Raw genomic sequence first — 71,598 nt, 5'->3', positions numbered from 1 at the left:
GAGAAACATGATAAAAATGGGTTTTCTAGAGCATTTTCAACAATACAACCAAACAATAGAAAATATTTTTCAAAGTATTTTTTGGAAGGCAACCAAACACTTGAAAATATTTTCCTTTTACAAAAATATTTTCACCTGAAAATATTTTACACTTAACCAAACAAAGCCTAAATGACCAGTCCCTCGTTTTATTCTCTCTGGAGCTTTCATCTTCTCTTGCCCTTAAGTTATTATTTTACTCCTTTTTCATCTTGTCAAGCCCAGAGGCTAGTTTTATCTTTTTTGTTTTTCTAAACTCACTTATGAACGTAAAATTTAAATGTTAACAAATCTGACCAGATGGAGATCTTGAATTGATTCAACTAAGGATTTGCAATGATGTGGGATTGGTTCTCTTTCTTCTCCGTCTACAGCTTAGGGTCCATAGCTAGAAGTACCGCAATTCTAGCTAGAATAGAAGAAGCTTCTTCTGCGACATTCCTGGGTACAGCAAAATCACAAGTTGACGCCCCTTCCTGATTCATCTTTCATATCCTTAAATTTGGTTGCGCCCTGTCAATTTTGAAACTCATACTTCTTCCTTGAATCATTGCCTCCCTTACAGCCAGCTACTTAAATCTTTTTTCTACAATCAGTGTTGGAGCTAACATTGCCAGCAAAAATATTTTTTTGGGTCTGTCTAGACCTTGCCACAAATCCAATTCCATTTTGCCCTTCTCTGTCTCCATTACCAGGCTTCCATTGCTTTGCTTTTCCTTTTTGGGAGTCTTGTGACGACTATTTTGTTTATCATGACTCTTTTTCTGTTTTTGATAGATTGGTTCTCATGACTTGGTTCTTTGTCAATGCTTCTTTGTACCTGCCAACAGAAAATTTTGACATTAACAAAATTTCTAAATCGGTGTATCTTTTTGCCTTTATGAAGAATCTAATTTCTATGAAACCGTAGGGTCCACAGGGGTAATGAAAGTATGAAACTGTCCCCAACATTATCATGGCATCTTTCTCTGTTGAAGTTTCCCTTTCAAACTGTTCTAGCCAACTTGTTATCCAATAGTTCTCGCGTTCGTTCTTAATGCTATGTTTGAGCTCCACCAAATTGCTCTTGCAAATGAGTAATGAAGAATCAAATGATCAAGAGATTCATCCTACTGATTGCAGATAACAACAGTATATTTACATCTAACACTCATTAGTTCAATTTTAACATACAAAACCCTATACCATATCTTCCACATAAAAACAATGATTTTTAATAAGGTAAATCAGGCTCATTTTGTAAATGAACAATGAAAGAAACAGATCCTAATTACAAATAACACAAGTTGATTAAACTCTCTCGTTCACTGGCCAAAAGGTTGGTGAGGATGCTTAAGAGTATTTTCAACGGTTTCTCTATATTTTTATACTGTTTAGACAGTAAACAATGACATTTATCTTTTACCTACTTACTTTTTTAAATACATCTTTCAACAGATTTCAATTATTTCTCTATCTTATTTAAATATTATTTTTTCATTCATTATTTATTTATTTTTTAACACACATATTCCCATACCCCTATCCCCACTCCTTATTTTGCTAATTTTTTATTTAATTTTATTTTTTTACTAAAATATAGTAACCTATCAGATTTGATGAGTTATTGTTTATGAGCCAAAAAAAAATCATAATTTAAAAAATCCATTAAAGATCATTTTTTGGTTCTTATTCTCTCTTATAGAGATTATTTCCCTTTTCCTAAACTATTAGAAATGCTCTAAAATGGTGCTGCAACTTGGTTCTATAGGTTAGTAGTAGGTTAGAGAAAGAAAAAAATGGAGTGTGAGTTTTCTGTGAGAGAGAGGTCTTTAGAGGAGGAAGCTGAGCTTCAGCGCAGCACTAAGAAGGTAAAGGAGGCAGCCATGGGCTCTGCCTTTAGGACTAACGTCTCCTATAAGGATAAACTCGTAGGGGAGATGCCTGGAGCTTTTGCTCAGGCTTTTAACCTCAACGCTGAGGAGACTGTCTCGGACGAGCCAAGGATGGATGTTGAGGGTCTCCACAATGGGTTATTAGCAGTGACGCTTTCCTCAGAAATGAGGAAGCAGATCAGGTCGAAGTGGGCTTTTGCTCTCATAGTTAAAGTTGTTGGACGCACTGTGGGTTTCCATTTCCTTCGAAACAGAGTTATGAGTCTCTGGAAACCGACGGGTAGGTTGGATTGTGTAGACTTGGGCAAGGATTACTTCCTCATGAGGTTTGGTCTTGTGGAAGATTATAACAATGTTCTTAATGGCGGGCCCTGGTTTATCGGAGAAAATTTCCTATCTTTACGGAGATGGGAACCTAATTTCAAACCAACCAAGGCGTCGTGCAGTCTTGTGGCTGTCTGGATCAGACTACCTGAGCTTCCCTTTGAGTATTATGAGCTGGCCGCCCTGAAGGAGATTGGAAATGCAATCGGTCCGGTTTTAAGGATTGACTCAAACACTGCGTCCGAGGCAAGAGGACGGTATGCTAGAATCTGTGTCCAGATCGATCTTGGCAAGCCATTGATAAACCAAATCCTTTTGGAGGGGTTGGTTCAGGAGATTCAATATGAAGGAGTGCGCTCTCTGTGCTTCGCATGCGGTAGGGTAGGACATCGCAAGGAGGGGTGTCCTCAGATGATTAAAGCTCCGACTATGGAAGCTCATGGGGAGGCGGAGTCTTTGAATGTGGAAAATGTTAGCGCAGGTGAAGGCGACCAGGTTTCGCAGGAGGCGGGAAAGGCTGATGAGGAGGGTAAGAGTGAGTTTGGGCCTTGGATGCTTGTTAGGAAACGTAATGTTAGGCCCAATAATAAGGGAAGTCGCGCTGGATATCATGGCCAGGACAATAGCCCATCTTCAAACCATGCTATGACATCAGGGGTCTATGCGCAATCCTCAAAGGCTCCGCCTGATAGGTCTGTGTATGGGATGGCTCAAAGAGGAGTGGGTAGCTCGAGGAGAGATGGAAGGGACGTTGTGGGGTCTGTGGGCAGCAGGCAGGGAGTTGTCCCATCAGCTGGTAGGTCCGTGGGGTCTTCTCAGCTCCCCAACCAGCAAGGCTGTGTTGTCACTCAACCTCCCTTGCCCCCTTTTGAGTTTGGCAGTGGAAGCTCTCCCCAAAAAATTAATTCGGATGGGAAAGAGCCTTTAGTGGGGAAGGGTTCTAAGGAAAAAATCAGAAATTCTGATTCGGCAGAGGCTAAACGAAGTGGAAGGCAACATGGAAGTAGATCAAAAGTGCAAATGGGGAATCTTGAGGCAAGGAAAAGTGCTGGTTTTGTCGCCAAGGATGTTGGCGTAAATCAAAGCCAGTCCAACGATGATTTGGGGCTGGTACAGCAAAGAAGAGATGGAAGCTTGGAAGTTCATCTTCCCGGTGACACCAGTAAGCATCCGAGAGGGCTCTCTGCCCTTGACAGATCCGGCATGGATGGAGTGGGACCACCCTTGGTGGATATTTCCATCGGACAAACCAACCAGAGCAGAGGCAAGGATTTTCGGGTGGAGAGCTCTGTCGCCGCTATCTCTGGAGCGAAGCTTGAACGAATTAAGCCAGGTGGAAGACTGCATGGAAAGGAAAATGTGGATTGCAGAAGCAGGGGCAGTGAGGTGTTGGGGAAACGAGATTTCCATGGCAGTGGTCAAGGTCGTCCTTCAATTCTTCAATCTGTTGGTCAGCTCTCGGGAGCAAGTATTGGGGATCCTGGAGCACATGCTGGCTGTGGTGGAAGGGGTAGAATTGCCCAGGAAACGGCTGAGGGAGATGGGATGGAGGTGTCTGCTCAGGTCGGAGACTTTGAATCTGCATGAAGCAGAGTCCGTGATCCTTTCAAATTCCCCAATGAATATCATTTTTTGGAATTGTAGGGGAGCTTTGAATCCCCGTTTTCACAGTGTTTTGTCGGATTTACTGGATAGGCACTCCCCTGCAATTGTTGTTGTTACGGAAACAAGAGTGGGTGGAGAGAGGGCAAAAGCCATTACGGATAGACTCCCTTTTGACGGAGCGTTACGTGCTGATACCATTGGATACTCAGGAGGCATCTGGGTGTTATGGAAGTCAGACGTGGTGGAGGTTACGCAGCTTGCTAAGACAGAACAGGAGATACATGTCACAGTTAAGGTACTTGACTCAAATCTTACCTGGATTTTATCTTCCATTTATGCAAGTCCTAGATTAGCTGAACGTAAATTGTTATGGAATAATCTTACTTCTATTGCTAGTATGCATCAACTTCCCTGGCTTATGGTGGGGGATTTTAATGAGCTTCTGTCTTGTAATGATAAACAAGGGGGAAACCCACTAAATTCTAGGAGAGTCCAGCTTTTTAAAGATTGCTTAGATAATTGTGGGATGGTGGATTTGGGCTTTCATGGGCCTCAGTACACTTGGGTTAATAAAAGAGAGACGGGTCATTACATCCAAGAGAGGCTGGATAGGGCTTTCGCCAATTGTGATTGGAGGGGTTTGTACCCTGAAGCCTCAGTTAATCACCTGGCCCGTACCCATTCAGACCATTGCCCTGTTTTGCTTAGTTTGGAGGCCCCCGAGGGCACAAGGTTAATTAGACCCTTCCGCTTCCAGCCCATGTGGTTGTCTCATCCGGCTTTTCCTGAATTTGTCACTGCCACATGGGCTGAGGATTTGAGCCTTAAACCCAATGTAGAGAAGTTTACTAGGGATGTCATATCCTGGAATAAAGAAGTTTTTGGCAATATCTTTCATAAGAAGAACAGGGTTGTAGCCAGGCTGTGCGGGGTGCAGGCCAACATTGCTAATAGACCTAGTGAGGCTTTGCTCAGATTTGAGAATCAACTGCAAAGAGAGTTTTTGGATATCCTCAAGCAAGAGGAAGAATTTTGGTCGGTGAAATCTAGGTATAATTGGCTAATCCAAGGTGATAGAAACACCAAGTTCTTCCACATCTCGACTCTTATCAGACGGAAGAGAAATAGAATTTCCTCTCTTCAGGATAACCAGGGTAATTGGGTCCATGATCATCAGGAGATTGCCGAGCTTGTCAGGTCTGGGTTTATTGGTCTCTTCTCATCCGATAGTGTCAGTGTTCCTTGGAAGCCTTGGGTCATCCCCCGCTGGTCAAAAGGCCTCACCCAGGAAGATGTTACTGAGCTGGAAGTTGAACCAACCAGCAAAGAAATTAAGGAAGGGTTATGGAGCTTAATGCCCCTAAAGGCCCTAGGGCCTGACGGATTGCATGCTGGCTTTTTCCAAGCCTGTTGGAATGTCGTAGGGGACAATGTTATTAAGGAAGTAAAAGTAATCTTTGCTACTTCGGTTATGCCAGGTCACCTTAACGAAACCTTGATCTCTTTAATTCCTAAGAGACCTGGGGCGGATTGCTTGGCGGCTTTTAGGCCCATTAGTCTTTGCAACACGGTTTACAAAATTGTAACGAAGATCATAGTGAAGAGATTGCGTTCCTTACTGCCCAACCTCATTTCTCCTCTCCAAACGGCCTTTGTGCCTGGTAGACTGGGTTTGGACAACATGATTATTGCCCAAGAAATCATTCACACCATCAGTGGGAAGAGAGGGCAAATGGGTTACATGGCCATCAAAATAGACCTTGAGAAAGCCTATGATCGATTAGAGTGGCACTTTGTAAGGGATATGCTTCATTTGTACAATTTTCCTGATTCCCTCACAAAGTTGATTCTTAGCTGTGTTTCCACCTCTTCCATTTCTGTGTTGCTCAATGGTGGGAAATTGGATTCCTTTTTGCCTTCTCGGGGTATTCGTCAGGGTGACCCGCTGTCCCCGTATTTATTTATTATTTGCATGGAGATGCTTGGTTTCTTGATTGATTTGAAATGTGAAGAAAATCTTTGGGATCCTGTTAAAGCTTCCAGAAATGGTCCGGCCTTCTCCCACCTGTTTTTTGCGGATGATCTAGTTCTTTTTGCTAAGGCGGATATGAAAAACTGCTGTAATGTGAAGGAAACTCTTGACACGTTTTGTGAGCTCTCTGGGCAGAAGGTAAGCTTGGCTAAGTCAAAGATTTATTTTTCCCCAAATGTGAGGCATGAGGAGCGGGAAGAGATGTGTGAGGTGCTTGGTATGAGATCTACTCCCAACCTCGGTAAATATTTAGGCTTCCCCCTTAAACACCCTGGGTCTACGTCACATGATTTTGACTTTGTTGTGGAGAGAGTCCAAACTAAGCTTCAGGGGTGGAAAGCAAGTCTGTTGTCTATGGCAGGGAGGGTTGTTCTTACTCAATCAGTTACTTCAGCGATTCCTTCGTATGTGATGCAAGGCTGTTTTTTGCCTTCTAGAGTTCTAAATGGACTTGATAGACTTAACCGAAACTTTATCTGGGGATCAACAGAGGAGAAGAAAAAAATGCATATGATAGGCTGGGAGAAAGTTACGAAACCCAAGAATCGAGGGGGATTGGGTGTTCAAAGTGCGAAGGGGAGAAATCTCACTTTGGCTGCGAAGCTGTGTTGGAGGATGGAGACTTCCGAGAATGCAGGGTGGGCTAAAGTCCTGAAGATGAAATACATATTAAGGACTCATAACAGGAAAGGGAACCAGTCGTGTGTTTGGGCAGCCATTAAAAAGGGTAAGCCCCTATTTGATAAGGGATCTAAATGGATCATTGGGAATAACAGTATGCTGAATTTTTGGCATGATAGATGGCTTAATGAAGGGAATATTCGCTCCCTGATTGAGGGTCCTCTTAATAGAGGGGAACAAGAGATTAAAGTTACTGATGTGATGCTCAATGGCACCTGGTCTTTTGATAACATTTCGTTTGTTCTGCCTGATGATGTGCTAAAGGCCATTAAGGCCACTCCAATTCGAAGATCTGCTAGGAGAGGCGACCAACGGTGCTGGGTTTCGAGTGCTAATGGGGAATTTGAAACTAAAAGTGCTTATCTTTTAGCAATTAATGAAGATTTAAGAGTCCAGGATTTCAATGGTAAGTGGCTTTGGAAGATTTGTATTCTGGCCAAGATTAAATTCTTTCTTTGGAAGTGCTATCATCATAGTCTGCCAGTCAATGCAGTTCTTGGTCATAGGGGGATTGATGGCCTAGGGGGTTGTAGTAGCTGCTTGGACCCTGATGAAACCATTGTGCATGTTTTGCGGGATTGTCCTGTGGCCCAAGGATTTTGGAGACAAGCTAACTGCCCCTCTACCTTATGGCAGTCTTTTGAAGGTAACTTCCTAGATTGGTTACGCATAAACTCGAATAGCACGCTGTTGACTAGTGATAAGGACTACCCTTGGTGTTTGTTCTTCCTGCTGGGTATCTGGTATCTTTGGCTGCAGCGAAATAGAAAGGTTTTTGGCTCACATTGCACGATTTCCAATGATGTGCAGAAGGTGGAGATGCAAACCAGGGAATTTTTTTACTGCATTGCTGATCCGAGGAAGAGAAAAACCAAAGTCCCAAGGTTGGTTAAGTGGCTGAAACCCCCTGATGGCTGGTGGAAGCTTAATACCGATGGCTCCTTTCTTGGCTCGTCTGGTTTAGCTGGTGGTGGGGGGATTATCCGTGATTCTAGGGGCCAATGCATTGGTGGTTTTGCTAAAACTTGTGCAGCCACTTCTTGCTTGGCAGCTGAATTATGGGCCTTGAGGGAAGGCTTGCTGCTCTGTCTGGATATGCAGGCCCAAGCCGTGGTTGTTGAGCTTGATGCCATTGCAGCAGTGTCTTTAATTTCAAATAATGCTTGCACTAATGGAGACTTCTCTATTCTTGTGGATGATTGTAGGGACTTGCTGCTGCAACTGCCTCAGGTTCAGATTGTGCACTGCTTTAGGGAGGCTAATTGTTGTGCGGATGCCTTGGCTCGTATGGGTTCTGCTAGATGTGATGTGGAGATGTTTTTTGTAACCCCTCCTTCCACTCTTTTATCTCTTTTGAATGCTGATATGTTGGGAGTTTATCACCCAAGACCGTGTACAGCCTTGGCTGTTCTTTCTTCTTAGTTTAATGTTATTCCAGTTTACCCAAAAAAAAAAAAAAAAAACTTGGTTCTATAGGTTACAAAAACTTATAATGGGGTAAAAAGGAAAAGGCATAAAGATGTGCTGATGTGACCGCAGATATTTATGTCTGATCTGCCTTGGTGTCCCTCACTGGCTCACTCAGAAGTCAGATCAAATTTACACACTTTTTTTTTTCTCTCTCTCTCTCTCTCTCTCGACCTTTTTCATAATTTGAGAAGTCCATGTCTCCAAGAGCAGTCACAGAAAATTGGAAACTATGATGATCGTACTTCCAGTAGAAAGACGTCCCATTGTGGCATAATCAAAACAGGTAGGAATTTTTATTTTTTAAAAGAAAGCAAAAAAGAAAAAGAAAAAGAAAAATGCAGTGATTGGGGTGAGTATGTTTCAGTTTTTTTTTTAACAGGCCTTTTTCAAAAATATGGTATAAAATTGAGTTTTTTTGAAAAAATTGAACGTTTAGTATAAATTTAAAATATGTTTTTTGGAAAAGTTGAACATTTAGTTAGTATTTATAAAAATGGTAATTTGAATGGTAAATTATTAAAAAAGACAAAATGTATATATATATATATGTAGGGACACAAAATCTTCAGCGGCCCATCAACGTTGTTGGGCTCGCGCAAGGAAAATCCCTCACAATGATATTTGTAGAGAGTGGGCTTAAAAAAAGGCCAGCGTTGGGTCGCGGGGCGGCATCTCGGGCCGGACTACAGGCATACCGACATGAGGAAGAGCTTCGGGCTGGATATTCAGGCCCTTCAATCTTGTATCTAGGAGGATTTGGCTCCTCGGATATGATCCGAGGCGTGAGGGCGCTGTTCCCGGTCACCCATCGGTGGGATTTTAGGTGATGTCCGGCGTGTCTTATCCAGACCCTCACTTTCATCAAGTCTTTCTCCAGAAGCCAGATGGGAGTCCCTCCTTTGGTCACATAACATTCTCTTTTATACTAGCCTACGTTAGTTGTCCTTCGTCCACGCGTAGGGTCGATCTTTCCGGGACAGATATCTGTCCCATCAGTCTAGTCCCAAATTAGCTGGAGATGATCCATAAAGCCTAAGATCCCGGCTCTGTTAGGGACAGTGTCATGTCAAGGAAGGGTATTAAGGACTATTTCCATGAGATATTTTCTGACCTCTCAAGCTCGCCTGTATCCCATTTTCGTCAGTGGGGTTCTGGGCTTTCCGAGGACGAAGTGGTCCTCGGACGTGTCTTTGAGCCATATCGAGCTCACTACTTTTGGGCTTGGGCCCTGGCCTCCTTTAGTTTGGGGGCCTGTGGACTCCCTATAAGTGAGCGAGCCGGGCCCATAGACTCTTGGGCCCCACAATAGCCCCTCGAAACCCTGCTGTCCAACGTCCTGGTTGGAGAGGTGGGTTTCGGTAACTCCGAGCCTTAACTGCGGCTCATTTAATTCGGCCCTTGATCAACGTTGGTGACTCTTCACCTCCCCGAGGAATGCGCCGGTCTACGAGCCGTTTTTCCCAGATTTACGTACGTTGCCGTTATGCCGCGTGGTTATCTGCAACGTGCCTTTAATCTTTTACCATTTACGAGACCTTCTGGATGTAGCGGTTACTGATGGTGTGGGAGAACGAAGCGACGCGTTATACTCTGGATTTCCCTGGGGATTTGAATGTGTCACATACCCTCTTCTTCGTCCCCTATATAAAGAGAGAAAACACAGGGTGACTTCTTCATATCTGAGTTCTTCGCGTTCTTCCCTGAATCCACTTTCTCCATCCCGTTACTCCTCCTTCTATAATACTTATCTCATAGTAATCCACCATGAACAAATCCTTCCTTTCCCAGAAACGCCATATCCCAGCAAAACTCGAGATGGCTCGGTCTGGGCAAGGATGGCGGAGGCTTAAGATTTGCCTCCCCATTCTTTTAGCCAGAATCCGAAGCAGGGACTCGTCATACCCCACTTCTGGTGTGACTGAGTCGGAAACCTCCCTTGTCATCTCCATCCGCTCTCTCACGAGCATACCTAATAAGGCTCCCCTTCTCCCTCTTTTGCTCCTTTTACTTTCTTTTCATTGCTTCACTCTTCTTCTCCTCCTTCCCGCTCATGTCCTCCATCTTCTTTTTCCCTTGCATTCTTCAGTAACAAGAGCTTGCTGAAGTGCTTCCATGTCTTCCAATTCGTCTTCCTTCTCCTTCATTATTTTTGTATAAGGATCTTCTCCTGATATGAGCAGTACTGAGGCATAGATTTCAGAAAGACTTTGAAGGCGAATTCAGAGGACACCTGATGGTTTATTTACTTGTATTACGGATATTGTTATTGTTTTAGCAGTTCATTTTTTGTATAGGCTTGTTTAAGCCCTTCCTTGTATGTTGTAACCATTTGTTATATTAATAAAAGTTATTGTTATTCTACTTCTTGTGTCTTGTTTATATATTTTAATAAGCATAAAAGCGCTGCTCGGCATAATAGTATAACATTTGAATCAATAATGACTAAGACCAAAGTAATCCTTAATAAAAAGATGCCACGATAACTTTAAAGAGATTACTATTCAACATAACAATCCGACCAGTGAAGAATGAGACTTATCTTAAAGTTAGCCGTGATGTGTGTTGAATGCTCGATAAGGTGTAGGAAGTACTTGTCCGAGGACATATTACCCACCGGGTGAATGGCCTCCTTAGGTTGACGATCATTAGGTTATTCCGCCATCTCCATGATACGCGAGCCTTAACCTTTTCCAGTATTTAAACCGAGAAATTTCTTCATTCGGGCAGTTGATTTCCCAAGAAGCCTGAGTCCGAGGACTTTGCAAAATCTGGGTTCTGTTCAAGACTTATGCGTTTTGTCTTATGTACTTGACTTTTCTCTTAGGCTTGAATCCGAGACTGGTGTCCGTATTGGTACTTGGTTTTCCCTTTTTAACTTGAGTCCGAGGACCATGCAAGCCTTAGGTTCAGTTCGAGACTTGTGTCTACGTCAGTACTTGGTTTTCCCTTTTAGCTTGAGTCCGAGGACCATGCAAGCCTCAGGTTCTGTCCAAGATCAATGTCCGCATCAGTGCTTGGTTTTCCCTTTTAGCTTGAGTCCGAGGACCATGCAAGCCTTGGGTTCTGTCCAAGACCAATGTCCGCATCAGTGCTTGGTTTTCCCTTTTAGCTTGAGTCCGAGGACCATGCAAGCCTTGGGTTCTGTCCAAGACCAATGTCTGCATCAGTGCTTGGTTTTCCCTTTTAGCTTGAGTCCGAGGACCATGCAAGCCTTGGGTTCTGTCCAAGACCAATGTCCGCATCAGTGCTTGGTTTTCCCTTTTAGCTTGAGTCCGAGGACCATGCAAGCCTTGGGTTCTGTCCAAGACCAATGTCTGCATCAGTGCTTGGTTTTCCCTTTTAGCTTGAGCATTTCCCGAGGTGCTAAACAGGGTGTCCCTGGGCCTTCACGCAAAGCGGGCTTGGGCCGCGAATTCAATGAATCCGCGGGTTAAGAGATATTTCTGCAACTTCTGGCCACGTAGTACCTCTCTGACGCCCCAAGGATCGAGGCGCGCCTTCACGAGGCTTCTTGAGTCTCTAGACTGCAGTTGACGTTGGAAGTTGAGCCAAAACCACTTTGTCCGTAGTGCTCCTTGGGACACCGCGTGAGTTGACTGCCATCATCTTGTCTTTTCAAATAAATAGGAGGGAGAGAGGGTTGCTTTATATATACACCCATCCTTTTATTTTTCTCTCATATCAGGCTCCCCATATCCGTAGCTCTCCTTTCTTGGCATAACATGTGGAAAGCGAGGGTTGGGAAGAAAGAACCTTCTCCGCCGCAGAAGCGCCGTGTCCTCATGAGGCTTATAACAGTAAGGTATGGGCACAGGAAGCACAAGTTCAGAAGAGTACTCCATCTCCACCGAGGGGGAACGGCGTCTCTCCCTCTTTTAGTCAAAATCCGAAGCAGGCTCTGTTCATGCCAGCACTTCGGTATGTCAGAAGAAAGATTCTCCGCCATCAGCGCCTCTGCTTAGCAGCAGGCGAATATTTAGAGAAAGCCCCTCAGTTTCCCACTCCCTGCATCTTTCCTTCAACGGTGCCAGGCTCAAGTTGGGTTTCTTTGGCTGCCTGAGTTGTGGGCATGTAGGAGCGCGGGGGAAGAATAAGGTCTCGGAGCTGTAGCCAACCTTTCCTCCGACATACCTCCTCGGCTTTCTCCAGCTTTCTTGTATTTTTCTTTTTCTTGCTTCTGTAGTAAGCTTTGACGTAGGCTGATTCCAGCTTTTCATTGTACTCTGTACTATTTCTTCGTTGTAATAAAAATGGAAATTGACTTACATGTTTTAAGCGTTGATCTATTGGGCAATACCACTTTGTGAACGAATGTGCTCTATGTATGTGTTGTTTTGAAAATATTTGTAACAAAGCTATTTTGAAGTATAATCTAACCAACTCTCATCTACCAGCACTATCAGGCATTATATCGATAATTTGTAATAAATCGAACTTAGGAAACTGACCGAGATATCAGTTGTATATTCTGTGATGAGCGCATGAATATCGTCCAAGGCTGATGATTTCTAAGCAATCCATCTGAGCAATTGACTGGGACATAGGGGACTCCGATGACGCTTTCTTGTATTCGGTTTCCCCATAGGCTTCGGTCCGAGGACCATGCAAGGCCCTGGTTCTGTCCGTTACTTGTAAGAGTTCCTCGTTGTACTTGGTTTCCCCACAGGCTTGGGTCCGAGGACCATGCAAGGCCTTGGTTCTGTCCATTACTTATAAGATGTCCTCTTTGTACTTGGTTTCCCCACAGGCTTGGGTCCGAGGACCATGCAAGGCCTTGGTTCTGTCCGTTACTTGTAAGAGTTCCTCGTTGTACTTGGTTTCCCCACAGGCTTGGGTCCGAGGACCATGCAAGGCCTTGGTTCTGTCCATTACTTATAAGATGTCCTCTTTGTACTTGGTTTCCCCACAGGCTTGGGTCCGAGGACCATGCAAGGCCTTGGTTCTGTCCATTACTTATAAGAGTTCTTCGTTGTACTTGGTTTCCCCACAGGCTTGGGTCCGAGGACCATGCAAGGCCTTGGTTCTGTCCATTACTTATAAGATGTCCTCTTTGTACTTGGTTTCCCCACAGGCTTGGGTCCGAGGACCATGCAAGGCCTTGGTTCTGTCCATTACTTGTAAGAGTTCTTCGTTGTACTTGGTTTCCCCACAGGCTTGGGTCCGAGGACCATGCAAGGCCTTGGTTCTGTCCATTACTTATAAGATGTCCTCTTTGTACTTGGTTTCCCCACAGGCTTGGGTCCGAGGACCATGCAAGGCCTTGGTTCTGTCCATTACTTGTAAGAGTTCTTCGTTGTACTTGGTTTCCCCACAGGCTTGGGTCCGAGGACCATGCAAGGCCTTGGTTCTGTCCATTACTTATAAGATGTCCTCTTTGTACTTGGTTTCCCCACAGGCTTGGGTCCGAGGACCATGCAAGGCCTTGGTTCTGTCCATTACTTGTAAGAGTTCTTCGTTGTACTTGGTTTCCCCACAGGCTTGGGTCCGAGGACCATGCAAGGCCTTGGTTCTGTCCATTACTTATAAGATGTCCTCTTTGTACTTGGTTTCCCCACAGGCTTGGGTCCGAGGACCATGCAAGGCCTTGGTTCTGTCCATTACTTGTAAGAGTTCTTCGTTGTACTTGGTTTCCCCACAGGCTTGGGTCCGAGGACCATGCAAGGCCTTGGTTCTGTCCATTACTTATAAGATGTCCTCTTTGTACTTGGTTTCCCCACAGGCTTGGGTCCGAGGACCATGCAAGGCCTTGGTTCTGTCCATTACTTATAAGAGTTCTTTGTTGTACTTGGTTTCCCCACAGGCTTGGGTCCGAGGACCATGCAAGGCCTTGGTTCTGTCCATTACTTATAAGATGTCCTCTTTGTACTTGGTTTCCCCACAGGCTTGGGTCCGAGGACCATGCAAGGCCTTGGTTCTGTCCATTACTTATAAGAGTTCTTCGTTGTACTTGGTTTCCCCACAGGCTTGGGTCCGAGGACCATGCAAGGCCTTGGTTCTGTCCATTACTTATAAGATGTCCTCTTTGTACTTGGTTTCCCCACAGGCTTGGGTCCGAGGACCATGCAAGGCCTTGGTTCTGTCCATTACTTGTAAGAGTTCTTCGTTGTACTTGGTTTCCTCACAGGCTTGGGTCCGAGGACCATGCAAGGCCTTGGTTCTGTCCATTACTTATAAGATGTCCTCTTTGTACTTGGTTTCCCCACAGGCTTGGGTCCGAGGACCATGCAAGGCCTTGGTTCTGTCCATTACTTGTAAGAGTTCTTCGTTGTACTTGGTTTCCCCACAGGCTTGGGTCCGAGGACCATGCAAGGCCTTGGTTCTGTCCATTACTTATAAGATGTCCTCTTTGTACTTGGTTTCCCCACAGGCTTGGGTCCGAGGACCATGCAAGGCCTTGGTTCTGTCCATTACTTATAAGAGTTCTTCGTTGTACTTGGTTTCCCCACAGGCTTGGGTCCGAGGACCATGCAAGGCCTTGGTTCTGTCCATTACTTATAAGATGTCCTCTTTGTACTTGGTTTCCCCACAGGCTTGGGTCCGAGGACCATGCAAGGCCTTGGTTCTGTCCATTACTTATAAGAGTTCTTCGTTGTACTTGGTTTCCCCACAGGCTTGGGTCCGAGGACCATGCAAGGCCTTGGTTCTGTCCATTACTTATAAGAGTTCTTCGTTGTACTTGGTTTCCCCACAGGCTTGGGTCCGAGGACCATGCAAGGCCTTGGTTCTGTCCATTACTTATAAGAGTTCTTCGTTGTACTTGGTTTCCCCACAGGCTTGGGTCCGAGGACCATGCAAGGCCTTGGTTCTGTCCATTACTTATAAGATGTCCTCTTTGTACTTGGTTTCCCCACAGGCTTGGGTCCGAGGACCATGCAAGGCCTTGGTTCTGTCCATTACTTATAAGAGTTCTTCGTTGTACTTGGTTTCCCCACAGGCTTGGGTCCGAGGACCATGCAAGGCCTTGGTTCTGTCCATTACTTATAAGAGTTCTTCGTTGTACTTGGTTTCCCCACAGGCTTGGGTCCGAGGACCATGCAAGGCCTTGGTTCTGTCCATTACTTATAAGATGTCCTCTTTGTACTTGGTTTCCCCACAGGCTTGGGTCCGAGGACCATGCAAGGCCTTGGTTCTGTCCATTACTTGTAAGAGTTCTTCGTTGTACTTGGTTTCCCCACAGGCTTGGGTCCGAGGACCATGCAAGGCCTTGGTTCTGTCCATTACTTATAAGAGTTCTTCGTTGTTGATAGTCTTTTCTCTATACTGACTTATTCCTTGAAGGTCAGCCCCTAGACCAGAGAGGGAAGAGTTGGCTCGAGGCCGCAAGCCCCTAGAGCTGTCCACTCCGTTGGCAGTGCACGGCGCAGCTCCTAGCGGTGGCTCATGGCGGAGTAACAACCGTACGTCGCCGGGAATGGGAAAAACCCGTGAGCCTCTGTTTGCTGGAGAGCTGACTCGTGCGCCACCCGTGCCAACGCGCAAGCCCTTTCCCACAGACGGCGCCAATTGTAGGGACACAAAATCTTCAGCGGCCCATCAACGTTGTTGGGCTCGCGCAAGGAAAATCCCTCACAATGATATTTGTAGAGAGTGGGCTTAAAAAAAGGCCAGCGTTGGGTCGCGGGGCGGCATCTCGGGCCGGACTACAGGCATACAGACATGAGGAAGAGCTTCGGGCTGGATATTCAGGCCCTTCAATCTTGTATCTAGGAGGATTTGGCTCCTCGGATATGATCCGAGGCGTGAGGGCGCTGTTCCCGGTCACCCATCGGTGGGATTTTAGGTGATGTCCGGCGTGTCTTATCCAGACCCTCACTTTCATCAAGTCTTTCTCCAGAAGCCAGATGGGAGTCCCTCCTTTAGTCACATAACATTCTCTTTTATACTAGCCTACGTTAGTTGTCCTTCGTCCACGCGTAGGGTCGATCTTTCCGGGACAGATATCTGTCCCATCAGTCTAGTCCCAAATTAGCTGGAGATGATCCATAAAGCCTAAGATCCCGGCTCTGTTAGGGGCAGTGTCATGTCAAGGAAGGGTATTAAGGACTATTTCCATGAGATATTTTCTGACCTCTCAAGCTCGCCTGTATCCCATTTTCGTCAGTGGGGTTCTGGGCTTTCCGAGGACGAAGTGGTCCTCGGACGTGTCTTTGAGCCATATCGAGCTCACTACTTTTGGGCTTGGGCCCTGGCCTCCTTTAGTTTGGGGGCCTGTGGACTCCCTATAAGTGAGCGAGCCGGGCCCATAGACTCTTGGGCCCCACAATATATATATATAGGAGTTTATTTCATATTTATTATCAACTTTTTCTTAATAATAATTACATCATATTAATAATAAATGATTCTCTTAATAAAAGATTTTGTAAAAAATATTTGATTTTAGCATTTCTTTTTTTAAAAAGTGTTATATTTATAATATTTTCAAAATATTGTTAATTGGTGCTACTCAAATATATATATATATATATATTTTTTTTTTTCCTTCCATTTTTCCCCAGCTCAATTCAAATGTAAAAAACAAAAGAAAAAAAAAAGGGGTCAGATATTTTAAGGAGCCACACGTGTGACCCCACCTACCCCACTCCCCTCAACCACACATCTCACAAGTATCCTTACCCTCTTGGCCGGCCACTCATTTGCTTTTGCCTTTTTTTTTTCATACAACAGACACTCCTCTCTTTCACTCTCACATCCCCTTTCACAGTACCCACTCTATAACACCACCTCCACCATCATATTCCGGCAAAGATCACTAGAAAACTCCATAGAAAAGAGGTAAGACTCACTCATCTCTAAAGGAGTTTGATTTTATTTCAAATGAGAGGATGATGTGAGTGAGCTTTAAAGAGGACAGAGGGCAAAGCAGAGAGATGAGAGTGGTGTGAGTGTTATCTTTTGATTTATCAAAGGGTAAAATTAGATTTTCAATTAAATGTGAAGGGCAATTTGGTAACTGAACACAGAGTCTAACGATAGGATTTATGAACGCGCATGGGCTTTTGAAAAATGCTTTGATTAGTTGCTTTTGCACATGAGCATTCTCCTTCACATTTTCAAAACGCAACTTTTTTTTAAAAACTGCGTTTTAGACTTCACCAAATGAATATTTTCTTTTTAAGGATTAAAAAGTGTTTTTTGGATTGGGAAAGTGCAAACAAACGAGCACTTACTTTCAAGTCTTATTCATAACATATTACATATGTAAGAGAAAGTAGCAATGTCCAATACTTTTTCAATAACAAGTCTAGAGGCATACTCTCTTATTCATAACATATTACATATGTAAGAGAAAGTAGCAATGTCCATTACTTTTTCAATAACAAGTCTAGAGGCATACTAAAATTTATAACAAATTTCACACGTGTTTGAGATAACAACTTGTTAATAGTGGATAATAAGATAATGGGTCCGGCTCTCCTCTAGTTTGAAACCTTCTTGAACTCTGCATTTTTTATTTTGATGAATGACACGTGGTAAAAAAGTAATCTAACTATTAAAAAATGACCAACTCAATCACTCTTTTTTTCTCAATTTAAAATCATTAAGCTACAACACTAACTTGTATATCTAAAAGATTTTTTTGTTTGTTTGTTTGTTTTGTTTTTAGTGGAGTAAATCTAAAAGATTCGTAATTTAAAAATCTAAATTTCAGTTTTTGTGACATGGTTTTTGTGTTGGAACTTGGAAGGTTTTTAATTTGTTGTCTCTTGATTCTAGATGAAAATAACGTGTGGCACAAAACTTTCAGTTTATAACTTATAAGTTATAATCGATGCAAAATCAGCATTGAATGAACAGTATATAAAAGTGATGTTCTATATCTAAAAGATTGGTAATTTGACAACCTAAATTTCAGTTTTTCTGACATGGGTTTTGTGTTGGAACTTGTAACTTGGAAGGTTTTTAATTTGTTATATATGCCACTTGATTTTAGATGAAAATAACCGTGTGAGTGTGGCACAAAACTTTCAGCTATAACTTATTAGGAAAAAGTTAACGATGCTGCATTATGTTAGATATTTTTTATGGTACAAAACTTTCAGCTCTAACAAACTGGCCTTTTTTTTTTTTTTTAAATTGCTTTTTATATTCTTTTTATAAAAATGGTATTAAAATTTTTTTTAAACCATCCGTTAACAAATTTTTAAAGGACACTCATTAACGAGATTCAAACTTATAAATTATAATTAGTGCAAAATAAATAATGAATAAATTGTATATAAAAGTGATGTTTCAATAAGAAATTCACAAATTGTGAAAAAAGTTATGAGAAAGTTTAGAGGCTCATAAAAAATTTGACATTGACTGATGTGACATATTAATAATAAGTAAAATAGTAATATTAGTAAAAAATTTAAGTGAAAATTAGTAAAATTTTATCAGTTGAACTAGTGTGAAAAAAAAAAAAAAATTGCCAAGATTTTTGTCTACTTATCATTACTCAAAAAGTTATTTACTAGCGTTGCTTTGAATATAATTATTGAGCAGTAGTGGGTTAGTGGAAGATGTATATAAATTGCTCGGAATAGTTTCAGAGTCCAGTGTTCACGAGGTTAACCCGCAAACTGTCTCGCATAATGGTTCAATTTCTTAATTGTACAGCCACAGAACTTTGTGGACAAGCGTGAGCAACACTACAAAAACATGTCACGAGCTACTACAAGACAACCCTCCCTACTTTTCTCCAAGTCACAGTAATTATGTTTTCTTTACTACTCTAGAAAGAATATTGATAGCACGTTTTTGTGTCACAATTTTGTCACAATTGGTAGTAGATGAAAAAATACAGGAGGTTTATGTGAAAGCAAGTCAAGTGACTGACAACCTACTATATCCCATAGCCATCAATCAGGGGCGGCGCAACAGCTAGCCTAAGGGGGCTCATTTGAACCCCCTCATCAAACCAAAAAATAAATATATTATATATAATTTTTTATTCTTTTATTTTGTTTTGACTCATAAATAAAAATTAGAACACCTTAAACCCAAATTTTGTTTAAACCTAGTTAAAATAAGTTTAAAAATAATTATTTTGGTGTTATTTTCATAATAATTTTACAATAAAAGTTAAATGGTATGTTGTAATTGGTTTTTATTTAAACTCATAACTGATATAACTTTTTTACATACCTTTAACAATTTACTATCTATATTTTATTATGAAAGTGTTGCGTCAGTAGCATTACTATTAAAATTGCTCATTCGTTAAAAAAATAAATAAATAAACATTTTCTCCTGACTATTTCTAACTTTAACACCATTGACCCTCTAAAAAAAATCCTGAAGCCACCACTGATAGCTATGATTGTCAAAATCCTGATCTTGGATCTAAGAACCTTGAGATCTTACAATCTTATTCCATATAAACAATCCAAATCTGTTTAGAATCTTTTATGGGGTAAGCTTTGTATGGGGTCACGATTATGGAAGATGGAATGTAAGATTTTACTATCCTAGAATTCTTACAATCCTATCCCATAGAATCAATTTGGATTAGTGTAGTTTGTTCATATAACCTTTAAATAATAGACCAGACATCCATTTAAGTCATTATAACTATTTGTAATTATGTCACTTTATGGTGAGATTAGAATTGTCCAGCTTTATTGATCAAATTGTAATGGGTTTTGAAGGGTTTGACATTTCTGGTTATCTTAATACAATTGAAACATTTGCGAAGTCTTTGTAATTTTGGAATTGGGATGAATTTTCCTTTTGTAGCCAATGATCAAATTTGTTGATTTGGGATTCTATGCATATTTTAGGTGTTGGAGCTTGGAACTTGTAAGTTTGAAATTTGTTATTTATTCAGTATTGGTAATTTGGTACTATGTAATTAGTACATTTTATAAGTAATTTGTGTAACATTTACTATTTTTCTTATGATTCTTTTACCTATATTATTATTACTAATGTTTTTTCATTATGTTTTATAAATGAAATTAGAATATTCTGATTCTTGATCCAATCCATGAAATTCTCTCACTAATTATGCTTTATAAATGAAATTAGAATATTCCGATTCTTGATCCAATCCATTAAATTCTCTCACCAATCTTATGTAAGATCTTGATCTAACTACCTTGCCAGTAGCTAATCAATTCAAATTGATGAAGTTCAAAATTTAAATAATTATCTACTTGCATATTAGATTGTATATAAATGGGAGTTTTTATTTTTTAGAAAGAAATAAATAGGAGTTGGTTCTTATTTGTTAGGATTAGATTCAGAAGTGGTTATTTTATCCATGGTACTTGGAAAGCATTAATAGGTCTTAAGCAGAAAATTAACCAAAAAAGTATTTTTCTCACCTCAAATTGACTAACAGTAATTTCAAACCGGCGAAATTGACTAAAAATAATATCAACTAAGTTCACAACACAACTGATCACAGTTTGTAAGTTGATTGAAAAAAAAAAAAAAAAAAAAAAAAGTGGTCCTAAAATTACTGTACTCCTGTCACAATCTCCGCCTTTCCTTTATTTGTTTATTATATATATATATATATATATATATATTTTGTTCTATAAAAATCAGAGCTTTAAAGCAAAACCAAGCTTCATATTTCTGTGCCTGAATTTCTCTAGCTCTCTCCCCAACAATGGCTCCTCACCATTCCTTAAAGTTTGCTTCTCTTCTTCTCTCTTGTTCCTTCATTGCCCTCAACCTTCATTACATTCCTGTCTATGCACTTAACGTTGGTCTTCAAAATTCTGATGCCTTAGTCTCCCTGGTTTGTTCTCATTCCTCAGAATCTCTCATACATCACAATAAATAGTTTCATTTTCCTGAGCTTGCCTTTGTTCTTCATTTGTAGGATAAAGGTTGCAGTAACACATGCGAGTCAGACTTCTGTGCAGGTAAACCTTTAATGGGTTCTCTCTCTCTCTCTCTCTCTTCAATATATATAGTTTTTTTTTTTTTTTTTTTTTTTTTTGAGGAAGATTCAATATATATAGTTGAGAATGAAAATTTTAATATGTGATGAAAATAAAAATTTGATAATATAATACAACAAAATAATTATACAAATGCTTATAGCAAATCAGTTAAAAATAGAGACTTTGAGCAAAGGAAAGAAATAGAATCAGAAGAAAATTAAATGAAGATATTGATCATTTAAAATATTTATATATATAATTAATTAATTAAAGTTTAGTTTAGTTTTTTTTTTTTTTTGAGAATCATTTGAAGTTTAGTTTATTAGAGTATTTGTTAAGTTTTCAATAATAGACTAACTAATTTTTTTATTTTTGGAATGATAGTTGCTCCATTTTTAAGATATGGTAAGTACTGTGGACTCTTATACAGTGGATGCCCTGGGGAGCAACCTTGTGATGGCCTCGACACTTGTTGTATGAAGCATGATGATTGCGTGGGAAATACAACAAGTAAGTTCTTCTACACCAGCAGGATTTTATGGTCTCAGACTCTCATATTTTGATTTATTTCAAAATCCTTGTTCAATAGTAACCCAAAAAAACAAAAAGCTCCTGGGCATGAGGATAAACTGCTTAGCCTATCAGGAGTGAAAAGCCCCGGATTACCCGGTAACTGGTTTTGGTAGGTGGGATTAGTTGTCCATAGGAGTTTGATTAACAGTGAAAATTGTTAAATAGTATACTTTGCGACTGCAACTAATCTGAGTGAAGTTCTCCTATATCATAAAAAAAAATAGTTACCAAAAAATAGAAAGAAATGTCTAGATTCTATATATAGTACAGTGTAGGATTGATAGCATAAAAAAACTAAAAAAGGGTCAAAGTACTAATTTTGGTCCTCTAATTCTTGGATAAAGTTTAAGTTGGATCATCTGATCACTAAACTTTTAATTTCATTTTTGAATATTTTTTTGGTTTAAATTTTAATGAAACTAAAAAATGTTGCAAATAGGAGCACATGTTAAAAGGTTATTATGACAAGTATGTTAAATGAGTTATGAAAAATATAAAAAATTCAAAAAATGAAGTCAATTTCAATTATTAGTTTTATTATATTTAAAATGTAGGAGACTTGATTATGAAATTTGCTAAGTTTACATAATTAATAGTTCAGGGCAAAATTAAACTCTATCCATAGTTGGAACTTGGAAGACCATATTTTAGAAAAATGTTTATTTACTATTTGTTTCCCTAATCTTGTATCATATTTCAAAATAGTTTCTAACATTTTAAATGTGTTAGTTTAGTTCCTAACCTTTTGAGATTGTGTAAAAGTAGCCCCTACCAATAAATGGTGATAGAAAAATCTAATGTATTTTGGAAGGATCTAACGTAGCTAATATATGTTGATTTTTTTTTTTTTTGAGAACAGCTAATGTTGATATTAAAATATTAATTTTGATGCCACACTAAATGCTACATGGCCCTTATTATTATTATTCTTTTAAAGAAACTGAGTTAAACTAAACTCACATGTATCCCAAATGCACAGTCGTCTCGTGAGTTTAACTCATTTATTTCTTTAAATTATAAATTTAAGGCTATCGTGGCATCCATTTGACATCCCAAGTGACATCAAATTTAATATTTTAATATCACCATGAGGCGTTAGTCATGTCAGATTTTTTCTTCCTCTACTTAATGGCAGAGATTATTTTGACATAATATCAAAAGGTTAGAGACCAAACTGGTATATTTGAAATGTTATGAACCATTTTGAAACATGAAGCAAAGGTTAAAAAACCAAAATGATAATTAAAAAAAAAAAAAACCAACTCATGATTTTCATCATCTTCCCTCAAATGATCCCTATTTATTGATTTTCATCTTCTTTCCTGAAATGATCCCTATCTATAATAAAGGGACAGTTGGGAGTTTGGTACTCTCCTCTCAAGTGTTCTCAAGTGTAGTAGTTATTGACTTTGGAGTAAAAGGATGATATTGCTTGTATTTGTTTCATTTTTTTGATTTGCCAAAAAAGTTTCACCCCACCTTGTTTTTATTAAACAAATCTGCTTTGAATATATATATATATATAGAAAAGAAAGGGAATGGGTGATGTTCAAATCTCAGACATGGATCTATCACATTCATTCATTTATTTTTTTCCCATCTACAATGATGCATTTGATAATTAAAGAGATAACTATACAGGCTAAGAGAGACCTTTCTGTATTATATATGTGTTCTGTGGGTATGAGAAAGGATTTATATTGTGGTTGTTGAATATCCATTAATAATTTAGTTGCAAGGCATTTAGGTGCATTTAATATGTGTACTGTGGGTATGAGAAAGGATTCATATTGTGGTTGTTGAATATCCATTAATAATTTAGTTGCAAGACATTTAGGTGCCTTTTTTTTTTGGGTTGAGAATTTAGGTGCATTTAGTATGTGTACTGTGGGTATGAGAAAGGATTCATTGTAGTTGTTGAATATCCATTAATAATTTAGTTGTGAGATTTAGGTGCATTATTAAATTACAAATAGGTTTTGTAGTGTCGGTGGTGAGATATGGACATATAACAAGGGAAACAAATTGGCTAGGACTTCTTGTGAACCAATAGTCAGAAATGAATAAATAAATAAAGGAGGAGAAAGTGAGATAAGTATTCTTTATTTAGCGTGATAGACGGGAACATATGAGCAATGCTAAGGATACAGATTTTTTTTTTCTTCACGATTTACTGTATTGGTACATTGCAATTGGGGTAACATCACATTTACATGAATTCATAGTTTTGTTATACCTGCTAATCGAATTGATTTTGTGGCAAGACTTATTGAGAGGGACATATTTATATATCTGTGCGATTGTGTCTATGCAATGTAAATTAGTACCTGCACCAAAAGTTCATAAGATGATGATAGATGATAAAATTGAATCATTAATATATTAGATTTTGACAGTGTTGTTGTCATGTGAATGAGTGAGTAGTGACAGAATTTAGGATTGAAACTGATAATGGTGATGGTGTTGTGGTGCAGGTGGATATCTAAGTCAAGAGTGCAGCCAAAACTTGATAAACTGTATGGCTGATGTCAAAAAATCAGGAAGCCCTACGTTTGCTGGGAACCAATGTGATGTTAATGTGACTATTGAAGTTATCACTGTAGTCATGCAAGCTGCTTTAGCTGCTGGAGGATTTCTTCATGACCCTTAGAATGAATTTTCCTTACTGGGGAGAGAAGGAGCAACAGCTTCATTTAATTCTTTAATTTATTCTTCTTCTTTTTTACTATTTTTCTTTTTACTTTCTTTTTCATGCACCAAATGGCTGCCTAGAAATCATATAGGTTAAAAAAAAAATGAAGAATTCAAATTTTAGTTAGGGTCAGGGTGCTGTGCTGGAATGGAAATGTTTATATTTTGACGATTTTCTTTTGATACAAATTCCTGGCATTCAGGTCTCATGTAAATGTGTACAACACAAAAATAGTCCTATGAAGCTCTTTAATGAAAGGCCACAAATATGATTTATAGTATTTATTGTAGTGGTTATTCTAGAGATATCAAGGGTATTTTAGTCATTTTAGAAGTTTCATGGGTATTTCGCTCATTTTATAGATTTTGAAATATTCTGGTCATTTTAGTGGTTTTTGAGCATAATTGGTGATTTTAGATATATTAGGGATATTTTGGTTATTTTAGAGGTTTTATGGGTATTTTGCTCATTTTAGAGATTTTGAGGATATTTTGGTCATTTTAATAGTTTTTTAGCATATTTGGTGATTTTATAGAAATCAGGTTTGGGTAGGGTATGGATATCTATTTGGTAAATAAATCGAGTAACAATTGGGCATAGGTACTAATTGGGTAAGGTAATCAGGTATCCATGGATAAATTAATTGGGTTGAGTATGGGTATACTCTACCCATATCCTACTCATGACCATCCCTAAATTATTTGGAGTATTACCTATAAGATTATCTGATATTTTGAATTTTAGCAAATGACATAATATGATATTCAATCTCACAAATATTCTTTTTACAAATGATCTAGTATTAAGAATTGGTGTTTTTGATAAGAGAATATCTGGGATGTGAGTTTTGAAAGGCCTTGTAGAGAAGGAAGTTTTAAGGCAAGAATTAGGGATGTAAAAATTAATGCATTCCATCTCATACATGCCAAAGTTAGATCATTGGATTATTTGATCCATTAAGTTTACCATGCTCTATGAAATAATACTTAAAGTAGTACTTGCATGATCAAAGTTTTAAATTATATTATCCTGAAGCACTCAATCATACAACTAGAATGATTTTTGGCATTACGAAACCCTAATTGGGACGGGTGTTGGTGGATATATTGTTACAATTTCATTTTGTTCGCATTTTAATCTGTGAAGTAGTTTACTTATAGATTTTGAAATCTTATTATATATGAATTAAGTTCTTTGAACAAAAAAAATATTAAAATTTTAAACTTGAAACGTTTTAGTATTCTTTTAAATTAAGAGGATAGTAGGTTTTAGATGACTTGACCTCTTCATAGTGGACATAAATAACTATTTATGTTATTTAACAGTTAAACCAAATATACTAATTCAGGTCTATGCTTTTCTCAAAAAAAAAAAGAAATAATAATAATTCAGCTCTATGTTAGCAAAGCATTTCATTTCAAATAAAGAAGTAAAGAAGGCACTTATTTTTGGTTTTTTTTTTTTTTGGGGGGGGGGGGGGGGGTGGGGAGTGACAGCCTTAAAGTAATGAACCTGTCTTCTTCATGATAATGATTGATTTGTTTTAGATAATTAAAAAAGCCTAAGCCCACGAAATCCATCTAAACTCAATAATATATTGTCTAACCAAGATGTATATATATATATATATATATATGTATGTATGTGGTATTTAAAAAAAAAAGTTTTAGGTAATTAAAAGTCTAAGCCCAAAAAGGCCTAAGCCTTTTGGGTGACCCAATACCCAAAAGACCCAAGCTCAATTAGCATGTATTTAATTATGTTATATAAACTATTAATTCTTTTTGTTATTATTCAATGTGGGACTTCCTTTCTCATGTGTAAAGAAGTCAAGTGTAACATTGCTCTGTTGCGTTACTCGTTCGAGGAGCACGAGACCTTGACCCTCATCCCCATTTTTCAAAATCGGTATTGCTATGGCAATGGAAAAAAGATTTCCAAAAGATGATTGTGTTTGTGGTGGGTCTGTTCTTGAACGCAGATTCACTGTGTACATAGCTTCTCTGGTCCTGATTCATCCTTAGTTACAGCAACAAAGCGTGTCCATATGAAAGGTTGATAAGGTTTCAACGCTTGAAGGTTGTTTCTGATTCTCAAGGCCTTCATTGTCAGCATATTTTTCTCGTAAGAGTTTCTATCATGGAAGCATCAAACACATACCTCTTTGTTATTATATTCTCCTTTGTGATACCGAAATCAGGAACATATCCGGACAAGTCCTTTGGTGGGAAGAGTGTAGCCGCTTCAAACTGAAGTCCAAAGGTTGTAGCTGCCCAAATCTTGAGGAACACGAAGAACGATAACGCGTCTGCAATCTTATGCAACATGCAAGCTCCAATACCAATTGCACCGCACTCAAACACGTTGAGTTGGAAAATAAGGGACTAACTTGTTGAGTTCACCAGGAATTGGACTGTTGATAACATTAGAAAGTTTGCACTTGTGTATTCACGTAAGGAATCCCTTCATCTCGTTGCAATGTATGAAACGGTTCTCTTTCAAGCGTCGTGGGTAGTACTATTTGGTTAAGACCTCCAAGAGAGAGTTCTTAAGGCGATTGGATATGTCATCGATGTTGAATTAGATGTCAGAATTATCTGGAGCATAGAAGAGGAGATGGTTGATCATTGAAGGAGAGTTTGTAATGGTTAAGGTGGTCAGGTGTTGGAGATTACTTCAGTGTTCAATGTTGCCATAATGAAAACCAATTCAAACAACTAGGCTGCTTATTCTAATTGTTTGATTGTGTGTATGTGTGCTTTTTTTTTTTTTTTGTTCTGTAACAATGGACTTAAATAGAGCTTGCCGGCAGGGTAATGGAATTGAAATGAAAACAAAAATCAAATTAAACAAAGCATAACCTCACACTTCCAGCTCATAGAGTATTAATTGAAGTTATCAATTTTTTTTTTTTTTTTGTTGCTAAATTGCAAATTACTCTCCTAATTAAAGTTGGGAGGTCTTTGGATTTTAAATCTCGAAATTTCAGAATTTAAATTTTATTCTCTAAAGTTCCATCTACATCAATAGTTCATTCATCCATATTTTCTGTTAAGTGCCATATAAGATTGCCGCGCATGTTTAGTTAATCCATATTTTGTATTTTACAAAATATGTAAAAGCTTTGTACCCAACAGAGCACCATTTGGTTTCTCAAAAAAAAAAAAAAAAAAAAAAAAAAAAAAAAAAAAAAAAACCAGAGCACCATTTGCATGTGTTAATGAATTTGTCATGTTTCTCATGCATATGATCTAAAGATAAAGATCCTATTATTTTGTCATGTATTGAGGTTTTTTCTGAGCTTCCTCTTTCCAAGTCGACTTTCATATTTGTACAGCTACTGCTACACACATAAGCCGTCACCCTTATGGTATTGGTAGGTCATGCTAAGATTTGTCAATGCTTACAAGCAGGCTAAACCCATCGTATTGTGTCTTCTAATATTTTTCATTAGTCTAAGATAAAATGTTCATCATGTGTTTCAGTCAATTTTCCATTACTTTGTTGGTTGTAATATGTCAGATGACTGTGTTGTGTCATTGTTGGGCTTTGAATTTGCATAAACTTGCTAAGGAAAGTGATGATGTTAACACTTGCATTGGGTTTCTCTGGCACCTACATTTCTAACTTATTGTTGTCATTTAAAAATAGATAAATCAAAAGGGAAAAAAGAAGAAGAAGAGGAGGAAATCAAGAGTAGTCCTAGAGTGATGATACTTGGAACAAAACTAGGAAATATAAATACTATATTGTTTATCACAGACACAGATACAAACGTCTTATGATAATCTTTGTTGATATTTTGCCTTCTATGTCCCCTGTCTTCATACTTCTAAGCAGGAACCAGTCTGTTATTATCTATCCAAATTTTATCTGTGGATCAAGGGTGAAAAAGGATAAAACACATTTATTGAGTCTTGTACTCACAATTTTTTTCTTAAGAAATATAAAAAGGAATACCGTATCTACCTTGTCTGAAAAATGTTCTGGATCATCCTCTGGGGAGACTCGAGAGCTGCATTTTCTAACTGTAGTAACTCACCTGAACTGAGTCGCCATCCAAGAGCACCCAAATTTTCCTCTGCCTGTTTTATGGTCTTAACTCCAGGTATTGGAATGGCACCCATGCAGATACACCAGTTTATAGCAACCTGGCAAAAAATTGTCTTACATTAGGCGAAAAATAGACTCACCATTTCAGAATGGATTAGCTTTAGGAATGATGGATATTACAAGTTTAGGGACAAGAATAATCATATGTTGCACTAACGTTAGCTAAAAACAATAATGGTAAATTTGTGTGTGCTTGCTGAACAAGTGGTCATGGTAAAATACTGGCCTTTTCAACTTTACTCATTCTGTACTACAGGACATGAGAGGCAAGGTTATCTTGGAAATATGAAAAAAGCTATGCTATAAGAGAACAGGTATAGAGAGCTGTATTTAGTTAAAGGGGTAATTGAACTTTCTCCCTCTTATTTATGGTGTAGTTTGCAATGTCCTCTATAAACTTAAAAACTAAGCAATGTCCCTCCTTAACTATGAGTAATAAGCATTTTGCCTTTTGCCGTTAAAATTTGTGTCAAATTTAAATTTTGATTAGATAATTTTTTTGAAATTTTTTGACATTTCCATTAAATTTGATGGAAATATTAGGATGCAAAGTGCAGAAACGGATTTAAGCAAATTTAAGGCCCTAGATAAGAAGGGCATGCTGAAATCCAGGACTTGAGACAGCAGAAAAAGATGAATACACATGCTAGACCTGGAGATGTACATTTTGGCAGATAGGAACTGCAGAGAGCAATATCTGCTGCTGACCCTATATGCTTATGGTAGAGCAGCAAGAAGCGATTAACCTTCTACGAGCACAGGAGATAATTACAGGGAAAAAAGAGAGAAAAATACTGTTAACTTATCATTACTTTAAGGATGACAAGTCTCATGTTACTAAAACCGGTTTGACATGCTTAATTGCCAGAAAGCAGTAGGAATGTAGGATTAGAGCATACCATGAATTTTATGAATGCACTATTTATGTAAGGTATATCACATGAAACACATTAGCAGTATAATCTTGTATCATATTGGCCTAGCAAATTATATTCCAATAATTGATAGATGTACAGAAGTTGCTAAATCTTTTGAGAAGTAAAAATGATTACTTGTGGTACAGTTTTGCGCCTCTTTTGTGCAATTTCTCTTAGTGAACTCAACAAAGGCTCCAAACCAGGAAGAATTTGCCTGAAAAGAAAGGCCCTGCAAAAAGGAGAAATTATTAGGTATAGAATTCATCATTCATCCTTTTCTACCATCAAGTAGATAGTGTAAACATAGTCCTATTTTACCGAGGCCCACGAGGAAGTTTGGAGGGTGTATATTTTCCAGTAAGCATTCCAAGCCCTAATGGACTATAAGCAATCAAGCGGATGCCTAGAGAATCACATATATTCTTGATCTCCAATTGATCTTGTCCCATGCTTAGCAAAGAAAATTGCACCTGAAATTAGAGTGTTCTAGAATATAACACAATATTTTGGTATACATCCATACAATGATACAAAATATATCCACCATAAGCAATGTAAGCCCAGCACAACCATCCAATATTATTATGGTAAGATGGATGCTCAATAGTTTTATATCCTCTTCTGATAGCATAAAACTATACTTATTCTGCTTTGCAGAAGATAGAGGATTTGGTACATAGAGTGATATATATGATAGACATATAGCATTAATCATGTTGATTTGGGTAGTAGGGAGTATAAAGGAGCTAGGGAAATGTGTTTGCAAAAGATAGTAGCCTTGATACATAGGTATAAAGTCATACCTGGGCTGAGCATAAGGGGACTCCCCGGTCTTTCAGGTATTCATATATCTTTACGAGCTGCCTTGGTCCATAGTTGCTCACCCCAACTGCTTGAACTAAACCCTACATGGTTCCATATTGTCAATATGACTATATTGCATATTGTCCTTGTAAATTGACTTTGAATGGTTGAATATGTATGATAAATCAAATAATCAACCATGCTTCCTTTCAAAATTAAATAGATCAAATACTTGGGAAAAGAAATTACACCAGGAAAAGAGAGAGCGAGATGGGGGGGGGGGGGGGGTGGAGTGGAAAATTGTGTGTTAAATATATGAAGGCATTGAAATGATCTGAATTCCTGCAGTTCCCAAGAACATAAAAGCTTTGAAACTCATCACAATGCCACCATGAAAAAAATGAAGAATTTTCTGCATTGTTCAAGAATAGGAAGACTTTATCTTTATGAAGTTTCCAAATATCCATGCTCAGGATTTGTAAGTGGGATAAAACATAATGCATGTTGCTCTGCAGTGCTTCTCTCTGCTCATCTAAGCTACAAGAGCAACATTGGAGCAAACTTTTTGATCAATATGGAAAATGACCTGTTATTATTTAAATAATGGTAACCTTCTCGTACATTGCCACTAAACCATCCCAGAGAGCTAACTCCTGCAACGGAGCATAATTTGCAGTTGACCAGTGCAATTGGCCTATTCCAATTTGCTCAATCTGCATTCGATCTAGAGAGGCCCTGAAAAATCGGTCAAGCTTTATTATCATAAGTAGTAGAAGCAATATGCATTTGTTTAGAGTTTGTTTTTTTTTTTTTTTTGTGGGGGGGGGGGGGGGTGGGTGGGGAGTGTGTGTGATTGATGAACATATTACATTAGGATGTCTGTGACAATTTTATTCAGTCTACTCTAGGGCAAAATTGCTAAAAGGCCAGAGAATATAACCACAAAACAGCAAAAAGTAGTATTACTTGCAAGCATTCACGAACTGCCCTGGTGTTAAGCGCCATGGATATGCCGCAAACTTCGTAGCAATCACAATTTCATTCTGCACCCGCTTTTGACCTGAGGATACATTTACACAAGCACTGAAACACTTAGTACTTTGTATGCCATTAAAACCAACGAAAATACTCTCACCCTGCAATAACCACACCACTTTTTCTTCCCTTTTTTTGGACATCTTTAATTGTTTGATCAATTAAGAATGAGAGTTCATTCAAGTATTGAGCAAGAAGACAGTAAATCAAGTTATTTTATCTTTATGATGTTGCAGACTTAACTCTGATCACTAACCATTTATTAGAGTTCCTAGTTTTCTACTTTTCAAATGAATAGATAAATTTTCAAACATTGAACATTTGGTTGATCTCATTGACACAATAGCCTATAGTTTCTTCTGTCCCTCCCTTCTTCTCTGTAGCACTCATTAAATCCTTCTTAAAAATTGAAACTTTCAATGATGAAGAAAGAAACTATGGCTGCTTTCTCCACAAAAGCCTCTAGTGGCTACTATGTATGATACATTAGTTTACTGGCTATATCTCATCGTTGTACACTTAGTGTGCGTTTGGCATCAACTTATTTAGCTTTTTGCTAAAAATGTGCTAAAGTATGTTTGTAATTCGAAAAAGTGAGAAAAAAAGAGGAAAAGTGAGGTTTTAAAAAGCTGTACATAAAAGCTTAAAACTAGCAAAAAGCTAGACCGAAATGGACACTTAAAAGCTGAAATGGAGCTAAACAAGCTTAATTCTTAGGAGGCATCATCTTCATCAAATGTAAAAACAATATGCACTGGTCTTAGTGGTCTACCAGTTTCAAGTAAGTTGTACAGGGACATAGAAAAAAAAAAGGTCTTAGTCAATGCACAAAACTCCCACTTTTGGGGAGTTTGGGAGAGGTCGTGTAGGCAGCTTTACCCTCAAATTCCAATGACCCAACAGGCTCTTGCCCAACACCAACATCAGAAATGGGTAAATAAGTTACAACTAGAAAGTTCCTTAATGTACTAGGACATATGTGGCAACACCAGGGATGCTATTCTGTTGATGTAAGAAACAACTCGAGGAACTTCAATTTGTTCTTCACTGAATAAAGGTTGGAAACTTGAGCATTGAAAGCATTGTCACTGTTTACAATTGCTCAAGAAGAAAGATGAGAAAGGGAATTGCAAGGTCTCTAGCATCATTGAAGCCAATGGATAACGAAACTGAATGATGAACCACATCAGAACAACCGAATTTTCATTAGAGGGTTTAATGATCAAATGGTAATTGTTTCTGTTGTAGCATATGGTTTCAACTTCCAACTTATAAGGCTATTTGAACATTGGGATTAAGAAGTGTGGCACTAATTCAATTTCAAAATCATAAGGATCATCTTTACAGCTTGACAAACATATACACTTGGAGACACATACATTTTGTCAAGAACCATCGATCAATGTGTTTTGTGTCTCTGTGATTACCTGTTTACTAGTTGAAAACCCAATGTTCTTTAATCGCTTGGTGACTTAGTATGAGTAAATGAAACTTGCAAAAGAAAAACTAACCTTGATACTCCCTGATGAACTTCCCAAGAAGCTTTTCACTCTGCCCATTTAACCTGCCAGTTCCATAAGAATCAGCTGTATCAAAGAGATTGATACCATTGTCCACAGCTAAATTAAAAGTTCGCTGAAGCTCAGTGTCCATTGATTCCTGGTACCCCCATAGAAGCTGGTTGCCCCATGCCCAAGTTCCAAACCCCATTGGTGACACACTAAGTGGGCCTATCTTCACCTGCCAATACCATTGAAACATACACTATTAAAATACAAAATACACACATACATGCATATGCAGCATATGTATTATGCACCACACAAAAACAAAGAGAGGAATGTTTTAAGGACATATTATATTATACATATACCTTTTGCCATGGCCAATAGGGAGGGAATTTGAGGGGCTTAAATGGTGAGGAAGGAAGGGAAATTTCATTTAGAGGGCTGAAAGAGTTGAAATAGGCTGTGGATGTTGAGGTAAAGAAACCCATTATTGCTAACTAAACCAGTGGGTGTTGGGGAAGACAGTTGAAAGAGCTTGGCTGAGTTGAGTGGATATTGTCATATCTTTTAATGGATAGGATATAATATAAACATGGACATATTGTTGGGTGACACCTAACACTTTGAACTTGTAGTCCCACTTTGAACTGAAGTTTTGTTCACCCTTAGATTACTAAAAGTGAGCTAAAAAGAAAGAGGGGGAGTTACGTGAGGATCATATTACTTGAATGTATTCAAGGTTAAAATTCTTTTAACTCTCAAACTATTGAATTATAAAAAATTATTGAAATTGAATCATAATAAAATAAAAAATGAATACCAAATTTTTATTGAAACAAAAGGAAAATTTGATAGAGTATTAAAGAATTTTTTTTAAAAAAACAGTAAACTTATTTGAAAATATTGGTAATAGAATTTCAATTGGGGTGATAATTTTTTTTTTTTTTACAACTTTGGTAATAGAGTTTCATAAACTATTTTAAAAATTATTTAATTGCATGAAAAAACATATTATATGATGAGTAACACTTACATTTAGCCACTTGGTACCAACTTTTATTAGAAAATAAAACTTTAATTGGAGCAGTATTTTAATTCTTTTTTTCATTTAGAGTAAAATATGTAATGTTTACATAATTACATTGAACTATTTGGTACAACCACAAAATGCTAAGATGAAATTTCCTATCATATAATGGTAAGGGTTTCCCCAAACCTAATTAATCAATCATATCTTGCATCAAGGGTGAAAATAGCCAAATATCATGTTTTGGCAAAATTTGTGGCAAATTAGCACTGTTTCAGAAATATTTAGCAATTTATCACTTTTTTAGTACTCGAGTTTCTAGGTGAGTCGTCAGCGTGGTACTGCTGACCTGGAATTTGTGTAATTAAAAAAGCAATATGATACTCGATATTATAAAAATTGAGTACTTCTTTATAGTACTCGAGCTTCACAAAGTCGAGTACTTTGTTTTTCTTTTTTCCTACTTTTTGTTTCGTACAAAACATTTACTTATTTCATCTTCTTTTTTTTTGACTAAATAGGTAGAATATCTTATTAAAAGAATAAAGTAATACATGTGTAAGAGGGTCCAAGAGCTAAACATAGGTTGAAATAGCTATCCTAAGCCCATGGACAAGACATATATCAGGCTGGCACTGCTGCAAAATTTCCTGAAGATCCATCCTAGACCCATCTTCTTCTATACGGTCTTCTTTTCTTTTCTTTTCTTTTTTCCTTTTTTTTTTTTTTTTCTTTTTCTACCACCTGCTACCATTAATTTTCTTTTGAGATGAGGACAACACCACATGTGATATTTGAGAACTTGTCAGGCCTCAAGCCTAGTCTATTTGACCTTTCCTATTCACCCAAATCCACACTTTGGTAACTTGTGCAAAATCGAACCCAAGAACCTAAAAATCTGTAGCTTCCTTTTACACTTAACGCAATAGAGCATAGAAAAATCTGTAGGTACTTAGTTCACAAATTTTAGAAAATAAAAATCTAATTCTTCTTTACTTGATGAATATCAGACACTAGTGGCAAATCAAAGAACTATGTAGCTAGTGCTAGGTTTGTACTACTGATATATGTCTTGTCCATGGGCATAGGATAGCTATTTCAGCCTATGTTTAGCTCTCGGACCCTCTTACACATGTATTACTTTATTCTTTTAATAAGATATTCTACCTATTCAGTAAAAAAAAAAATTAAAAAAAAAAGAAGAAGATGAAATAAATATAAGTTTTGTACGAAACAAAAAGTAGGAAAAAAGAAAAGAAAAACAAAGTACTCGACTTTGTGAAGCTCGAGTACTATAAAGAAGTACTCGATTTTCATAATATCGAGTACCATATTGTTTTTTTAATTACACAAATTCTAGGTCAGTAGTGTCATGCTAACGACTCACCTAGGAACTCGAGTTTATGAAACTCAAGTACTATTTAGAACTCAATTTTGTGAAATTCGAGTACTAAAAAAGTGGTAGATTGCTAAATATTTCCAAAACAATGTTAGTTTGTCACAAATTTTGCTGGAAGGTGGTATTGGGCTATTTTCACCTTGCATCATGTGGTTCAAGCAAAGCCCACAAAGCTAATTTCTATTTGCTTAATAAGCGGGTGTTTAGTGGAATGGTTACTTTTGGGCTTCATAGCAATGTCAAAATTATTGTTTTGGATCCAATGCTCATAGTGTGTCAAATATGGAAGGTAAAATTGGGTCTATCTAATCAAATCTCTTTAGCTGACAATACTATTGGATGATCTCTTTTCTATCATATATAATTCAAAACATATTTATAGTGAAAATAGAATACTCCTAATTGTTATGGCTTTTACTATTATTTTATTGACAAGAGCAGTTTCCCCAATTTTAGTGTTTCTTTGTCATTCTTGCTTTCATTGGGCCTGATACTAATGTTATCCCTTCAAAAACACAAATTGAACTTAAATTCAGATTCAAGCCCAATTGAAGACTAGGGACACAGCCCAAAATAACATGAGAGAGGGCCCACAAAAAAGCAACAAAACGAAATTGACAGCTGTGGGATTTGAACCCACGCCCTTTCGGACCAGAGCCTAAATCTGGCGCCTTAGACCACTCGGCCAAACTGTCGTGCTTGTGCATTCAATTACCTATTTCATAACTATAAACAAATTATCTGATTTTTTACCTGCTGTCAGCATTAGTGTGCGCTATAGACAAAGCACAGCATAGGCCATTATGCTAATACCCACTTGAAGATTTCACATGGAGGTTTCAAAGTGAGTGCTTTTGTCACTTCCCAGCTAAAATAATCATTTTTCATGAAACCCATAACGCATAAAGCCACCAAAAAGAAAAAAACAAAAGAGCTTGTTATTGTCAGTGTGTCGCTCTTATCTTGCTTAAGAAGTTGTATGACTTTGATTTTTTATTTTTTAATGTGTTACTTTCAATTCTCTTAAAGTAACTAGTTTTTATTACAGCATATTTTCATGAGAATATGTTTGAGAAGGAAGTGAATTTCGATTAGGCCGTGGAGTAAAAAATAATATGTTTGCTGACTTGAAATCAAATGGAAGTATTAGACTTTGATGGCAACATTCTGGGATTTGATGTCTTGAAAAAGACCAAAAAATGTAGACGTGATCAGTGATTACCCTCTAAAAGTACTAGAGCATAGCCCATAGTGTTTTTAGTATTGAAGAGTGGTAGGACCTTGTTATAATAAAAAACAAAAAAAGTGGTAGGACCTGCTTCATAATTTAACATTTTGAACCAAAACTCATGGCGAAAAACTGAGAATAGCATATACCCAATAACCAGAACCTTGAAGGCAAGTTAGAGGCATGAAAGAAATTCTAAATTTGAAAGCAAAATGGACATTAGGATAAATAAATTGTCTCAGTGTAAGGGTTTTTATTTTTATTTTTTGGCTACAAGAAAAAACAATTAACAAGAAAAACAGGAACACAAAGAGTGACTAAGAACAAAGGGGAAGCCTAACCATGAAAAGAGCCAAAAATATTACCAGACCAATCCCACTTTGCTAGAAGATGAGCTACCTTGTTTTTATGTTCGACTACCTGAAACCATAGTGTTCCAAAAATATGTTCTTCTCAAGTGTTACAGGCTTTTTCTAGGATGAATTATACTTGTGATTGAACAGTGCTATACATAGAATATAGAAAAAAAGTTTGTGATTAAACTTTTGCTAGGATGAATTAAACTTGTGATTGAACAGTATTATATACAGTATAATCAATATTGATTTAGTGCGCATGGCCATTCCCATTAAAGGCCATCTTGTGTAACTGAGGTTAAGTGCTTTTAAGGCCATCTTGTGTGCCAGATTGACCTTAACTTAGAAGTTAGAACCATTCTCATTAATTCTTTTAGTTAAATAGAGTATGGCAATTTGTTCATGGAACCTCACTGACTTGGCTTGTGGGTTTCATGTATGTCTTGCATCTTATTGTGTTGATGTATACACCATAAGCCACAAAGAAGAAATAATTAATTCTATAATTCACACAATCAAACAATACACTGCTAAATTATTCAAGCATTATGTTGCACTTTTGTATTGATGTTTGTCATATTTCTACAAGGTCGCAGTCTTTGCCTCACAACACATGCACACACTCACACTCACACGGGCAAACATGCCTGAACAAATCTCTAGGTGACCATTCCTTTGCTTGCTTCAGTTGTCTTGAGCTCTGTAGCATTCCTTTAATCTACTATATGGATGCTTGATGGACTATTCTGAATGTACTTAGAGCCATCCACTTCACCATTCCCTCTCTCCTCTGGTCCTTTCGAAGGTCCAATTGGTAAACAAATATCCAAAATTTGTAAACTAGGTGCATTTTTCTTAGTCCAAAAGTTTAGCTAGTATGAACTACTACATAACTGATCAAGCAGACCACATGAATCATAAGTGTACCATTTTTCAAGTGATGCAAAAGGAACATGTACATGTTCTGTCACGTTCAGAAGTCCTTGTCCTTCCTCCTCAAAGTTTCGAATGCCAGTCTTATCTTCATGTGGACACATGACTGCACTGCCTTCCATTCCCTCCTGAAAGCAATTCAGCTTTGCTTTAGTCTCACTATTGGTATTTACATTATTTGATGTACAAACTGCACTATTTCCTTCCAAACCCTTGCTGTCTTCATTCCCACCATGAGTTTTTCCCAGCATATCACCTAGGATTTGCAACTGTTGGCAAAATCAAACAAGACGCTCATGTTTATGGCATGGAAAATTTTTCAAAACTACCATCAGTTTTACTACAAAAAGTTTACAACTTGTCGTGACAACGAATGCGATTGATGCCACATATCAGTTTGAAAGAATTATGTGATAAAATTTGTAATATCCTTAGTATATTTCTGTTGACTACTTGAACATATGGGAATTAATGCCTTCTCATAACATAATAATATATATTTTAAAAAATACAGTACCTGTATGAGCAAGGATTGTTTCTCTTTCTTTAAGGACTCAAACTGGGATGCTAAATTGTCATAATTATCTTTGAGTGTTTTGTATTCATTCTCTATCTGTTTTGACTTCCATCTAGCCCTTCTGTTCTGAAACCATATGGCAATCTGGCGAGGTTGCAGCCCAAGCTCTCGTGCCAGTTGCACCTTCTTCCTAGGCTCGAGCCTTGTCTCTGATTCAAATGAGGATTCTAGTGACTTAATTTGTTCAGCACTAAACCTGCTCTTGTTCACAATCTTGTTCTTCTTCTTTCTTGCAGTTTGAGGTGGCTGCTGGCAAGTGAAGATTTCATATTTACCTTCTGGCACTGCTGGACTGTACATGTACTCTCTACCTTCCATTGTTTTGTTTCTCAATTGAGACAGGAAGAACTGTTTATCAAAGTAGTTTAATTAATAGAGTAATAAAAGATATGACTCTCTTTGTTTTTGGAAGCAAAGAGAGTCATATCTTTGTGAAGAATGTGCTTTGGAACTCTACCATAGAGGTTGGCTGTAGGATATATAGTTAGGCATGAAGAGAGTGTATGGGCTTTTGCTTTCAGATAATTATGACTTATGGATTACTCCAACCAATGGGATTAGATACCGTATTGCAATGTCCATCTTATGCCTTTGAGGACATTCCTATCTTCTCTCTGTTTATTTATAGACAGTGATCCATGCATAGTTTTTGTTCGAGTCCCATCACAGTGGTATATAAATGGAAAAGTAAATTATACACAGGTCATCTTTGCAAGCGTACACATTATTGGAGGCTACCCAAGAGACTCGTGACTGAGTGGTATTGTCCAATGAGGAAAATTTAGATTCAAATCCCCCACCCCCCACTCTTTGTAAACCAAAAAGGAAAGAAAAAAGCATACAATTGAGACCTGTTTCTAATTTCATTGAAAACTGTTTCTAAAAAAGATGAAGCTTTCAAGTTTCAAATGTAGTAATTAGAAAGTTTGTGTAGTACATTGTAATAGGACTAAACTATACGAGGAAACTGTAGTTTTCTCAAATGATATAAAATGTATGAAGAAAATGGCAGTGACAAGAATGCCATTTGGTTAGTCAGTGAGAAAATTGAACAGAAAAAAAAAGCAAAAAAAATAGAACACAATATTCATTTTAAGGGGTTTGGTTTATCTTAGAAGTTAAAAGAATGCATCTCTTAGTTAACATATTTTCTTGACTACAGAATCTTGCATGTGGCAAGGGTATGTGAGAGCATTGTTTCCTGCTCTTATTTTCAAACTTAGGATCACTTTATTGTGAGTAAAAGGGAAAATTTTCAAGATATTATTATCGTCCTTTAGATCTTTTGCTGAGGAAAATTTTCGAACTGTTCTTGTCAACGTTTTGATCTTTGCTGTCTGGATCAGTGTGGAACGGATATTTTGTGGTTAGATCTGCTGTTATGTGGCTAGCTTACAAAAATAATTGGCCATGGGGTCTGAGTAGTCAAATTTAAGCTTTATCAGTGTCTGCAAGATAGAGATTAATCAACTAACTTTGAACTTGCACGCACTTTTTCAGTACATTAGATTTTTGTAAAGTTCCCACAATCAATCACTGACAATTAGCTTATCAGAAGAAAAAGTTCTTCTTGGCAATGAACTTTGAAATAAGTGCCTCCCTCTCTCTCTCTCTCTCTCTTTATTAACATATTCTGGTTTTGATTCACAAAGGGTGGCAGCAGTGGCGGAGCCAGAGGGGGGCGAGGGGGGGCACCTGCCCCCCCTTGACTCCACCTAAAATTTCTTTGTATATGTAAGGGACTCTGACACAAAGAAAAAGAAAGAAAAAAATGACTCCCAATTGGTTGTAACTTGAAAGTGGTTCTGACACAAGAAAAGGAAAGTAAAAAAAAAAAAAAATTTTCTCAAACATCAAATCCTTTTCACCTAATTTACTGCTCTTGTAAGCTTTTGTCTTGTCCCACGTTTGATAATTATTTCACAACTTTTTTTTGTTTTTAATTTCTATCATTATTTTCACTGTTAATGATACTTTTTGCAGTATTTTATTGTTAAGTGATGCTAAAAATATTGCAAATTTTACTATTTATATCTTACAAATTAGCATATCACCAATCACAAAAAATAATTACAAACATCTATCATTATATTGTTTATATAACACTAATCACATTTTTACCACATCAATTTGTAAACTTTTTGTTGTAAATTTTGTAGTAACTATGAATTGGTTATTTTTGTTTATTTATTTTAATGATATGAAATATATTTATTTTCTTATAATTGTTTCTTTGTTTTGTTATTATTATTGATTAATATTTTTTAGATTAATTTCACTTTAAATGATGTTTTTTAATTTTGCCCCCTCTAAACCAAAATCCTGGCTCCGCCACTGGGTGGCAGTTAATTCTAAATAGACTTTTGATTAGATTTGACTAATACAGGTATATATTAGCACTTTGTCACTACTATCACTAATTAATCAACCACTTACTCAGCTGGGAAGATAAACTCATAGTGATTTAATGAAGATTGTTGTACTAGTTTTACAAGATGTTGATGGATATAATAAAATCCTGTAGTCTTGTTCCATTGAAGGAAACATTTTTAATTACTTAGTACTGAAGGCACAGATTAAAGCTATGTAACAATAATTTGAACAAATGACCTCCTGCATATTTTGAACAAAAAGATGGGTGCAATCTTTGGCATGAAGTTTCTGGCTCATATTGATACTTATCACTTGAATATCTAGGATAAGATTTCGTACTATTCTTAGAGTGGATCATAAATTCCTAAGACATGAGGATCAACTAATTAAATCGCCTAACACAGACAAATGAATGATGAATAATAGATTGTAAAGTTAAATCACATGAGATTCTAAAAATCAACCCTAACAATGATAGGCTAATCATACCAGTTGGCCTTAGACAAAGGCCAACTATCCATTTTGGTTTCAAGTTTCAGGTATAGATTTGGCCACGAAGTTCATATAATTTGAGACCATTGATTCAGGTACTATTTTTCCAAACTCTGTTCATGTTTTGGTGGCATTGGATTGTCCAAAATGGCTTTACAGTTTGGCGTGTATATGTCATGAATTCTTACCAAAACAATAGGTGTCAATGTCATGGTTGGTGAAGTGTCTTGTGAAAAAGAATAGGTGTCGGTCAATAAGCTTAGGATACTCTTTCTAATTAGTCCTCGCTTGCACGCCACGGGAGCCTTAAATTGTTGACAATTTGGCAAGGAATTGTTGAACCATATAGGTTTAGATTTCCAAAACACATTTTGAAAGTAAATTCATTTTTTGGAAACAAAAGAAACACAAACAATGAACAATCCCTGGAACACGTTTACAGTTAACCAAAAAGACCTGAAATTTGACTTCTACTATATTGACAACAGTTCTTTGTTTGATTGAAGTTCTGAAAATTCCTTATCAACAATTTTTATTGGCCATTAAAGGGCAATTAGTCTCATTCAAGTAGGACATTTAGACATGGTTTGGAACTTTGGATGCAGTCTTATATATTATTCACCATTTGAATGGGACATTATAATTTACCTATGGAGATAGGAGTACTTAAATACCACAATGGATGTAGATTGAAGTTACTGTATACCATGCAATCACCTTAAATGCACTAGAATAAAGTGTAGACTAAAATGTAAACTATATCCTTAAAATTTGAGGTAATTTTAATTTTAAGCCTTAAATGTATAAAAAATTGAATTTTAGTTCCCAACATGAGTCTGTTTTATTTGTGGTCTTTCTATCCATGCTTAACTTAATACTTAATGGGACTTTTGTGAAATTCACAAGTTGACAATGAAAATAAGAAAATGCCTAGATTACGATGCCTAAATTATCAAGCCTAATATATACCAAGCTTACTCAAAGTAAAATAAACTGCAAAAAAGGGTAAAAACCTACTTAAAAAGAGTAATGCCTAATTAAATTAAGAACTTGAATACAAACTTACATGTATAAAACCTCTTACAAGCCTACGGATTGCCTACATGCTACGCGATACAAATACAAATTATATTATGGGTTTTTGTGTCTGAATGTGCCCACCCTTTCTCATAGAATAATCATTCTGTTTATACTTGAGGCTTTGACAATTAATCTTGTCTTCCTTACCACATAACATGTACTGATTTGTGTCTTTTTTGCTAAACATCTCGCAAATATTAAAACTGAGAAACCATTTATAGTCGCTTCGAGGTAACCGTTGCCTTATTAATTCATGTGCTTGGCATGTGTCTATCTTGGAGAAATTGATATAGTAAATTGCTCCTCAATCTCTTATAGATTAATGCCTTTTGTCTTTTTAAGTCTCTTTAATTTTAGATAGTTATTTATTTGAATTTTTACAATTCTTTTTTGGATTCTTTAGTTGACTTGACATATTTTAATTGGACTTATAACTAACATACATTATAGGAATTGCAAGCTTCACATTAACATACAAGGGTGGAATTGGAAGGATGAATTAACAACATTAGAGAGCACGTTTTAGTTAGTTCAATTGATAAAGTCTCTTATAAGTTGAAATTCTATCATATCTATCGAAAACAACATTAGGGACTAAAATCCAAATAGCTTAACTTTTAAGGATTAATATCAAAAGTTATGAGGCAATGTGAACATGAAGACAAAAGCAATACATAGAAAAGTTGGGAAGATGATTAAAGGAGCAAATGTCGTAAAGCAAGATGCTTTCCTCAAAATGTCACCAAAACTACTATATGTAATGTCCTGTAGTGAGTATTGAACAACAAATACCCCTTTGTCCACGTCCAGGAAGCTGGGTTTGCATCTAGAAACTGCGTGTATATGAAAAAGGCCTCCCCCTCGAATCTCCTTAAGTCTATCTCTAACCACTGCCTTTGACAATGACCAACTTATTTGTCTTGAACGGCAATGATTAATTAGCATTTCTTTTCTTTTGCGCAAGCATGAATGACTTAATAATTCATTTCAATTCTCAAACCAATTTATATGCCAATTTTTCGTGCCTAAAAGCTACAACAAAGTGAGTTGGTTAGTCCTCTAATAATTAAGTCATGAATTATTTGATGATCATTAACAATCCTATTATCCAACTCTTTCTTAGTATCTATGGATTATATATATGATTACATGAGCTATGTCTAGATTGATTTCTACTATGTTAACAACAAATTTTTATGCCTAAAATTTTAAAGTGAGATGGTTCGTCCTTTAATCCGAAGGATTCTAAAGAGTTTTGTATCTTATTGACATTGTTTGGTCTTCATTTTGAGGAGTACCAAGATTCAAATCACCTCTCTCTCTCTCACTTGTTGTAACAATTAAATTCTATTAATAAAAAATTCTTAAAGGCATGATTGGAACGGAGGGAGATAAAGAGAGACGAGAGTAGAGTATAGGGGAAGGAAGATGGTCGGAATATATTAAAATTTAGTATATTCGGATTAGATTATATATGGTCATAAGACTTCCCCCCACACGTATATATCCTAACAATTTCCATACATGGGCCCTCATTCTTCAACCATGAGACTTTCACTCATACTTCTATACCTAACAAATTCCATAGACTCTCTCATATGCCAAGTGTATATGTGTGTGAATCTTGAGACTTTCACTCATACTTCTATATCTAACAAATTCCATGGACTCTCTCATATGCCATCCGTGGAAATCTTGTGTTGCTTTGGTCATATCATTAGAAATTCTGCTTTGTTGGGTTTTTTAAGACATCCATTGACTTTAATACCACTTATTGAGATTTGTGATTTATAAACACTAATACCCTTATTTGTTTTTTATTTTTAATCTTTGATATGGAGAAATACTTTTTTTTTTTTTTATACAAGATAAAATTTCTACTCTAATCTAATCTAAGTGTATATGTGTGTGAAGTTCCCTTCTGGAGACTTAAACCCCGGCCCTTACCCTCCACATCCCACAAGCATTTATACTTGTAGAGTGACCACTGCACCAAGGGTGTACGGTGATGATATGGAGAAATATTAATACCTTGAGAAGTCTTTTTTTTTTTTTTTTTGAAACGAAACGACTTAACCAAAAAGTTTAAATCAATAAATGTGGACCTAATTATTTTATATTAATTACTCATATTTTTTTATTATTAAATATGTAACCTCCGCTCACACATGCATAACAAATATATTTGTGGCCAATGACCTTGTGGTCATATGACAATACCTGTTTTTGTCCAGAGTTTGAAAAACATTTTTGTGTGGGTGAAGTTGTAGTATTAGTTGATTTTATTTTATTTTATTTTTGCTGAGATAGTAGCATTAGTTGATAGCACCCCTCAACCCTGGTCCATAACTTCGAGTATTATGAAACTTATTGCATTTGTTTAGAGAAAAAAAAAGGAAAAAAAAAGTACTGAGTGCATTTAGAAATCCAATTTACTCAAGTTATTAACACAAATATTTTTTGGTACATTTTTTTTTTTTCTTGAGTTGAAGCGGGTTATCAAATCCAGGTCCAATTTTGTCAGGTCTACTTAAGCAATTTTCTTGGTCAAATAAAAAATTTTCATTCCTCCAAAACAAAATAAAAGTTGTCCCATTCAGGCCCGTTAGACAACGCCCTTTATTGAATCTTAAGTGGGCTTACCCATCAATGTTATTTAGTGCAAGCCGGCGTAGCAGCGTAGAAATGTAATGGGCCTACACCTGCCTGAATAAATTTGGCCCAGAACGAAACAAGTGTTATTTCTTTCATTGGACAGCTCAACCAGCTAATTGGGCTCCACTGTACTCACCGACCTCACAGTAGTGGGCTGCACCTGTTTCGCACACTCATTTTGAAACAGTGTTTGTTGGCTTATGTGAGCAATGCTTCTTATATCCAAAAAAAAAAAAAAAAAAAAATCACAACTGTTGAATTGATGAGTTTTAATTGGTTATTATCTGAATTCACCACTAACACTAGCTTTTTAATCACCACTAATAATTTGCCACATTAATGAATGTGAAATTTTTTTGTGTCTATAAACTTCCTTGACTAATGCTGTTGTTGTATGCTTCATTATTCAATTATATATATATATATATATATTTAAATATATTATATATTATATATTTAATCCATCCATTAAAATTTTACAAAATCATATATTTTTTAAATAGTAGAGTATATAGTTCCATATACAAACAAAAATATAGTAAATACCTATTAATAATTACCATAATTATTAAATTTCATAGTTAATTAGACCCAAAAAAAAAATAATGAAAAAAAAAATATTTTATTAAACTTTTCTATACATTGCACGAATTATTGACTAATTTTATTATAAAAGTCTTAACAACAGACATGTCAACTAATTTGATTCATACCGCATCAACAATATAGTAAAACATTAATGCATTAATTTTATGGCATTATAAATTTGTAATAAACTTTGAAAAATTCCTGTGTACGTATTCATGAATTTATAAGATGTTCAATTTTCAACTTATTTTGTCATGACTACTTCAAACAAGGTTGATGATTGGTAGGAGGAGAATGATTCCACCAACCATAATATTATTGTCTACTTCAAAACATATATAGTCAAATCCATATAATGCGTTAGAGAATTTGAAGAAGATCATGATCATATGATTCAAATCAAAGAATGGATATTGACCGGTTTATATTATGTTCCTTTGGAAACAACTTATATAGTTTTTTTTTTCGTATGTTAAAGTGTACTTTGAAAAAGTTAAAAAAAAAAAAAAAATTGTAAGATAAAGTAAGTTCTGTACATAAAAAAAGCATAAGAATAGCTTTTAAAATTTACCCAAAAACACACATTCTGTCCATATGAATTGTGAGAAAGAGAGACAAAAGGCAGTCCCACCCAACCCCACAGCTGGGTTCCAGAAATGACCACGATCCCAGGACCCCATGCACCCTCTCTCTCTCTCTCTCTGTGCAGCCCTTTATCTTTCCCTAAAACCAAAATGATTATTTTCATCATCATGTTTTCATTATAGCATAAACCAAAATCTCATTCCATTCATAAAAGAAAGGTTTGCACTGTTGGAGATAAGAATAACCACACAAAAATATATATGAAGAAGAAGATCAAAGAAGTCTCTTGCTGTCTCTTGCTTGCAAAGAGATATCAAGGAATAAGGATAGCTAGGAATTGAGGAAGCTTTCTCTTTTGAGGGGAATGTTATCTGGTCCAAGGCCAAGACTCACCGGCTAAATCGATCGTTTTCTTTCTGTTCCTCATCAGTTTCAAAACCGATCATACATATGATCATAACTCGATTTATATATATGTGTGTCAGCGTCCTCGGACCAGGCTTCATTCCCCTCAATTATTGCTTCCTTTTTGATCAGTACAATCATCTTCGCCTCTTAAGATCTCATTCATTCAATCGCCTGCATGATCTCCCAGGTGGGTTTTGCTTAATTCTGAAAATTTCCCATCATTTTTTGGTGTTATAAGTTCTCTACTTTTTGTGGATTTGATTTTGTTCTTTTGTGGAAATATTAGTGTGGTTAATTACTATCAGATTGGTGTCATGATGAAAAGCTTTGACTGTTTTATGTTTAGTCTTTGGGTTCTGACAAGAACACAGACTTTTTTTTTTTTTTTTTTCATCATTGCTTTTAAGTTCTAGTCTTGGGTTATTCAACTACTGCCATCATGACTGTGTTTCTTCAGTTCCTCCAAAATCCTTTTTGGGTTTATCATTGGATAGAGTCTTCTCATGATGCCTTCAAAATTTCTGGTAATTTCTATATGTTTCCCTTCTTCAGTTTTAGGGTTTAGCTTCAATAATTGTTGTATCTTCATTTTATTTATTTATTTTGAACTAGGGTTTAAGAAAGGGCTACTAAGAGAGCCTTTCATCCCCTAGAGAAGATTAGTGGAAAGTTTAGTTTACCAAAGCCTAATTATTTAGAAAAAGGACAATACACTTTTAGCTACAAAGATTAAGTTTTCCTTCAATTTTAAAATATTAAGTAATAGTTTTGTATAACTTGTTGCTAGTGGGGTGGGTGTGAATCTGCAGAGCTGTACAATCTTCAACTTATCAGCTTTACCAATGCTTTTCCAAATATATATTTACATTGAATTTTTGTTGATATATTTTTTAGTGGAATACTATACCTTGCTAGCTAGCTAGATATATATGGAGCTGCACTACAGGAATATTCTAGCTAGATCAGATTGTGTTTGTCGGTAAATAGTATTAATTCTTGGAGAATTGATTCCAATTTGTTGTGTGTCTCTCTTTATAAAAAGAGGCATCTTTCTGCTATCTTTTCGAAATCTCTTTTCTCATTTCTTCTTTCGTTTTTTTCTTTTTGACGCTATCTATCTTTTGGATCTTATCCCCGGATATTATCTAGGCTAGGCTTCTTTTGATTTAATGAAAATTATGTCTCATTTATTTTTTCATCAATTAATGAATTTAATTACTTCTTTTTAAGTAGTAATCGTATGCGTGTTCATTGACAAGATAGGGGCATTAAATATTTTCTTTTCCTTTTATTTTTAATGGAGATTTCCTAGCTAGTAGTATCATGTTTTTTCCTCAATCAAGTAGGGACTTGTGTGTGTGTGTTAACCATATTCTCCTACAAAGATATTATCTTGTATTAATAAATATTTTAGGTATGAATCTGTATTGGTTTAGACTTTAGAGTTTAGACAATGCTTTTGATAAGAGGAAAGAAAAAGAAAACTATTAATATGTATTAATTAGAATTTTAATAAATAAATTTCAGATGAAATAAAATAAATACTACTTAAAAATGATTAGAACTTTTGGTGATAAGGTTTTAGATGGAGTAAATTGTCTTATATCAGTATCTTACTATCTTATATTGTTAAAATATGCTCACATTAAATCAAATAACACGTTAAACCTAACTGTTTTTTATTTTTGGTTTTTAATTTGAAATTTTAATATTTCCTTTAAAAGTATTAATTAGAAAATACCAGTTAAATTATAATTACAATGCTCTTGGTGTAAAACCTAAATTAATATATTAAGTTACTTGTTATGATATAATATTATTTTTGTTTTATTTGTAACAATAATCACATGACTTGATTCTCAAAAAAAAAAAAAATCACACGACATATAAAGCCATTTTATTATGCTTCATACTCTATAGTTGTTTTCATTACAACAATAATTCTACAGAAAAGTAATAGAATACAATCTCCTCTTTCTTTCTTTCTTTTAAGAATAATCTCCTCTTCTTATTTTTCAATGGCATGACTGTTTAATGTCTAAACACTAAACAGTCATAATGGATCATCGTAACACAAAGTAGCAAGAGGAAAACCGAGTAAGCCTAGCTGCTATAGCTCGCTAGGGATGGAATCAATAGATAGATTCAATAAGCCCATGCATGCACCACCACCTCCTTTTATTTGTCATGTACTAAATTCAGTGTAGAAAACTGTGCAAACATTATTGTTTGTCTCTGTATCAGTATGAACTATGAACAATTAAAGTGATTCTTTTCTTGGTAGTTGTTCCAAAATAATGGAGAAGCAATGACTTCCCTCATGTGGTATACAAATTACTATAAAATACTTATTATGCAGTAGTAGAGGTCAGGTTTGTTCTTAATTTTGTTAACTTTTAGTTCTAATAAAGGATGAAAGACTTTCAGACTTTTAAATTTGTATTGCATGAGACAGACAACTTTTTTAATTTTATTTCTGAATGCATAAGTAAGCCACTTAGTGTTCATCAAAAAAAGAAAAAGAAAAAGAAAAAAGAAAAAGTAAGGCACTTAGTGAAATTACGAGCCATCTTTCTCTTGTTTATTCTTGTTTTTGTAATTTTGCTTTTTGAAGGATGAAGCCAACGCTGGCAATGTATGATTGCCATATTTGTGATGAATAATGCTCATTCCAGTGATTCTTAAATCTCTCTCTCTCTCTCGTTACCAATGCTACCTACCATACGAGAACCGTAAGTTTTTATCATTTGTGGATTGCTTTTTCCGTCAGATTATTCTTTTGGAACTGTAATCTCGTAAACTTTTAGAAAAACATTAAAGACAATACAAATTATGCCACTTTCAAAGTTTTAAGTAAGTTTTGGAAAAAAGTGTTTGTAAGCTATCATACTATTGCTAGTCTAATAGCTAGGATAAAACTATATGGTGTGTTTAGACTTTAGACTAGAGACTTTAGAGTCAATATGAACTTGGGAAATGGTGTAAAATTGCATTTGGATTGGTGTCTATTTCCTTTTCAAAAAAAAAAAAAAAAAGGATTGGTGTCTAGAGTTTTTAGACTCTAGAGTCAATATGAACTTGGGAAACGGTGTAAAATTGCATTTAGATTTTAGGATTTAAAATCAATGGATTTGAAATATATTTATTCACTAGTAAAAACTATTTTACATCAATTTAACAACACATGATAGATTTGAGTTTTAAGAATTTTATTCTAATAACACTAGTATCTGAGTATGTGCTCACATGCATGCTGAAAGACTCTTATATTTTTTTGGGTAAAAGTTAATAATTTGCATTTATTATAATTTAGAATTTTTTTTTTTTAAACAAAGAAAAAAGATAAGCTTTAGAAATAAGCCATAACTGTAAAGTGAAAAAAAATCTTAAATTTTAGGAGTTCTCTTTTTGAATTCGAATGAAATTTGTTATTTGACATTTATGATCCTATTTCTAAATGAAGTTACCCTTCATTAAGCACGTGCTCATAGGCTCTTCTATTTTTTTTTGTAAAGATTAATAATTTGCATCTATTATAATTTAGAATTTTTTTTTTCAAACAAATAAAAATGATAAATTTTAGAGATAAGCAGTAACTGTAATTTTTTTTTTTTTAACATAAAGGGAAAAAATCCTAAATTTTATATGAGATAGAATTTCTATTCTAACTTAATCTAAGTGTATATATGTATAAAGTTCCTTCTTAGAGACTTAAATTTCGGTCCTTGCACCTCACACCCCATAAGCATTTATACTTGTGGAGTGACCACCGCACCAAAGGTACCCGGTGGTGGAGCTCTCTTTTTTAATTCAAAATGAAATTTGTAATTTGACATTTATGACCCTATTTCTAAATGAAGTTACCCTTCATTAATGAGGGTATTTTTGAGCCACATAAAAGTTCAGTTGAAATAGGAAAATCCTCTTATATATAGTATAGAAAATACATGGATTTAAAATAACACCTTGCATTTAATAATTTCGAATTTACATATTGATATATACACATCTTAAACCATCCATAAAATATTATCAAGATAAAAGTTGTCATTTTACACTTAATTTATTCAGATTATTCAATTATAGATCCTTATCTTCAAATACTTTTATCCAAATGAACTGTCACTGGATTTGGTTATGATACTATATTGAAAGTGATAAAGATTTAGATTTTTTTAGATTATTTTGAAATAATTTGAAAAAGTAATTATAAGCTAGTAATCACATTGCTGTTTCATACTACTCCTCTGCCTCTTATCTTCTCATGTAAGAGGTGGGAAGCATATATGTAGCCACTGAATGAAATGAAATACATTCTTTTTTATCTGGCACTGGCAATCAAACTTGTTGATAGTGACGGAGTGGGTGTGAAGGAAACAAGAAAGATATGGTCATTGACGATATATTTAAGATACACCAACACTGTGCTTAACTGCTTATACTATATTATTAGAACCAGAATCTCTATGGATATTCCTTGTAGTATTAAGTTGTACGAATGCAAAAATTAATTGGAGATGACGGTTATTATTATTCCATGAGTACAATCACGTAATCAATTTAATTGCAATCACTCGTCAATAAAGCAAGTTAAATCTTTCAGGATATAATTCCTTATTTGAATTCATATATTTTTTTCAACTTGCTTCTTTAAATTAAGTGATTTGCCGTTTCTCAAAAAAAAAAAAAAAAAAAAAAGTGATTTGCTAAGATTCACAAATTATTTCAAATATTTGTAAATTGTAATTAATCTTTGTAAAGCTCTATATAAAGAGTTTTTTCTTTTCTTGATAACTCTATACGAGAGTAATGTTAGAGATATAAATTTTTTTACAAATATTTTTTCAAATTTCTGATATAGGGAGTAATTATTGGTAAATAAAAAAATGATATTAATAGCAAGCCTAGATAAAAACCAATAAAAAGTTAGCCACATCAACCGTTTGTAAATATCAAAGCCAAATCTTTAAAGGAGATCTAAAGAATATTTTGTCTTTCAAAGAATTATGTCTAAGCATCCAGTATTGTTATTACTATATATAATAGACTACCTTTTTTCCTTCTGAAAGCAGAAGAAAACAGAAAATTTGTCTTTGAAAAACAAGAATCTACTTCCCAAATGCTAAACTAAACCAGTAAGCAAGGTCGAGGAGAATTCTTAATTACATTGGGACTATACCATAACATGCACACACTTCCCGTAGAGTATGGTTTGGACCACAATTTATATGAAATAAAAGGCATTTCAATATATTTGTTATCAGTAGTGGGATGCAGGTGCGCAAATGTGCAGAGACAAAGGTTAAAGAATGGAACTTTTTATTTCTTTAGGTGGAGTAGAAAGTGATCACTGCAGGAAATGTAGGTTTTATATATATTGCCGGTGAAGGTGATGACACACTGTGCCCTGATGATTCACTTTAGTTTCCACGCTTACCACTACATGTAAAAGATCAATATAAACAATGGGTTAAGAATCGTTATGCATACAAAGTATTGGGGAGCAACATAAGCAATGTTTGTGGTTCAATATTTATGCAAGGTTATTCTTAAGTTTGTCTGTTGGCTGGGTTACCACTACCTACCAAGTGTTGTAGTTGCAGTAGATATTTCTTAGTGTTCTCAAATTAGAGGTTATTTTATATGGAAATTTTTTTACCTATTCTCAATGTTTTGGTATTAATTACTTACTGTTAAGAGTCATATAATGCGAATCTATCTTAGCTTGCCCCTTGCTCTTGGGTTATAGGGTACACCCATCTACTTGTGGGTAGCTTTTTGTATCAGTTGATTAAAATCTTAGAATCAAGTCTTATATTTCAATAAATATTACTTGCTTTTTGCTTAAGGAGAATCAATTTCATTATTGTAAGTAATTACTAATGTAATTTCAAATCGGCATATTCTAACTTGCTAGTCTTATTGTCAAGAATTTTGTATTTTAATGGCATTACTTACTCTCCATTATAAGAAGAATCAAAATTCAAATCCTCCCTACCATTATTATAATTATTGAATTATTATTTTTTTTTAAAAAAAATTTACTAAGATTTGATCAATTTACCAATATAGATCACTGGTTGAGGCCCACGAGCTCCTAGAAATGATTTCTTCTGTTAGCTAGCAAGTTCCTCATCCTGGACTTTATGTATGTAGATTTCTTAATTAATATGGAGAAATGAAAGTCTTTTAGTAATTTGGAGAGAGAGAACCATGACATAATATTTTGTTTGTTCATAAATTATGTCATGCATTAGGGCTATTCTCTCTCTCTACACAAGAGAATAACCAGTTCACTAATCCCACAATAATGGAGTCATTAATACTTATGATTGATCGAATCACAAAGTATTACGGTTGGCATTTCAAAGTACAATACAGGAAATAAAAAATTGAAGGAGCTCCTCCTACCCTTACATAAAAGACAGCTAGCTGTTTTATTTGTACCCACAGGATTCACCTTTCCATAATATTGCTAACAGTCTGGTCAAACTCAAAACCATTGGATGGTATATACCTAATACCTTTGTATGGGGCTACAGGTGTGGTTGGAGTACATCCCAGCTGACATTGCTCCTCTAGTCTTATTTGATGTTCATTGAGGTTTTATTTATAAAGCCCAGGCTGTCCCAGTCTGGTTTCTCTAAAAATAAAAAAAATAAATAAATAAAAAAGGAAAAAAAAAAGCGTATATATATAATATACCCATAAACTAATTCATTAATTTGCTTTCGATAAATTATAATCATATAATGGAAGTGCATCCATCTAAGCTGTAATACAATTCAGATCTGCCAACTTAATAAACTACAAATTTGGGTAACAGAATCCGATTTTTCTTGATCACATCCACAATTAAAAGAACATATTATGTGTCAATTCCTAATAAAATATAGTAGAAAAAAATTCTGACATCCATATAGTCTATAATTCCTATAAATTATATAATAAAAAATCTAATCGAATAATTTTTTTTTTTTTTTTTTGAAGAATCTAAACGAATAATTGATTGATGATTACAAGAAATGTAATGTTTCATTAATGTTCCTATTTAAAAAATTTATAAATTTTCCCAATTATGTCCCTAAAATTATTTTTAACAAATAATTTAAAGGTACAGATAAATGGATTAGACTCATTAATAATAATAAAATCATTAAAAAAATCTAATTCTTTGGTAAGATCACACAGGTGGTCGGCAGAGATATCACCATAATAATATTATTATTACTAATATCTTGTAACTTATCTCAATTTTCTAAGATAGGATTTTAACATGCCAAAATCCTTCAATTGACTCCACAAGATTAAGCCTCAGGAATAGCAACCTCTTCATCACAGCAAAGCCAATATACTACTAATATAGAAGCTGTAAAATCCTATGCATATCAAACAAACTAATTCCTTAACTTCTTCTTCTAAAAAAAAAAAAAAAAAATTCTTAACCGTACAAACCCGAGATTAAGGGTGGCATCTCATTTACAACACAATTCTCTCCTCCTCCACCATCTCTCTCTCTCTCTAATCAAAACACAAAGCTAATTTTCCTACCTTATTAGGACCAATCTAGCCTGTTTTTCCCGCCGGTTGGGAATTGGGGGAGAAAATTTTACCATAAACAAATCTCTCTCCCCCATCCCATTCCTACCAACAAATGCCATCTTTCCTCCATATGATTACCATTCCATGCATAATCTCACCCTCTCGCCGCCACTTTCACTTCGGATTTTGCCACCAAAACCACCACCCATATCATAATCATCAAACCTACCTTATTATAGAAAACACAAGGTAGCTAGGTGATACATACTATTAATCAAATATTATATTTATCAACCCGGGGTTTGAGAGGTAGAAAGAGTGAGAGGGAGAAAAGAGAGACAGAAGAGGGAAAGAGAGATTCTCTCCATGTTTTTCTTTCCTCCATTGCCTCTCTTTGATTCTCTCTTGAACGATTACACCACCCTTGCTTTCATTGCATTGCTCCTTATCCTCTCCATCTTGTCCCTTTGCTTCATCTTCCACCTCCGCTTCAAATCGCGCACCCTTTACCATTTACAAGAATTCAATTCTCTCTGGTTAGTCCGTTTCATCCTCGTCGCTTTCATTACCTTGTGGGCACTCAACGAGCTTCTCCGCATACCTTTCTCTTGTAAGCGTTTTCTCTACCCTCTTTTCCCTTCCTTAAACGAATCTAACCAAGAAAGCCTTTGCAAAATCCATGTTGTTCTCTCATTAGGGTTCTTCGAGCCTGCCTTCTTGGTAACCCTACTTTTCCTCGTTAACATCTCTATCAAACAAAAAGCCAAGAGAGAAAGCTGGGCTTTCCCTTTTGTTCTCATCTCTTGCTTTCCCATATTAACATTCCAAGTGGTATTTGTGTTTCTTGTGCCTTTGGAGGAAAAACTACCTTCCATTTTCACAAGGAGCTTTGTGGTTTTCAAGGATGGTTTTGGTAACGAGAATGTTCTGTGCGGATACCCTTTGTTGAGTACCATTGCGTTTGGTAGTTTTTGCATTGCGTATTGTCTATGCTTCTTGTTTTCTTGCTGGAAAGCTTTGTCCCTAGCGATCAATAAGAGCTTGAGGGTTCGAATCTATGTGCTTGCTTTCTCGGTTTTGACATCTTTGGCTGTGCAAATTCTGTCTCTTGGGTTGTCCTCGTTCTGGAGTCCTGAAGAACTAGCCTATGGCGCTGTGGCACTCGTTGTGTTTATTAGTACATTTTTGTGTGCTGCAATGGGGGAGGGTATGTTGGTAATTAGACCAATCGCCGACACGTTGGCTGCCGGAGGAGAGTGCTGCCGGTGGATTCCGGCCTCCAGGTCACGGCCGGCGGAGGACAATCAAAATCTGGCGGAATGTCAACTTGTCTAGCTAGGACTATAGCATACACATGAAATTAATATTGGACTATACTTATGAGGACACATTAGGAATTATGTATTTTGGGTTACATGGTGTGGTGAGAGAGTGAGACATTGATATTGGTCAACCGCAGTGTACGGTTTGGTTGTATGGAAAGAAATGAAAAGAGGAAAAAGTGAAGCTGTTATTTGATGTTTGATATTTTCCTTTTGCCCTCTAAAGAATGTTGCTATACGCTAAGTTTAGACATTTTTTTTTTAGATTATTGTTCTTTCTAATTACTTTCTTTCAAATTTACTGCAAAAGGAAAACGATTTTGCACCGAAAAAAGAATGGGCATGTGCAAAACCTTATATAGAAGTTTTATTTTTAGTTTTTTCCTTCTTTTTTGTTTCTGTTCTGCTACTTATAGAGTTATATCTTATAACTAACTTAAAACTGTTAATCCCGTAACAAATGCAAAATTATCATATTTGTTTTATAGGAAACAATTCTTTCACATAACTTATTTCAAATCTTCTATATACATCCATTTTTTATGTTTTAAATGTAAACACTACTTTTTTGTGTTTTATGTGTACCAACGCATGTAAATTGTGAATATTATGTGTACGAGTATATGTCGTTTTTTTTTTTTTTTTTTTTTTTTTCAGTCTTGTTGGAGGCACTGAAAAATATCCCATCCACAATACAAAGAATAAAAAGCATTAGATGATTTTTTTTTTAAAGAATTTTTACTTCTCTAGAATTTTTTATTTTCTTTTTATTTATCTAACACATCATTAGGAAATGACTGAGGATATTTATAGTAGTTTTATGTATAGCCAAGTAAAATATGTATGGCAAAGTGTTACCTATTCGCAGCAACAAGCACGTGCTGCAAATCCCATGCCCTAATTTCGGACAGCCATATTGATAAAGTAGAAGTTAAAGATGCATAACCGCAGTGATAAGGAGATATAGATGAAGATGTAATTTTATTAGTTTGATTCTATAGTTTAGTTTGTTCAAATAAGCTACAAGATATCTTAGCAATGAGTGGGAGGCGTTTATTAAATAGAAAGGAATAAGCTGTTGCCATCCTATAGTCTCAGGTATTTATCTTTATCACTGTTAATGCTTATTTATATGGAGTATGGAATAAAATCATATTCAAAACAAGATCCACCACTTCCTAATTAATCTCTTACTCATCACTCATTTGTCATTACTATTACATGTAGGAGACGTTTGATTTGTTATGATGTTATATTACATCGTAATATTATGTTATTGTAATCTTACATTAATGTAATCTCAATACAAGAATACAACATTATATTATTTAGGAAGATAATGAGATTAAGATAATGTGATATATTTTGTAATTTTAAATTATAGTAATGGTAAAAAAAAAAAAAAAAAAAAAAAACCAAAAACCTTAATGTCATATTATCGTAATATACATCGCATCAAGAGCACGTCACAATAAACCAAAAGCCACCCGTAGAAGTAGAGTATGTGAACCCCAAGTTGAACAAAACACAAAGACAATGCTAATGGCGATGAAATATTCAAAATTTCATGGTTACGGACCTACCAATGAAATAAAACTTGTTAATAATGCCAAAAATTGTGTCAATACGGTTGTGCAATGGTCATTTACGGTCATGGCCGGTTCACCCAATTATTAATATAGCATTAATTATATTCATTCCCCAGGTTATTTTGTTAACTTTTTAGTTTTTATAGTAAAATTGATACTAAATTTGATATTAGTTCTTTTCTTTTTTAATCGAGTACATGATGATGAAAGATTGATTGAGGATAAGTTGTAGTTTAATGTACAGCCAAGTAATATGTATCATCAGCGGCAAAGACAATGACGATGAAATTAACCTTGTTTAACAATGCTCAAGTAATTAACCTTTTCTTTTTATTCTCAAACAACAACAAAAAAGCTTCTTTTTTTTTTTTTTTTTAAAGTAAAAGTTAAAGGAATTTAACCTTGGAACTAAACCCTTAAAATGGGCTGAATATCACTGTGTCAGAGTCGTTTGGCAGTCTTTGGAAAAATATTATGTTCCTAAAATTAAAAGTTAAATATTATTGTTTTGTGTCATTATTTTATATTATTGTTTGTGTGAATACGCTTTCACCAGTCCCAAATTGTAATAGAAAAAGAAAACTCTTTTTAAGGGTCCCTTAGACTTTGTCCCATGTTGTTAAGAAGAGAATTGGATTTTGGCTTATAATTGCTAGGTTTACCTGTGGAGTTTTGAAGTGGGTTTAAATTTTACATTTATAAGGCATTCATCTACTTAGTAAAAAAAAATTAAAAAATTGTGTGCAAAAGCTATTTGTTTGACATTCATATCCTCTCTGATGTTTATGATTTCTATCCCACCATTACTGGGCCTGGCTGTAATAAATAATCCTGATCTCACAAAGCAGAATGGGCTTGAAATCTTCGTTGTTGGGCCAAACCAATAAAGATCCGAGATGGATTGAAAAGAATTAATGGAAGGGGTGGGGGACTACCGGATCCCCTCGAGTTTGTAAATGAAAACTCCGTAGCCACCCAGATTTGCCAGCCCGGCCCAAAACCTTATTCCTAAAGCCTATCCTTTTTTTTCTTTTTTGAGAAGAGGACATATAGAAAGGGAGAGAACTAAAAAAAAAAATTCTATATAATTAGCAATATAGTATCTTCTTGGGGTGGTCTAATAGGTCTGGTTATATTGAGTAGATGGATACAAAATTTTCCACATCCTTTTTTTTTTCCCACAATTTATTAAAGTGGTAAGTTATGATTTAAACACTTTCAAAAAAAAAAAAAAATTGTAATTTGATATTTGAGCAACGTCATTCTTATGAGGAACATCATTAATACCATTTTTATAAATACGCTAATTATAACAAACTATATCAACAAGCGTGTAAAAAAAAGGGGGAAAATTTTAATGTTAAATTACTTGGAAATTAGTAGTCAATGTTATGCTATTTTCTAAAAGCCTAGGATGCATTTTTGACCTTTTGGGTTCTTAAGGCTCTATTTGGTTGGGGGATGATGGAGGATAGAAAAGTAGGAGAATGAAATATATTTGTGTTTACATTATGTGTGTTGGGAGGGAAGTTGGAAAAGTGGAATGATAAAGACTAAATTACAATTATGTCCTTATTATTATAAATAGATGATAGAAAACTGAGGGTAATTTTGCACTTTCTTCTCAGTGCTAATTTCCTTCATCTTTCTTTCCAATATGGTAGGGAAAAGAATGGGGGGCATAGGTGGAAAATTTCATCTACCCCCATTTTCTTTCCTCTTCTATTTTACTCAAACCATATGATGAAATATAGCTCATAAATAAATGTGAGCTATATTATTTTGATAATTTGATAATTATAACTTATAATAAAATATGAGAGATTTGAACTGATAATAATATTAGAATGTGCCAAGTTAAATGCTATTGGCAAGAACTCACCTTCAAATTCAATATTGCACCCGGTCCAGAATATTGTGGAAGGGATGAAGGTTGTTGAGTTGATTGATCCTATTTCTAGGTGGTGGGATAGAAACCTTATCATGCGAAGTTTCATTCAAGAAGAGGCCAATGCCATTTTGCGGATACCCCTTAGCCACAGGTACACTCCGGACACTCTGTTTTGGCTTGCTGAAAAATCAGGGGAATATACAGTGAGGACGGGATACCATACGGCTTGTGGGTTGGCAAAAGAGAAGGATTGGGTGGAATGCCCTACGGGTGTTGTGGGAGGAGGGGTGTGGAAACTCCTTTGGAAGCTACAGGTGCCAAATAAAATTCGGATTTTTGGTTGGCGAGCCTGCTGTAATATCTTGCCAACAAAAGTAAACCTGTCAAAGAAGCGGATAATACAGGACAATAGATGTGTGGCGTGCAAGACTGAACCTGAAACGGGAGTTCATGCGTTGTGGAATTGTGCACTGGCACAAGACGTTTGGGCAGGTTGTACAACACGTATACAGAAGTGTCGGGGAGATTATGAGGATATGATTCAATTAATGGAGGATTTAGTAGTGCGGCTGTCCACTGAAGAACTTGAACTATTTCTGGTTCAAGCTTGGTTTATTTGGCACCAACGTAATGCTATGATCCATGGGAAGTCAGTACAGGCACCTGGAATTTTAAACAAAAGAGCTGCAGATTATGTGCAGGAGTATAGGCGAGCTCAAACTCTGTTGTATCCTTACTCACCCACACCGAGCCCGTGCAGATGGAGTCCTCCACCTTCGTCTCGGTTTAAACTGAATTTCGACGCCGCAATCTTTAAGGAGAATGATGCGATGGGTATGGGAGCTATCATTCGCAATGAAAATGGAGAATTAATGGCTGCATTATCAGCTAAAGGCCCGGCAGTATTAAGCAGTGAGGAAGCCGAAGTTTTAGCCTGTCGACGCGCCGTCGAGTTTGCTATGGAGTGTGGCTTTCTGGAGATTGTGGTTGAGGGAGATAATCAGGTGGTTATGTCGGCACTTCAGTTGAAGAAGAGACTCTCTTCTGCGGTTGGTCATATTTTACAGGATGTTCTTTGTCTGCTAAGTGCTTTTAGGTGGTCGCAAGTGCAATGTATTAGAAGGAGTGCAAATACAGCAGCCCATGCTTTAGCTAGATTTGCCAAGAATGTATCTAATGAACTTGTTTGGCTGGAGGAATCCCCTCCTCCAGCAATTGAAGCATTGTATTTTGATTCACCTTCTCTTGAATGAAAGTTAAGGACGAGGTCCTCTTCAAAAAAAAAAAAAAAAAAAAAAAAATGCTATTGGCAAGATACTATTGCTATTGTTGTTATCATTAGTAAATATAAAAACTGATTATAATATTAATAAGAATAGTTGACAAAACAAAGGGCCACTGCAAATGAAATAATTTATGTGAGTGGTTTAAATCAAGATAAATATATTAAATATGTAAGAAAAATATTTTGGTGATGAAAGGTGAAGTCACTCCTTTCTTCATAAAAGAAAAAGAAAAAGAAAAAGAAATATGAATATTGTGTCATACTTATAAGTATTTGGTGAATTTTGAAATATACTTTCTAATGATTGAACTCAATCATAAAATAACAAGGAAACAGGAATTGATTGTGAAATACGCTATAGTATAAACATATATACAGTGGTTTAATAGTATAGTATGGAGACAAACAAAGGAATGGACAATTCCCTTTAGATTAAAGAAATAAAATAAAGGTTAGGAAAGCCCCCACATTGCTTGACACTTTAGCATTACTTTGTTTCAAAGCAAAACCACTTAGGACTTTCCCCATCCACACTTCCTGGACTATATTGCTTGATTCGTGCCTACCTTTATTCCTTTGCATCGTGCAAATTCTCTTCTCACTTTCTCTCTTGTTTAACACGTTATTGACCCACAATGTCCCCTATTTTTTTAGACAATGTCACAAACTCACACTTAGCAAAGCAATTGGCATCCATCTATATGGTCGTAGAGTCGGCATATAACTCATTCACACTCGTTTTTACAATTTCCTGACTTATGTGATTGCGAGTAATTAGGAAAAGCAATGGATTGTACAAGTCTATCATGGACAGAAAATACTGACGGCTTGCAATCACAAAAGTTAATAAATTGTAAATTTAGATGTGCGATATGGCATGTCTCTAGATTTATTAATGGATTAATCAAACACTAAAATTTGAAAATCCCCTTTCCCCACCGGGGCTCATGGGATAATGCTAAGAATGCTTTTGGGTAGAGATTAAAAATATTATTTCACTATTCAGCTTATTTTTACTACTATTTATGGGCATTACTACACTTTTTAGCACTATTCATGGATTATACTGTACTATTTGAACTAACTTTTACTTTTATCTACAGTACTTTCGACAATAATTTTTCAGTTTCAGCAAAATAAACGGTATCTAAACATACCCTAAACAACACAATCCATGGGACAACACCAATCCCTAAAAAGTATTAAAGAATACTATTTGATGATGATAAGGGACCACCTAAAATTCTGAGTTATCTCCGAATCAATAACTATTGGACACCCTAACAAATAATAATAATAATAATTCTTGTACCCTCTTTAACAGGACTCTTGAAAAATTTTACAATTTTTTTTAATTATTATTGGAGTATAATATTATGATTGATATATTAATAAAAATGATTTTAACGGTGTACTCATATAAAAGTTATAAGTAGTTCATATAAAATAAAAAATAAAAGTTATAAGTATTACACTAGTTACTATTCTATTTCACCAAATTATAAATATTTCCTTCTAATATATATATATATATATATATATTTTGTCTCTATCATTGTACATCTCCAATTTGGATAAACTGTTCAAAATCAAAATAGATGGCACCCTGCTACGGAAAATGTGCAATTTTCTCATGGCTTAAATTCAATTACAGATTTTATAGTTAAATGGATAAGCAATACTTTAAAATTGAAATTGCTTAAATCTTTTCTCTCTCTTTTTTGGGGAATGGAGAAATAGCTTAAATCAAGGAAATGATAAAGAATTAAAAAATAGTGGGGTTTGAATATGTCATCAAACTGGCATTTGAATCTGAATTTCTGATAATTTCCTTAGAAAATATTGATTGCGTTTTTTTATTTATTTTAAATTTGAGCAAAAGCAAATATTGATTACGTTCAAACTTTGTTTTCAATGGTATATATTTATTAATTTTGGATATTGATGTTTTATCTAACACTGATGGGGATGAAAAGATTAGAGAGAAAGGAGAGGAAATTAAGTTGAAATGGATAATACTGTATTCTTCTTGCTAGGGACTCTGGAGTTTGGACTTTGGATAAGAATATTAAATAGTTTCACACTTTCACCTATTGACATATTGTAAATGAAATATTAACAATTATCCTTACAAGAAATTAATATTTAACAAAATTAATAAACACAAAGATATTGCCTAAGACTTTCAAGTAACGTTGAAAAGTGAAAACCCACTTTTTTTTTTCTTTTTTTCAATTCTATAATTGAAGGTGAGAGATTTAAATTATGAATTAAGGCACTTGACTATTGAATAGCAACTTTAATGCTAAGAAAAATGTACCACTTACCTTCTTCTTTTTTTAAATATATTCTCTGAACACGACATTTGCCAAACCAACCATATCCAACTTGGGAAGGAACCCCCACAAAAACCCAAAAAAAAAATTCTCATAATTAAGCAACAGAGATAATATTCTAAAAAAATTTAATACCAAGAACCAAACAAAATTACAAAACCATCTCAGTTCAATGGGTTAAATAAAATAAGACTTAAGACTTGAGCACATGACACCAGCATTCTTTTGTTATACTTTCTTTTCTTTTCTTTTTCTTTTTAATTGTTTTAAACTCAAACAAATCTTGGAGGCAAGAGCAAGACACACACCATTGCAAAAGTTGGAGAGGAATTTTTTTTTTTTTTTTAAATGGGTCCACTCAGACCGAGTACCTTTTCCAATAATGTTATTGAGTTACAGACACAAATTATTTTATAACATTTTTTTATAAAATGTTGATGTTAAAATTTTTTACTAGTTTTTAATTGGACCCATCACTAATATCACAATTTTACTAATTACCAATAACCACCCAACACATTAACTATTCCTAAAAAAAATTTGTAAAATAGTTTTTTTAAAGAAAAAATTGTAAAATAACTTGTGAATGTAGTATTACTAGTACTTTTTTACGTTTTGAAAGCAAAAAAGGAAACCTAACGGCTAATCTGCTAAATTTACAAACTTTTAATACAGCCACAGGTAGCCGCAATTAATATTTATATTGCCAATTGTCTCGAATTATTGATCACACATTTTTAAAGTAACCATTCATGAATATTTCACATTAATTGAAATCAACGTTATGGCTGGCATTATGTTCTCTATTACTATTATTATCAATTTATTATTTAGGTCAGAAGGTTGGGAATATGATATCTTACAAGTTAGAACCGACCAATCCATGCAAACCATAATTTTTTTTTATTTGCATTGTTAAATATTTAATGAACAATGTTTGGTTTACAAGTCGTAACTTACAAATTTAATTATAGTTTAAGGTTATAACCAACAAGAGGAAGATAACATGCATTCAATACTTTATTTTAAGTAAATAATATGCATTGCCCATGATAAAGACACATAACATGTTTCTATTGTTAGTTATAGTTAAAATGACTACAACTCCCATTAAAAAAATTAACATAACTGTGGGGACCGGCCCAGAATAATAGGTTGGCTGGGCCCTGGGCCCGTCCGAGGACTAGTCTGTTCGAAGAGACGTCGCGGCCCAGAATCCTTATTCAGGCCCACTGGGGCAAAGAGAACATATCCGAGGAGTAGTTCCTCCTCGGACATTCCAAAATCCAGGTCAAAGGTGCGTCCCAGCTACTGTAGTCCTCCCTCCAAGTACGTAAAAAGAAAGGAAATCCAAAATATCTCAGCAAAGGCTGCCACCACCACATTAAATGCACCACAACTACTCTCCTGGCCGCATTAATGAAGAGAAGACCCCTGAACAGTGTTACCTTGGTCACTGCAACTCACAAAGAACTGATAAGGGTGTCTGATGGGACAGGTGCTCAAGTAGGGGTTTGGATGATCAACAAGTGTAAAGCCCAGATGATAGAAGAGGGTCTATATAATATGTAAAAATCCCCCAAGAGAAGGGGACGAAAAAGAGAGGAGAGAACACTGTAGAGAACTTTTATTTGCATGAATCGGTGCCTATTAATCAAGTTTGAGACCTTATCATTAGAGGAGAATCTCTTTTCATTGCTACCTCCTTCTGTTCTTGTTTCCGTATCTCCTGAGCCCACGCAACAAATCGTTTAAGCCAACTGGAACCAAGTTCTTTAACCCATACTCTACAAAAAAATTCATTGTATGGGACCTTTTGGGCCAAGAAACCAAAGTTATAAAAATAATAATAATAATAATAAACAAAGAAATTGGCATGTAACACACACCGCAATTATTGATCAGTGAGTGAGTTACTTTAACAATAATATTAGCCCACGCAAATGAATATAGGTCAAACTAGCTTTCTCTACAGCAATTTTGCAGTAAAATCTGGCACAGTATCCGGTCCTAGATTGGGGCATGGACTTTGATTTTTTTTTTTTTTTTAATCATATATGTGAAGGGCATTTATGGTAATTAGAATTTATCTTTTTCCTTTATTAGCCATATTTTGGGGTCATAAATTCAATTGGACATTACCGAGTTTTCACATAACTATAAAACGCCACCCTAGTGATTTTAATTTCTAATTTTCTTTTTTCTTTTTTTTTTGAGCAGAAGGCCATGAGGCTTTATTATTTAAATACTTTAAAATCAGAAAGATAACAATTATAGAGATTTGGAGGAACAGACTTCATCAAGATCAATTTAGAGGTGAAGACAATTTTGCTCTTTTGGCTAAAGAATGAGCTAAAGTATTACCTCATCGAATTGTACGAGAGAAAAAAAAAATGTTATAAAGAAATAGCAAAATATCTTATTAGTTTCCACCAAAAAAAAAAATTTATTATTATTTTTTTGTTTAGAATCTATTTTAAGTCTCTTTTATAATAATTTTAGGGAAATTATTGTATACACCCTGAGTATCATAAATGCGTACTCCCTCCTCTCACATGAATGGTGGGTCCCACTAATTAAATTCATGATAAGACTTACCATTCATGTAAGAGGGGGGAGTACCTAATAATTTTCGATAATTTTAGGGCCGCTCCAAGGAATTTCTCCTTTTAATTATTCCTAATTATATGTATGAGACAAAATGACCATGCACACCCAAAAACTAGAGAAATTATTGTGTACTCCCGGAGTATTATAAATGCGTACTTCCTCTTCTCACATGAATGGTGAGTTCCACTAATTAAATTCATGGTGGGACTTACAATTCATGTAAGAGGAGGGAGTATGCATTTATGGTAATCCGGGAGTATCTAATAATTTTCCCAAAAACAAATCAAATATTGTACTATACAGGCCGCTTAGGCCATGGCAGCCTAGTGTGAGCACGCAGTCAAAGCCATGACATGTTTGTGGGCACGCAGTTAAGGCTATGACATATCCGCGTGCACACTACCTAGGCCACTGCAGTCTTGCATGGTCATGCTATCAAGTCCATGACAACCCTACATATGAGAGAGTACTATTTAAAAAAAAAATATATATATATATATATATATATATTAATTATCCTTTTACATTTGCTAATGTGTATTCTCTAATCCACTGGTCCGCAAACATAATGTTCATAATTTCAAACTTAATATCCATACCAAAATGTATACACATGATATAAAGTAAAGATGGAAAAGTCATGATAGAATTATGATATACCAAAAAAAAAAAAAAAAAAAAAAAACGAGTAACAAAAAGTAAAAGACCAATCATTAAATTGGAAAAGTCCAGATAGAATTATATAAAAATAAAAATTAAAGAAGCTGACGTGACATCTCTATGATGTAAAGATAAACATGTTGGAGACTTGCTATTGGCTGTTCCGTCAATGCTGGGGTGTACATTACACCTCATTGTCGGTCAAGTTTCATCGACGTGGACCCCAGTTTGCTGACTTGGCTCATCTTTTGCCACACGTTCTCTACGTGTCTTACCTACTCAGCAGGAAAAAATATTAAAGTTGAAATTAGAAATGGTATTTTATTTTACTTCTTGTTTTTTGCTATGAGCAAGTCCGATTCCGCGGTTTACAACTAAACAACGTTTAGAATATGGGAACAAGTGGTAGAGTTTGAAAGGGTTTAATGATTTGGGTTGTAGTTGTAGACTTGTAGTAGATGATTTCTTCACTTAATTTAGTGGTAGAGAGAGAGAGCTTGTTCAATTTGAAGACTTGAAATCTCCAGTATCATCTTAATCCATAAGGTAGTATCTGTGCGAAATAACTGGTTTGGGTCCAGTACTCCCGTACATTAGATTTGTTGAGATCTAGACACATGTCAAATAATTTTCACGTATTTATGTCTCAAATACGAATCCAACCTTGTCTCTATGCAAAAACATAAATAATAATAAATAATATATATATGTTTCTTTAAAGACTTCTAAGGTTTTAATCTCTTTTCCTCGGGTAATTGTTAAATTATCACAATTATATTAATTTTTGTTTGTAATTCAATTTAATTTCTTTTTTTTTTCCTTTAAATACTTTTGTTATAAACAAAAATGCATCTCACTAAGTTCAGCTTTCTCTATCTACCATATTCTATAGGTTTTTTTTTTTTTTAGGGCACATATTCTTTAGTTTTACTTTTGTATCCTTCTTTGTAGCAGCGAATCATTCTTCTAATCTTTTTATTTTTGGAAAGAATCTTTCTTCTAATCTTAATCCTTTAACAAAATTATCTTCTCAAATTTTTATTGTTTGGGGGGGGGGGGGGGGGGGGGACATGACTGCATATATGAAATATCTAATTAATGGTCCACACTGATGGAAAAAATGTGACCACATCAATTTTGTTTAAAATGATAAAATTGATTACTATTTGTTTGTTGACCACAAATAAATTTTTTTTTTTTTTTTGCATGAAATGATTATTATAATTTATAATTTTTTTTTCCTTTTCATTGTCAAGTAAATTCTTCCAAAAAACTTACAATAAAAACTCCTAAAAAAATTAAGAGCTAAAGCCTAACGGAGAGGGTAAAATCCTAAACACATCTAAGGAAGGTTCTTATATATATGATATCCCTAAATATCTTACTTACCCTCCAAATCTGAGTTATTTAACTGTCAAATCCACCGGTGTTAGTACTTATCTCTCTAAAATAAGAAAAGTATTGAAATTTTTTAATATTTCTGATACTCTCCTAAATAGTTAATAGTTAATACTCATATCTACCTTGATTATATTGGATTAATAAACTTATATTATTATAAATAAATTCTCACCAGTAACCCCCTAAGAAAGTCAATAAAAACCAAAACACGCAGTCTTTGGAAATAGCAAGAATTTACTTGTATTCCCATCTCCAAGTCCCAGCTGTAACTCAAAACTCGATCAAAAGGTTTTAATACAATCTTATTTACGTATATAAGATAAGAACTCTATCAAAAGACGGCAACAATAATAAATAAATAAAACCCTCCCAAGATATAGACTATTCCATCTCTATCACAATTCCTTCTCTAGATCATACCTTTTGTTGTACAAACTCTTTTTTTTTTTTAATAATTTATTTATTATTATTTATAATTATAACTTTGTGTACAATCTAAGCATAGCCCTAGAAACTTCATGACCCCTATATAAATAACCCAATCCCCCAGTCTACAAAAAGTCCCTTCATTCATTTTTTTCATTCTTTCTTGTTCATATGTTGGTTATCTTTGAGTTTCATCTATAATGAGCAATATACCAAGATCTCTCACCGACTCTTCCCTGACTCTCTTTAACCTTGCCATCTCTGCCTCTGATCCTTGGCCTTTCTCCGTTGTTTTCTTATAACCCTTTTGAAAACAAAAAACAAAAAACTAGAGCTCGCTGTGTTTTCTTTGTACAAAGTAGGGTTTTGGCTATCTGGGTTTTGTTCAAAATGGGGATTAGTGCTGACAAACACCAGTTGAATTTCCATATCCACATGCCACACCTTCACTTTCACCACCACCAGGTCCATCACCACCACCACCATGACCATGACAGCAATAAAGAACTGAAAGACATCCCAAAGGGGTGTTTGGCAGTCATGGTGGGTCAAGGTGAAGAGCAACAAAGGTTTGTGATCCCTGTGATTTACATCAACCACCCGCTCTTCATGCAGTTGTTGAAGGAAGCTGAGAAAGAGTTTGGCTTTGACCAGAAGGGACCCATCACCATACCTTGCCATGTCGAGGAGTTTCGCACCGTCCAAGGCATGATTGACAAGGAGCAATCAGTCCAGCACCACCACCATGTTTGGTGCTTTAGGGTTTGATTTCATGTTGGCAGTCATGTAAATTTGTTCTCTTTTTTTTCTTTCTTCTTTTTTCTTTTTTTTCTTTCTAGGAAATTTTCTTTGAGTACCAAGATTGATGTAGTTGTTGATGATGATGACGAAGAATTGGATGATATGATTTATTGCTTTTGCTATATTTGGATCCCTTAGACAAAGAAGAAAAAGTTACATAAATTTCAATTTGATTCTTGCTTTTTCTTTTTCTTTTCTTTTTCTTTTTGAAGTATCCAATGTTTAATTGTTAATGTGAACACATGAAAGTATAGGAGTACATGTTGGAGAGAGAGAGATAAACGTATAGGACACGGTTGGGACATAGAAGGGGGCAAAGGGCTCGCTTGGGGCCATTGAATTTGTGTGTTTGTGGTGGCAAAAGACTTTCAAAGCGATAAGAATGAAGTACCTCCTCGACACAAAAATAAATATGTTGTTGGATTTTCATTTGGTTCCTTGTGTGTTTGGTGCATATGGTAATGAACACGGCTAGGTGGGTCGGTGTGGACCAATGGGTCTGAGCCTAAGAGGCCCCCCAGTGGTTCATACTTGTCTTTCTCTGTTGTTTTTTTCAGATGGGGCTAACTAGAAAATAGATTGATAGAATGGTTAATTTACACCCATAAAACTTGGTTCATCATTTTCGTATTGATGACACCCTGAAAAATCAGCCTCTTAGCCCTGAAAATTCTTCCTATTTATGCTTGGAAAGAAAAGACTTTCAAGGGATAAGAATGAAGTCCCTCCTCGACACAAAAATAAATATGTTGTTGGATTTTTATTTGGTTCCTTGTGTGTTTGGTGCATGTGGTAATGAAAACGGCTAGGTGGGTCGGTGTGGACCAATGGGTCTGAGCCTAAGAGGCCCCCCAGTGGTTCATACTTGTCTTTCTCTGTTGTTTTTTTCAGATGGGGCTAGCTAGAAAATAGATTGATAGAATGGTTAATTTGCACCCATAAAACTTGGTTCATCATTTTCGTATTGATGACACCCTGAAAAATCAGCCTCTTAGCCCTGAAAATTCTTCCTATATATGCTGGGCAAGAAAATATAAATCTATTATATACCTATTTTAAAAAATTAATCTTTGGAGAGATTAGATCCTGGATACAAGGAAAGTAAAGTGAATAGCCTCAAAATTCAAGATATGATGATCATGATAATCCGATATCCATGTTAATAATAATAAGTGTATAACATAGAAGGATTAAATTTTCTTCTTTATTTCTTCTCAAAAAAAAAAAAAAAACCTTCTTTGTTGTAAAAACAAAAAGAATTAGTATTATTTTATGAAAAATATATATATATGATGTAAGTTTTTTTTTTTAAATTTATTAATATTAATTGATTAAAATACAAGTATTTTTTGCTACCATCTCTCTTGAGACGCAACACATATAGGTAGCAACTAGTGTGAAGGATTCTTGGAAATCCAGTTCATGCTGCGCATGTACACTATCGTTCTCCTTGAATTAGGTCAAATGAACTGTATATAACTACTATAAAAATAAATAAATAAAAAGAACTGTAAATTAACTTGATAACTTGCATTTGGCGAAAAATTGGTAATAAGCAATATTTAACATTTTTTTTTCTTTGAGAGAAATATTTAACATTTTGACAAGATTAAAGTCATTATATTACGTTCTTCCGCCTCCATTGTAATTATTAAATTATCAATATTTTTAACAAAAGCGTCTTCATGAAGTTCGTTTTATGTTTTATGTGTGAACCATTAATTATGAAATACTTACTATTATTTAATAATAAAATACATTTTCTGAATATACACATTTGTCAGTTTCATGAACAGCTCACCATTTATGTTTTACATATGTTAATGGTTTTATTTTGCACATAAAACAATGGGATGAAGTGTGGCATTCAAACCACAAGGATATCATATTTAAAGGAGAAACCATGTAGGGTTTGTATTCTTTTTCCTAAAAACATATACTTATATATTGTCAATTTGCCATCTTGTGCCGCTTAACTTGCGAAGGTCTCATCTCCTAATAAACTGGAAAACAAAAAAACTCATGATTGGAGATGCAGCTTATTAAATTGGTGTGTATGAACCTGATTGCATTGACCTTAATAATTTGTTTTTATTACTTATATTATATTGCATATTTTATTCATAATCATATACGTACAAAACAACGTGCATGGACAATCCCAAAAAAAAAATTGAGTAATATGTTTCGCAGTAAATTCCAAGTAATTTTTATGTTAATGTTTTTCAAATGCTAACGTGTCAAATTTGGGACTGAAAACAAAAATATCTTTACATCACCTGTCCCTTGTTATTTTGAATAAAAGAACTATGCTCCCTTTCACAGTCATTGAGGTCGAAGCTATGACAGCTAGGAGAGCTTTAATTTTGGCTTTGGAGATAGGTTTTGATAGGGTGATCTTGGAAGGGGATTCAAAGGTACTCATCACAGCACTCCAAAATAGTTCTTACACGTTATCCCACTTCGGCCACATAGTTAAAAACATACAGTACCTTGCTTTTTATTTTTTAGAAATACATTATTCCCATCTACGTAGGTATTAATACTGTAGCTCATTCTTTAGCAAGACGAGCAATTTTTATTTCTCATGATCACTTGATCAGGTCTGGATGGAAGATGTACCACCAGATGTTATCTCTGTACTACAGGTTGATTTTAACGGCCTACTTTAATGACATGTACTATATTCCTTCTCAAAAATAAATAAATAAATAAATGACAACTTTACATTATGAAACCCTCACCTCCCCAAATCCTATTAATTTTTTTATAAATTTTATCCCAAACTCATTTATAACTAATTAATTTGAAATATCCAAACTCAAGAGTGTTTTTTTTTTTTTTTAAGTAAATTGTCGTATCAAGAGTTGGATCAAAGTAATAGATCAAGTCAAGTTAACCCAAAATTGAATATCTGAAGTACTACCTCACCAAATTTAAGTATATATGTTCTTACACCAAACTGACCAAAGTGATATATTAAGAAAGACATTTTTTTTTTATAGATAGGATATTAACTTATGGCATCCGCTCTATGGTAATTATTTTCTTTATCATGCCAAGTCACAAATTAGTTTTTGGTTATTTTATAAAAATTCTATTGTTATATGTAAAAATACATTAAATAAGAGATGTATTAGTAGTTTAAATTTATAATCAGGTCAGATTTAAATATCTGAGGTTTGCAATATATAATAGGTAAGGTTAGGGTAAGGTTAGGTCAAAAGATTAATATATAATAGGTAACATTTGGGAATGTTTCCTTTAAACTTTCAAACTAAACAATTATGTGATTAGTTGCAATATCCTCTCAATATTAGTAGAACAGAAGATTGTTATCTTTTTGTAATATTTAAATTTAAATTTTACAATGTATATCTAAAAAAAAAAACACATGAAAATTAAAGAAAATTAAAATTGTGAGGTTTATCACCAACTGATCTCATAATTTAAGGAGGAAAAATAAAAATTTGCTTTCCCTTTTAT

The 71,598-nt window shown here is 35.3% G+C and overlaps 5 protein-coding genes, 1 long non-coding RNA gene and 1 other non-coding gene across 9 annotated transcripts; 4 read left to right on the top strand and 3 right to left on the bottom strand.

The window, feature by feature from the left end:
- Positions 1-1,817: 1,817 nt before the first annotated feature.
- On the top strand, positions 1,818-3,824 carry LOC126700672 (uncharacterized). The gene has a single exon (XM_050398883.1). The coding sequence runs from the start codon at positions 1,818-1,820 to the stop codon at positions 3,822-3,824; it is 2,007 nt and encodes a 668-aa protein (XP_050254840.1).
- A 16,731-nt stretch (positions 3,825-20,555) lies between these two features.
- LOC126699784 (phospholipase A2-alpha) lies at positions 20,556-24,455 on the top strand. Its single transcript, XM_050397755.1, has 4 exons — positions 20,556-20,758; positions 20,843-20,885; positions 21,291-21,416; positions 23,954-24,455. The coding sequence occupies exons 1-4, from the start codon at positions 20,627-20,629 to the stop codon at positions 24,127-24,129; spliced, it is 477 nt and encodes a 158-aa protein (XP_050253712.1). The 5' UTR covers positions 20,556-20,626; the 3' UTR covers positions 24,130-24,455.
- Positions 24,456-27,868: 3,413 nt separating this feature from the next.
- On the bottom strand, positions 27,869-33,121 carry LOC126699501 (pyridoxal reductase, chloroplastic). 2 transcript variants are annotated; one of them, XM_050397356.1, is made up of 9 exons: positions 32,914-33,120; positions 32,552-32,780; positions 30,972-31,065; positions 30,617-30,740; positions 30,005-30,106; positions 29,520-29,671; positions 29,337-29,430; positions 28,141-28,322; positions 27,869-28,044 (listed from the first exon to the last, which is right to left on the bottom strand). In XM_050397356.1, the coding sequence occupies exons 1-9, from the start codon at positions 33,034-33,036 to the stop codon at positions 28,041-28,043; spliced, it is 1,104 nt and encodes a 367-aa protein (XP_050253313.1). In that variant the 5' UTR covers positions 33,037-33,120; the 3' UTR covers positions 27,869-28,040. The 2 variants fall into 2 exon arrangements, with proteins under 2 accessions (XP_050253313.1, XP_050253314.1); XM_050397357.1 differs by lacking the exon at positions 27,869-28,044 and having other exon boundaries at positions 28,137-28,322; positions 32,914-33,121.
- A 2,468-nt stretch (positions 33,122-35,589) lies between these two features.
- TRNAL-UAG (transfer RNA leucine (anticodon UAG)) lies at positions 35,590-35,669 on the bottom strand. Its single transcript has one exon. It is a non-coding gene; the product is annotated as a tRNA-Leu (tRNA).
- A 1,424-nt stretch (positions 35,670-37,093) lies between these two features.
- Positions 37,094-38,683, bottom strand: LOC126699586 (homeobox-leucine zipper protein ATHB-7-like). 2 transcript variants are annotated; one of them, XM_050397487.1, is made up of 2 exons: positions 38,009-38,683; positions 37,094-37,619 (listed from the first exon to the last, which is right to left on the bottom strand). In XM_050397487.1, the coding sequence occupies exons 1-2, from the start codon at positions 38,384-38,386 to the stop codon at positions 37,431-37,433; spliced, it is 567 nt and encodes a 188-aa protein (XP_050253444.1). In that variant the 5' UTR covers positions 38,387-38,683; the 3' UTR covers positions 37,094-37,430. The 2 variants fall into 2 exon arrangements, with proteins under 2 accessions (XP_050253444.1, XP_050253443.1); XM_050397486.1 differs by having other exon boundaries at positions 37,094-37,760; positions 38,009-38,671.
- Positions 38,684-45,867: 7,184 nt separating this feature from the next.
- On the top strand, positions 45,868-49,574 carry LOC126699905 (uncharacterized). The gene is made up of 2 exons (XR_007646921.1): positions 45,868-46,436; positions 48,864-49,574. It is a non-coding gene; the product is annotated as an uncharacterized LOC126699905 (long non-coding RNA).
- A 17,848-nt stretch (positions 49,575-67,422) lies between these two features.
- On the top strand, positions 67,423-68,297 carry LOC126699502 (auxin-responsive protein SAUR32). Its single transcript, XM_050397358.1, has one exon. The coding sequence runs from the start codon at positions 67,702-67,704 to the stop codon at positions 68,077-68,079; it is 378 nt and encodes a 125-aa protein (XP_050253315.1). The 5' UTR covers positions 67,423-67,701; the 3' UTR covers positions 68,080-68,297.
- The last annotated feature ends 3,301 nt before the right edge of the window (positions 68,298-71,598 follow it).

The sequence above is a fragment of the Quercus robur genome, chromosome 9 (assembly GCF_932294415.1).
Source record: "Quercus robur chromosome 9, dhQueRobu3.1, whole genome shotgun sequence".
NCBI lineage: Eukaryota > Viridiplantae > Streptophyta > Magnoliopsida > Fagales > Fagaceae > Quercus > Quercus robur.
Note: the sequence above shows the minus strand (reverse complement) of the source record. Positions and strands in the feature narration are given on the sequence as shown.

Bases quoted from the DNA above. Each gene is read 5' to 3' on its own strand.
- LOC126700672 (XM_050398883.1), top strand. From the start codon at position 1,818: ATGGAGTGTGAGTTTTCTGTGAGAGAGAGGTCTTTAGAGGAGGAAGCT.
- LOC126699784 (XM_050397755.1), top strand. From the start codon at position 20,627: ATGGCTCCTCACCATTCCTTAAAGTTTGCTTCTCTTCTTCTCTCTTGT. The intron at 20,759-20,842 runs GTTTGTTCTCAT...CTTCATTTGTAG, and splicing joins CTGATGCCTTAGTCTCCCTG to GATAAAGGTTGCAGTAACAC. The intron at 20,886-21,290 runs GTAAACCTTTAA...TTGGAATGATAG, and splicing joins CGAGTCAGACTTCTGTGCAG to TTGCTCCATTTTTAAGATAT.
- LOC126699501 (XM_050397357.1), bottom strand. From the start codon at position 33,036: ATGGGTTTCTTTACCTCAACATCCACAGCCTATTTCAACTCTTTCAGC. The intron at 29,672-30,004 runs GTATGACTTTAT...CTCTAATTTCAG, and splicing joins TCCCCTTATGCTCAGCCCAG to GTGCAATTTTCTTTGCTAAG. The intron at 29,431-29,519 runs GTAAAATAGGAC...TCCTTTTTGCAG, and splicing joins AAACTTCCTCGTGGGCCTCG to GGCCTTTCTTTTCAGGCAAA.
- LOC126699586 (XM_050397486.1), bottom strand. From the start codon at position 38,386: ATGGAAGGTAGAGAGTACATGTACAGTCCAGCAGTGCCAGAAGGTAAA. The intron at 37,761-38,008 runs GTACTGTATTTT...TTTTGCCAACAG, and splicing joins AACAATCCTTGCTCATACAG to TTGCAAATCCTAGGTGATAT.
- LOC126699502 (XM_050397358.1), top strand. From the start codon at position 67,702: ATGGGGATTAGTGCTGACAAACACCAGTTGAATTTCCATATCCACATG.